This window comes from Aethalodelphis obliquidens, unplaced genomic scaffold (genome assembly GCF_003676395.1).
Source record: "Aethalodelphis obliquidens isolate GAN/ISIS:26980383/991018 unplaced genomic scaffold, ASM367639v1 scaffold73, whole genome shotgun sequence".
NCBI classification, from domain to species: Eukaryota; Metazoa; Chordata; class Mammalia; order Artiodactyla; family Delphinidae; genus Aethalodelphis; species Aethalodelphis obliquidens.
The window spans coordinates 7,454,919-7,527,007 of NW_020838017.1; the positions used below are offsets into that span (position 1 = coordinate 7,454,919).

Below are 72,089 nucleotides of genomic sequence, written 5' to 3' on the forward strand. Positions count from 1 at the left end.
ATTTATTATGCTTCTGTTATTCTTTCAGAAATTAGAATGGTAGGAATAGAAATAAGCTTTGAAACTATTCGAAACTGTATAGATCTATTCTGCTGCCATGGGCCTGTTTATTCCAAAGTTTGATAGCAAATTTATAAGAAAACAATAATGCCATACTTATTAACTGTGTGATACATTAATTTGAAAATATTCATTATGACAAATCATGAGAGGAATGGAATGCTCTATTTGTTTAAGTGATCAAAAAACTCATCTGGAGGAATAATGGACTTTCTCTGGGAATCTGACAGGAAACTACGAGAGGGCACACACAGCTTGTTTAAAGCACATCTTTGTGTTTACTTTTATTGGAAAGTTTCAGCCTTTTGTAGATGAACCCAAGGTAATTATTTTGGAAGACAGAGTGTTCTTCGGTTGTGCTAAGCTAATGGGATACTCAACTTGCTGCAGCTGGTGAAGTGGAACACCCAGGACAGGAAAAGGAGAAATTACTACCATTTAATATGTGTTGGGATCAAAGAACTCATTTTAATTAACCACTCTGCACAAAAGGGACCTCCCCCTCCTCTGAATTCCATTAAGGGAAGTCTGTTAAGATGTCACTCAGTAAACCCCAGACAGTATTGTTCTAATCTGTTCTTCTCTCACCACCTTGGCTGCTACTACTTGCTATTCACATGCTTGGCTGCACCTGGAGGGCAAGACCGTGATGGTGACCACTTAAGGTCACACAGGCCTTCCTTTTCTGACCCCTACAACCACCATCACAGACACCACGGGCACCACATCGCCCTGAGGCCATCAAGGAATTTTTACCACAACTATTGCTTCAGTCATCTTTGGCGCACCACCAGCATCAAAGTTCTCTCTCAAATTAAAAACTTTTGCTCTGTGAAGGATACAGTTAAGAGGATGAAAAGACAAGTTACAGATGAGCGTGACATACTTTCAAATCACATATCCTACAAAAAAGACTTGTATCCAATATATAGGGAGAATTTCTTAAACTCAACAATAAGAAAATAAACTCTGTGAATCAAAAAAATAAATAAATAAAGCAGAAGACTTGAATAGACACTTCACCAAAGAGAAGAAGGCAAATATATACATAAAAAGATGTTCAACATCATTAGTCACTTGGAAATGCCAATTAAAACCACAATGACACATCACTTCAAACTATTAGAGTGGCTTAAAAGAAAAGACAATGTCAAGTGTTCTGCCACTGGAACCATCAAGCATTGCTAATGGGAATACCAAATGGTAGAAGCATCCTGGCAAACAGTTTCACAGTTTCTTACAAAGGTTAACATACAGTTCTTATCCCTCAGTCGCACTCCTACATATTTACCCTAATGAAATGAACATCTATGTTCACACAAAAACCCATACACAAATGTTTATAGCAGCTTTCTTCATAATCAGTAAAAACTGGAAACAACCAAAATGTCTTCCAAAGGGCGAATATTTAAACAAACTTTGGCACATCCAAACAATGGAATACTGCTCAGCAATAAAAAGGAACATGCAACAACTTGGATAAATATCAAAGACATTGTCCTGAGTGAAAGAAGGCAGTTTCAAAAGGTTACATACTGTATGATTCCATTTAGACGAATTTCTCGAAAAAGAAAAACGCTACCAATAGAGAAGAGATCGGTGATTGCCAGGGGCTGGGGTGGGAAAGAAGGTGGCTGCCAAGGAACAGCATGAGAGAGTTCTGGGGTCATGAAGCCATCTATATCCGGACTTGGGTGGTAATAAAATGAATCTATAGTTGTGTTAACATTCATAAAATTGTATCCCTCAAAAAATTCAACGTTATTGTATGTTCATTTAAAAAATAAAATTAAAAACAAAACAGGAAATCCTTCAGCACCTCTCCTCTTCCTAAAAATAAAAGAATAGCCAAAAAAAAAAAAAAAAAGAATAGCCAAGACAATTTAGAAGAAGAGGTACAAGGACTTACTGTACTAGATATCAAGACTTATTATGAAGTCATGTTAATTCAAACAATATAGTATTATTGACACAAGAATAAATAAACCAATGGAACAGACTAAAGCCTAGAAATAAACCTACGTATATATGGACATATAACTTATGAAAACGGTGGCCCTGCAGATCCAAGGGAGAAAGGATGGTCACTCAAATCAATGGTGTTGGGACAGCTTGGGTGTCCTGAAAGAAAATTCCACTATAGTTATATTGTAGATCTAAATATGAGGCAAAACAATAAAGCTTTAGATGATAATATAGGAGAATATTTTAATAACCTCAGAGTAAGGAAAGAGCTTTTTATTTTTTTTTAAATTAATTAATTAATTTTTGGCTGTGTTGGGTCTTCGTTGCTGCATGCGGGCTTTCTCTAGTTGTGGTGAGCGGGGGCTACTCTTTGTTGCGGTGCACGGGCTTCTCATTGCGGTGGCTTCTCTTGTTGCGGAGCACAGGCTCTAGGCATGCGGGCTTTAGTAGTTGTGGCATGTGGGCTCAGTAGTTGTGGCTCGTGGGCTCTAGAGCGCAGGCTCAGTAGTTGTGGTGCACGGGCTTAGTTGCTCCGAGGCATGTGGGATCTTCCTGGACCCCTGTCCCCTGCATTGGCAGGTGGATTCTTAACCACGGCACCATCAGGGAAGCCCAGGAAAGAGCTTTTTAATCAGAAAGGTAGGAATACTGATATTTTTCATCACATCATGATAACAAGAAATTGGAAATAATTTAAGTGTTCAATAATTACTGAATGCTTAAATCACAAATGGAAAAATATTACCATGCAAGTAATATTTTCAAATAATAGTTAATAATATGGGAAAATATTAAGAGACAGGAGAATGATCCAAACTATGCGTTAGTTATTGGAAATATATTGGAATAAATACAGAAAATATTATCTCTGGTCTATCAGTCAGGTTCCTGACAGTTACGATTGGCACACTCAGAGCAGGTATTTTGAGGAGAATTTAATAAAGGGACTATTTACAAAGATGTAGAAAGGATTTAAAGAGAATAGTTGTTAGAACCCAGAAAGTGGCTATGTGGAGAGGGCCGTCTAACAGAAGCTGAGGCCTTTTATAGAAAGATACACCCAATCCATGGAGATCTAGCAGGAAGTGAACAAGGAGAATAAATGCCTCAATTTCTCTGTTTTCCATCCTTCCAGTCTCTGGCTGGTGCTTCCCATTAGCCAAGTCTAATAGGAGTCCAGAAGCCAAAGGGGGCTGGTTAATGCAGCCTATGCAGATCAGCCTTCCAGAGCTCAAAGTAGGGTGGAAAATGGATTTTCAGAGACAAAGGGAGTGTATCTAGGACATCAGGTGATAGGATACTAGAAATGATGATTTTCTTTTTTTGTTTCTTCCTCTACATTTCCTTTCATAGTTATGTTATTTCATATATTACTTTTAAAATGTAAAAACGTGCTATTAAGTCCTAGATATACTTTCTTATTATCTAAACAAAGTGTGTGTTAGGTGTTAGCGGGGTATGGGTTTCCAAAGGAGATAGGAAGGTGTAGATATACCCCTTCATTATAAAATCCTTTATCATAGCATCGGAAACACCTCAATGCCTCTCAACAATCAAATGGATAAATAAAATGAATCCTGTATGGCAAGGAGTAGAATAAAGCCTAGATACCTTACCTCAGCTTACAAGGTCCTGGCCCTGCCCACCTCACCAACTTCATCCCCCTCTTCCTTTCTGCTTTAGCCATTGACCTTCCTGTTCTTCAAGTGTGTCCCTTATTCTCCCTTAGAGCCTTTGGCCTAGGTGTTCTCTCTTCCTGGAATGAAGATCTCCTGACCCTTCTGTGGCTGGCTGCTTCTTAGATTTCATCGTAAATGACACCTCTTTAGAGATGGCTTCTTACCACCCAATCTAAAGTAGCTCTCAAATCTGCTTTAATTAGATATATAATATATATATTTTTAATATGTATATATTTTTCATTTCATCCATCATGTTTTCATATATAATACAGTACACAGCATTCATATATATGTATATACATATATATACATATATAGCTTATTCATTTATTGTATGATGGTTATTTATAGTCACATCCCACCAGAATGTAACCTCCCTGAAAGCAGGCATTTTGTTGGTCTTGAACACTATCATCTCTACCTACAGTGTCCAGCCTATAATAGATGGTCAATTTCTATCTGTTTAATGAATGTATGTACACCACACATGTCCCTACGTGCAGGGAGGTGGAGAGGAGAGGACCACCAATCTGTTTATCATTGTAAGACCAAATGAAATAAGACAGAACACTTTTAGGTTTGTTTTGAAATCCACTGTTGAAATGGTGATAAGAGATTATTTAATGTTATACAAAATTTCAATAGTAATTTCCCACTTGCCAAGAGAAAATTGTTTGTTTTTACAGAGCCTACTATTTCTTTTGAATGTTAACTACCCAATTATGCCTCAGAAGTTGGTTTATAGAGCTGTGGTGAGTCTGATTCTCCATTTAATATACAGGAACAGATGTTCCATGCACGCCAGGGACAGGGGAATCTGTCCTGCTTTCTCTCGTCTCCCTCCTACAGCCCCACTGACTGCTCTCCACACTGTGGCCACATCCACTCTCCAAACTGCGCAACACAGAATCAGGCAGCACGCTACCAATTTCCTGACATTTGATCGTCATTTTGCTAAAAAACAAGTTTAGGCTAATAATAGAGGTGAAATCCTGATACAAGTCTGGAACAATCCAGGGAGAAGTAGAGGCTGAGGGGTAAAGCTGAGGGGCAGAAAACAATTTGCGAGAGTTAAGAGACCAATTTAGAATGTGTTATTTTGAATCTAATTACATGTCCAGTGGTGACTGCTGACCAAGGACTGAAATCTTGATTAATGTCAGTAGAGTCAGAATTTATCTTTTAGGAATTCTACTTAAATAATTCTGAAATTATTTCACTATTAAATTGTGCCTTCTAATATACTTTGTTTCAATGGATCTAATATATTTTGTTTCAGTTTTGACTGATGTAGTCATTAGGACTTACTGATGATTTTTTTCTTAGGAATTCACATTTAAGACACATAGAAGAGTGTTTAATTTGTTTAGGTCCTATTTTCCACAGTAGGGGGGCCTGGAGTGTGAAAAAGGAGCTGCCCATAGGGCGGCCCTGGGAATTGGAAGCTGTCAGGGGTCAATGCAGAGAAGATGGACAGCTAAGAAGTGATGGTGCACCCAGAAGGGCTGTCCAACTCAGAAGGGGAGAGGACTGAAGGCATTAGCCCTGTGGAAGGGATGGGACAAAGATGAAAAGGTAGGAACGTAATAATACCGGTGGCCAGGAAGGGTTCTAGATACTTTTTTTTTTTTTTTTTTAACTGGGTGGAAGCAACAGAAGGCTTTCAATTTCCTATGTAAGAACATTGTGGCAGATGCTCCCTGTTACCTACTCAGCAGCCTTTTCCACCTTGCTAGGGGACAGACTTGCTCAGTTAAAGAGGGGAGATCCCTGGTCTTAGGAAGGATAGGTTTCTACTTCGGGCCTAAGGGTGAATCATGAGACTCTAGACCAGTGTGTCATTCAGGATTTGGTCAGAAAAATCCAGTTCTGGGCCCACTACATAATAATACTATAGCTGTAATAGTGACAAATATTCTAAGCCTCATTTTTGTAGTCAACCTTTTTCAGTCATAAGATTGTTGTAAAACAAAACAAAACAAAATTAATCGATGTAAGTGAAATGTGATAAAATATTATTTATTTTCTGTTCTCTTAACAAACATTCATTGAGTACCATCTTTGGGTTGTGCTTCTGTGCTAGGAGCTAGATATATAAAGCTTCAAGATACAGGCTGTAATCACAGGTTTCATCTCTAATGTGGGGAGATAAATATATGTAGCTATATGTGTGTATTTGTGTGTGTGTATGAAGTTCATTTTTTTTCTTTTTAAGAATGCTTTCTAGACAAATGGAAGTAAAAGCTCATATAAAAGTTTCATTTTAAAAGACTTCAAAGTTTTGTTCTCATATTAGTGGAGACCCAGCCCAATATTTGTCATCATTTATATCTATTATTGTAGTCAGTGGGACTAAATGTTTAAGATGTGATGCTGAGGCTCAGTCTTTGTTGTGCCATTTGAACCACCAAAAGTTAAATCATCAGTACACAGTTGGGTGTGATATTCTGGTTTGTTTTTATAGATGTGAAAATTAGTCATTCATACGTAGTAAACATGGTCACTCTCTGGAATTTTAGCTTGCCATAACACACTACTACTTCAGGATGACAGTGCCAGATAAATGAGCTCTGTCTATTAACAAAGAAAAAGGCTTTTGGCTTGAAATTACGGACTGTGCAAAGTAAAGGATTTGTGGATGAATTGAAAATGACTGTGCCAAAACTGAAGTCTTTTAAAGAAGAGAATGAGTTAGAAAGATTGTTCCTACAGCTAAACTTTCTCAACAGTTCAAGCAGAGCCTTATCTATTTAATTTTAAATTAAAATAGAAAGTGTAAACTATCCCTTTTGAATCTTCAAAAATAAAGAGGCCGGGGTGTTAACTCAGTCATTAAGAGTTATTTGGTTCGCAGGTTCTACAACTGGTTGACCTGAAGAGACTGAATTTTAAGACTGGACTGATGAGGTACTTTATTTGTTAGCTCTGTACCCACGTCCTTAGAAGGAGGCTCAGAAATCGCCCACGTCCACATTCTCTCTTAAGTAGCCTACTTCTTTTTGAAAACCATCTCACATTCCTACCTGTGTTTAGTTTAATCTTTATAAAATATGCTATATAAATGCTACCTGAAACATGGAGCACTTAAAACCTTCCTGGAATAACTGAGATGTTCTCAACAAAACTGAATAAACAACACAAGGAAGTGGATAAGACTTCTTGAAAATTCATTTTGGCAACATTATAGGAATTTAAAAACTCTAGATTGCCTTGTTTTTTATATAATGGCCCTACTCTGCTTAATTGGAACCTAATTATTCCTGTTTTTAGATCATTATAGTTCCCTGCTTCCTTCCTTTTCCCCTTTTGTCCTCAGCAAGAAACTAAATGATACGACTTTTAATGTTTTCTTTATAGATAGTTCTCGTTATGAATAAGATGGAGACAGAAGACAAAGCCATTTATGGAAACGAAGCTCATGGATGACTGGTTGATAATGGTTTCCTGTTGAGTGGTAACCCTGATAGGAGCGATGACCTTGCCCATCATGTTCAACACCACATCTCCAGGACCTGGTATGGGAGCTGGTACCTGATAGATATTCAGTAGATACTAATTGGATAAATAAACTATTGGATAAATAAACTCAGCTCTGTCTTGGGTGTTGCTAATATGCATGACACAGGCTAATTGCATAATCATGGTAAAATCACTGTAATAGGAATCATGGAACTTGATTGGCCAATAACTAGATATAACTCTGGGCAAGAAACAATGCTTTGTTTGTCAGGACATGGATTTTTAATTTTAAAATGAGGATTTTGGACAACATCACTACTCTGAAAACTTTTTTGTTAGTTTTGTTTTAGTAATGAAACATATTTTTAAAAACATATTGTAAGTGGAATATCAACACACTTTATACAGCTACTAAAGGCAGAACAAATTTGGTTTGAAACAGGGCCAGAACCTCCCCTGCTTGGCCATTCTCCCCCTATTGCTTCCTCTCCCAGGATGAGCCTTGGGTCATCTTTTTTGGAACCCTAAGGCTCCAGAGAATACAGTTTGATCAATGAATTTCAATAACCAATAGCCAATGACTTAGTTATTTTTAATATTCTAGTTTGAAAATGTTACGACCAGCATGAAAAGATGTCATAGTGAACAAAGAACACACAGTTCTCAATAACAGCTGAAATCAAGCTCTAGCCCTGCATTACTGTGTAACTTTGTGGTTCATTTTCGTATCTATCAGGCAGATGATGCTGCTCAAGAGCGGTGTGCTGATCAATGACCAGTTAACCTAGGAGGTAATTGTTCTGGTTACCTATTGCTACAAAACAAACTTCCCCAAATTTTGTTTGTTTGATGGTATTCAGCTGGAAAATTTGGGCTGGTCTGGAGGGTCCAAGTCAGTTTCATTCACATTTCTATTTCCTTGACAGGAATGGATTGCTGGGAGCCTGGACTCAGCTGGGACTGTCAAGTAGAGTGCCTACTCCAGGCCTTTCCAGCATGGCAGATTCAAGGCAGGCAGACTTTTACATGCTCAAGGCTCTAAGACGAATGTGCCAGCAAACAAGGCATAAGCTATGTGGCCTTCTATGACCCAGCTTTGGACATCACAGAGCACCCCTGTGCCAGTACTGTACGTCTGAAAGCTGTCACAAGCTTGTCAGATTCTAGGGGAGGGGCTAAGACCCCACCTCTCAGTGGGAGGAGTGTCAAAGAGTTTGCAGCCGTGTTTTAAAACTACCAGCGTTATTCTACTCTTCAGTCTCTGTCTTATTACTGCAGAAGTAAAGGAAAATTGGTAGGTGTGAGTCATATATTTCTCTCCACAGTCTTAGGAGAAGAATATTACAAGGGATTCCACACTTTCTCGAAAATTCCATGTTGGATTAAATGTACCAGGCCAAGCAAATGACTACTGGGTTTCTTGAGTTCCATGCTTCAGACAAGCCTCAGACCTGTGCAACAGAATGTTTTGGCAGAATTCTTTGCCATTGGTATCATTCACTATAAACAAGGCTTCTCTAGTTAGGACATACTAAACCACTCAACCATTGTTTGGATAATGGAAACAGCACATGCACATTTGGAGGGCTGCTTCTAGAATTGCGATTCTAAGAGTTCCTGGCATGTAGGTTTTGTTAGGCAACTAGAACCATTTGGATATTTTTTTCCTGCCTCCCAGTAATATTAGAAACTAATAAGTTGAAGCCATAGAATGTATGTTGTCTGGGGAAACATACTGAATGCACTTTTGGACACAATTCTTTTCTTAAAAATGTCTCATAGAGTGGAAAGGGAATGTGAAAGTGTTTAGGAGGCTAAATTTCTTCTTTTCCTTTGTACTGATAAAAGGACTTGGCTGGACTTTTTCTACACAAATGAAAGGTAACAGGGAGTACTGTTTCACTATCAAAAATGATCTTTTTTTTTTTAACCTCTGTTAACTCTACACGTTGCCTGGAGAATTCTTCTCCTAACGTGGAATATATAACTCAAAATTTTTAAAGACACATAATGGAAAATAATTTCAGGAATCAAATTACATTGGTGGAAAATTGCCACAGAATTGTTTCACAGAACTAATGTGAGAGTTAGTTTTAAGAACCAAGAAATATGAGAGATTTTCTTAGTGTCTTGCACAAGACCGCTTTATACCAAGTGGATCTGCAGTCGATAAGGACATAAATACTAAAATGTCTCTCCTAATCATCACAGTTGTCTCTAAAATTAACAGTACAGGTCAAGCCCTTTGTTTAAATGAAGGTAATGGGTCAACTAGAGTTCTTGCTATCCCTCAGAAAGGTAATAATAATCATTGACAGGTGCTGCAGTATTATTATTTAGATAACTTGCCATTACTGAAGGGAAGGGAGGGCAGTGTTCTGAAAGCTTGAGGCACAGAGAAAGTAACTGTGGCTAGAGCCAGGAGAACTGCTGGGATGGCTGACCAGAGAGAGGCATCAGGAAGGGAACCCCGCACTTCAGGAGGCAGCACTGGGATGCTGTGAGCCAGACGCACAGAAAGGAAAGCTGGGGTGAGAAGCAACGTGGAGGGGTACACCCATGAAAAATGCTGATCGTGCTGTTTTGTATAAGGGTGTGCCTATCTCTGTAAGTTTCCTGGTTAGGAATATAAAATAACCTAGTTAACAACTTGGTTATGGTTAACTTAATCTCTATTCTTCAGCCTTACTGGGTAAAGGGTTAACAAGATTATAAAGATTCAATGAAATGACACACCTGGCAACGTCTTAACACAAAAGGAGTTCTTGATAAAATGATAGTTGTGTCATTAGAAACAAATAGCCCATCCAGCTGACTAACTTGAGGAGCATTTTGTAAAGGAACTCTTTATAAAGGCCTGGGAAGGATGTGGTGAAACCCCAAGCTTAGTACAACTGTACTATTCACCTGAGGCCTTAATAAATAAGAAAAGGGGGTATTTACCAGAACCTGGAGACAGAGAATAGTTGGAAAGGGATGCCCAAGAGGAGCTGGGACTTTCAGTAGACGGATGAAGCCAGTGTGTAGCAATCCCACAGGAGGGAGCCGGGGGAATAAATCCAACTGGAGCCAAAGAGTAAGGGAGCTCACTGATGACATCCATATGGGTCAGCCTCCCAGGGGTACAAAGCAGGGTGCATGGAGAGTGGACTTGGAGGGGCAAATGGAAAAGGGACTCAGTATAACCATAATTATAACTATTTTTTTCCCATTATTCCAATAGCTAGTACCAGAATCCTCAACACTTAGCACAGTGCCTGGAACCTGGATTTTCAATAATAATCTGTTGAATGAATGAATAAATTCGCCACCCATGATTACATCAGTTAGGAATTAAGTCAGGTTGATATTAAAAGAAACCCAACTACAGTAGCTTAAAAACACAAGGGTTATTTTTTACATAAGAGATTTCCAAAGAGGTAGTATTTTTCCTAGTACATTTTTACCTTGAATAAAATCTGCTATAACTAAGGAAGAAGGTCAGCATTCTCTTGATCAAATAGGATGGACATCAAAGACCCAATTTTCTCACTTGAGAAAAGAGAGTTATGGGAGAACCACATAAGTTATCTCCCTTTATCTGTTTCTTAGTCTGAGTCTGAACTAGCCAAATAAACTAATCATTTGCAACAACCATCTGGATAGTGGAAGAGAAATAAACATTGACTGGGGTATTGTGTGTTTGTATATGTGTGGGGGGGTATCTTCCATTTTTAATTTTCTAAACCCCTCCCCACCTCACTCTTTGTGCAGCTCACAAACCAATCATGATACTGAATCAAATCCCAGCTTGTTCCCCCAAAATAGTTCTAAAAATGGCCCTATCAAAAATGGCTTGATTGAATTTTTGTCTTTAAATTAAAAAAAATAATAATTGAGAAAAAAATCAGAAAAGTACAAAGGAGAATACATCAAACTCTCATGTCCTCACCAGTTACAACAGAAAATTAACATTTAAAAAATATTTGCTCCTTTAAGAAGTAAAACTTATAAAACAAAATCCCCCTCTAGACCAAAGCCAAGCGTGTAAGAAAAGTGGACAGGATGCTAAGGGCAGGGGCCTTTGCCCAGGATCTCTTCCTAGGTCTCTTGGGAAGATAGCCTTGTAAGTTTCCCACATACCAACATGGAAGCTGGCCATATCAGTGTGAACTGGGAAGTTCTCTCTCTGGGAGATATATGCAGGAAGAAGGTTTAGCTTTCCAGTGCTCTTCTAATTTGTGTATGCCACTGATTGGGTCCAGGGTTTCCTGATAGAGGAGGTGGGGAATGGGGTGGGGGGCTGGGGGTCAAATCAGAAGATTACCCTGTGGAAGTCAGCAGGCCTGGGAAGGATGATCTTATAGTAGAGGCTGTGGGATCAGACTCAAAGCAGAGCCAGCTGGGGGCTACGGGAGAGACCCGGGAGGTCCTGAGCACCATCAAGCGCTAAGATAAGACCAAGTCAGCCTGGTAGCACCACTGGGCCAGACCACATTAAGATCAGACGGTAAAGGACACCAGTTGCCAACTTCAGCTGCAGTGCCAGAGGGAAGGCATGACCAGGCAAAAAAGAGAGATGGCCAGCAAGGGTCCCAGTCCCTCCTACCGCATTCTACCACCATTAGATGGCTTAATCTACCCTAATCAGATGCTATTCGTAGAGCATTAGGGTAAGTCTGAGGGATGGATCACTTTACTCAGTCACACAAAAGATACTATTTGAAACTATGGATTGAATGTTATTGCTTTAAAAATATGCTTCATTTTTATAGTAAAATATTGACATGGTCCATAGATTTATACAATGTACAGAAAAAACTCTTGCTTTCCCATCCACCCCATTCCTAATCCCCCAATAGCATTCCTCTCAAAGAACACAATTTTAATTGGCTTCTTGTGTATCTTTCCAGAGTTTCTTTATGCTATTACTAGAAATGTTAATACATATTTTTAATCTTCTTTTTTCATTTTCTTAAAGCAAAGGTAGCATAACTATTTTTGGCCCCTTTTCCCATTTAAAATGTATCACTGGGATTTCTGTATCAGGACAGTATATAGTGTACCCATTCTTTTGTTTGCTTTTTGGAGAGTAGTGTAAGGATACTTCATAATTTATTCAACTCTTTCCTTATTGATGAACATAGATAAAATTTTGCTATTATAAGCAATGCTGCAATGAATAGCCTTACAAATATGTTATTTCGTCTACATGCAGGTATATCTTTAACAAAAACCGAGCGAGTTGAAATTTAAATAAATGTGTTAAGTGGATGGAAACATTTATGCCACAGAAGATTGGAACATTGCCAAGTCTGATTGTCCCAGGCACCCAGTGAGAAGTATCTTTTAGGGGATCAGATCAGTTAATGGAGAAATAAAGAAGCAACGTAATCTCGGTACATTTAAGCATTTTGTTAGTAAGTTGGCGACTCTACCTCATATCCATAGATACATGTAAGCAAACATTAAAAATAAAATTGGGCTGTCTACACACCCTTGTAACAGTTGCAAGACAGAGATCCACTGAGACCAGTCCTGAAAGGATTTACAAAGAATGACAAGGAAATTGTCTTGGAAATCTAAGAACAGGGGCCAGGTTAGGGCAGGTTCCTGTGCAAAGGGCTGGAGTCTGGATCTGGAGCCCAGGCATCTGCCAAGAACCCCACAGCAGGAGCTGGAGTCCCTGCTGCAGAGCTGCGTTGACAGCATGGTTGGCTGCCCTCCATCTGCCTGTTTGCCCCGCCTTCAATTGCTCTGTCTACTATTCTTAATTTTTGTTCCCTCATAGTTTCAGTTTACTACTTCTTACAGCAGCTTCTCAATCTTTAATCTACCTTATTGCCTTTTAACTGAGCTCTCACTCTTATGGTCTCATGATTTCTGGGTTTTTAGTACAAATTTCAAACTTTGCCCTGCTGTGTTTCATCCAGCACATACAGACAACAGGTTGCTGGCAAGTCAACTAATTGGCTACCCTTGGATCTGTTACTCTCCTGAGCCAACCAACAATAGTGGAAGGAGGAAACATGGTAAAGCAAGGCCCCCGTTCCTGGCTGCAAGAGGAATGGGTGGGGCTGTTTCCCTCACAATGGGGTGTGGTCAGGGCAGGTGTGTTAACATTTCCAATATATAGAATCATGGTAACATTTTTCCATGTTGTTTAATATCCCCACATGATTATAAATAACTTCATAGTCGTCTATCATATGGAAATTCTGTAATTTATATTACAAATTCCTATTACTGGACATTTAGATTGTCTTAAGCTATTTTGATAATTCTTTTAAAATAAAATGAAGCCAGGTTTAAAAATCCCTCAAGCTGACAAAAACCATTTAAGCCACTTATGCAAAACTAAGTGGTTCATTTCATGAAGGTAAGTGAAATGTAATTTAGGTTATTTCTTGTCAATGTCTTTGATAATCATAAAACTTAAGTCATCTTCCCCAAATGGTATAAGATAATCACTTTTCACCAACCTCCTGCAGTCTGGAAACCCCCAATGTAATAACTAATCATTGTAAAGGCTAAACAACATCCTCCTTTTCACTTTAGAAGCTATCCTGTAATGCCATGCCTCTGAACTTTACACCAGTTTTGGGTTTGAAATCTCCCCGTTCTTGTTTCTCATTCAATAAATTATTCATATCAAGTAAAGTTCTCTGACTTTTCTTTTGACAATACAAACAACACTCCACTAAAAATCAAAGAAAGAGGTGCTTTGAGGGTTAGAAACAGGGCTGGCTTCATGGGTGTGACCCAGGCCATTGAGTTCAAAAGGGCCCTGTGCTTGGTTTAATGTTCTGCTATAGTTGTCTTGAAATTAGCAGTAATTTCTGAACAAGGGGCCTTGCATTTTTATTTTGTGCTGGGCTCCTCAATTTATGTAGATGGTCCTGGTTAGAGAATATATATAACAAGGAGAAAGGGATGAAACAGTGATGAGCATTGAAGAGATGTCAAGAAATTGATCAGAACCTGATCGGTATTTCCCCTTATGCTTGTGTAGAAAGATATGATGCTGATGTATTAACTGACGCATTTTTCCCCCTGTCCACCTTTGTCTCTTACCTCCACCGGGATGGCTTCTGGGAAAATAAATAGGCAATTCTCTGAGTATTAAAATAGGCCTTTGGAATGATAGCAGAAACAACTGTCTTGAGATAAAAGGTGTTCTGAGTTGCAAGAGCCTGGATTCTGAAGGCTTTAGAACAGAATAATGGTTTTTGAAGAAAATATTCTCAGTTCAAGACAGTTTCCCCATCCTCTCAACTATGATATCCATAAGAGAGAAGAATCAGAGCACACTCAGATACTGTTTTCTGGAGAGGGTCCTCTGCCTTGGTGCCCACTGCTGGGGCATGCCCTTGAAAAGTTTTGGGGCTCCAGTGACAAAGAAGAGCTGTGCCTCACTTCCTGAGTGGAACTGGGAGAGACAGCAAGCTTTATGGGCCTCCCCTCAGCAGCATGGTGGGGAAGCAATAGATATGGTGGAGGACTGTCTGCCCAGGGGAGCCTGAGACACCCTCACATGGTCCCCCAAACCCAGGTGGGCTGGAAGCAGCTGAATGCTTTCCTGAGAGACCAAGCGATGGGCACAAGCCTCCAATAGAGAGAACTTAAGAGACTTTGTGGTCAGGAGTAAACAGGATCCACATGTACCCATGACCTGAGACCAGGTGGGAAAGAGCGTATTTCAGAGGATGCCATTGAGGGCAGACAGGATCAGGGACCAGAGACCCACCCTGATGCCTTGCAATAACCTACATACCCTGAGTCAAAGTACATCAGATATCAGGGTAATAGAACATAAAAATAGAAATTAAGTCAGTTGAAGAAAAATGAAATACATTTTAAAAGCTTGCACTTGTGGCCTGAGATTCTTACTTGCTACACATACTTTTCATAGGTGCAAATATTTGAGCTTAGATAGTCCCTTGGAGCTCATCAAACACCTGGAAACAAAACATGTGATTTAAGAATAAACACTCCTCTGTTCTTTTAAATGTTTTTACATTTCATGAATAGTTGAACCAGTGTCCGGCTCCTGAGATACTTTGATAAACATCTCAGAAATCGACTCGTGATGTTCACCTTGTTATTCTTCAGACTTGGCATACTTTTAGCAGTGGAACCCTCTCTTCAAATGAAATATGAAGTACCTCGAAATACAAACAGCTAGGTGGGGTGTTCTGATGGGAGATTAGAGTCTCTCCCTTCCTCACTGTCCCCTTTCACCCTGAGGTGGTCCTAGAGACACCCCCCTCCACACACACACACACACACACACACACACACACACACACACTTGTAATCCTAGTGACTGTGTACGAGCTGGAAAACCACCACTTGTTCAGACTGTTCTAGTTTTGATGGCCTCATAAATAAACAAAATGGTGACGCACTTAGCCGGCTGATCCTCAGTCTACACGTCTGTAAAGTGAGCAGGATGGACTGGCTCAAAGGCGTAACTGGCATTAGAGTCTCCAAAGTGGCTTTAAGGATGTCTGTGCCTGCTTCCCGTTCCCCTGCTGAGATAGTCTGGAGTGGGGCCCAGGGACCTGCATTGTTAAAAGCACCCCCACCTCGTCCTAATATGCAGCCAACACGAGAAGGTGAAGGAAGATGACCTTTGAGGATTGCTATCAACCATAAAATTCCATGAAGAGGAATTTGGGGAGAAGAGATATTTTCTCACATTTTAACCAGATCTTTAAGTGACTGGAATAATTTGCTTGTTTACCTTAATTTGACAAACCGGTTCGAACAAACTCTGGAGGGTAGGAGAGTCTTTTGAGGACTCACAGGCAGTAGGAATAATATATTTTCAATTTCACTGGGGTTAAATCCAACGATGAAGCAGAACGAATTACATTCTCCTAAGAAAGTAAGAATGTCTTTCCAGCAAAAAAGAGTCCTTGGAATAATTATTTGTCCTTGGCTCTTTGGAAAATCATGGTTTACTGCCAGATGGGTATAGAAGAGGAATGATTTTATTCATGTGAATGTCAATATTGCCTTTAGGAGGTAGGAATGTTAAAAATAGTGTTTGAAAATTTTGAAGTCTAGTTACCATATAATGAAATCTCAGCTATAATCTTGCCCTCTCTGAGAAAAGTATTATTCTGTTTTTGTTAAATATTTAAAAATTAACCCATAAGGAAATGAAAATCATCATTTTAATCTTGCCTCATATTTGTTTAATAATCTCAAATGACTAATTTTCTAATTAAGGAAATGGAATTGATTTTGGAAAGTTACCATGTAGTATTCATGGTTGAAGTGTTCAATATTTCATTATGACATTTAACCCAGTTTAATAAAAATTCTGCAGTTTTGTAGGAGAGCATTCCCCAAATGTGTCCTATTGCTGCTGTAAGAGATTAATAGAGGTCACACACAAAATATTTCTATATTGAAGGAAGTTTGGGAAATACCACATACCTATATATGTTTGGGTTTGCATTCAATACCCTAATTAAAGCTCTTAACAATTTCCTTTATAACAAGTGCTTTTACTTCAAGACTATTTATAGACATAGAATAAAAGGCAAAGACAGATTTTTTTAAAAAAAGTTATTCTCAGCCCCTATTTATTCTCTATTTACTCAGAGACCATAACAAGGGGGAGCTCACTTCTAACTCTTGGTTCTCCAAATGCAGAAGTTGACAGATGATATGGTTATTCTCAGCTGAGACTCTAAAGCAGATGAAGTTCTGAGTATAATGAAGTTCCTCTCAGAATTCTAAGGAGTACAGGTGAAAAGACACAATTTGGGGTTGAGTTGTTGATTTTTATCCCTTCATCAGGATGAAGTGTGACATGTGATATAGTTGCTACACTGTCCAATATGGTGGTCACTAGCCACATGGAGCTATTTAAATTTAATTAATTAAAATTCAATAAAAATTAAAACTCAGCTCCACACATGCACTAGTCACATTTCAAGTTCTCAATAGTCACAGGTGAATATTTCCATCATCAAAAAAAGTTATACTGGAAACACAGGTCTAGAATACTTGTCCCAGCCATTGAACCCTAACTCAAGATAAGAATTTTGTACTCTCCTGTTTGTCTGGGGCCTTCTCTATCCATCTACACTGATCTCCTTTGTCTTGACAACTGGTTTTTATTTTATATTTCACAAGATTTTCTCCCTAGGTACTATTTTAGTACCTACCTTAGTGTTTCAGTTATTTATTTTCATGATTCTGAGAGTTAGCCAGGCTCAGTTGGTGGTTCTTCCTCTTCACATGGTTCTTCCTCTTCACTAGAATCTCTTGCGTGACTGCAGTCAGCTGGACACTTCGCATGAACCTGGAATGTCAAAGATGATTTCATCTACATGCTGGGCATCTCTGCAAGGGTGACTGGAATGGCTGGGAGCTGGCTGGTCTCTCATTCTCTCTCTTACAATTATGGTTCAACTCTTGTTTTACTCTATAAACAGGTGAAAGCAGAAGCTGCCAGACCTCTGAAGGGCAGGGCCTAAAACTTGCCCAACAATGCTTCTATCACATTCTATAGGTCATAGCAAGACACAAGACCAACTGGAGTCAAGGGGAGGGAAAACAGTTTTCACTGCTTGATGGGAGGCACAGTTATCTTTGCAGACGATCTATTATACTAACTAACCCCTTTTTTGATTGTTACATAAGACATTCTTGAAAATAAGTATATAACAGAACTGAATAATGAATAACAACAAATAAACTTTTACTTTACAGTTTTTACATGCAGAAATATATACTTGTACATAAAATTTCCACAGCATGTAGGAGCCAGAGGTGGCGTCATCAGAACTGCTGTGGTAAGAAAGGCTGGGGGTGGGGAGGAGGGTGCAATGATTCTCCTTCAAACCCCTCTTCCACCCTTTCTCTTAGAGAATCACAGTGGCCATGGCTGTACTAAAGAATCTCAGCAAGCCTGCAGAAGACAAGCAGTTTTCCCAAGGGAATTTGGACGTGTCTCCCTTCATATTTACCCATCATGAGATGATTTCCCCACTTTTCTTTGAGATGCTTAAAATAAATTCTAGCTGGGCAGTTCAGTCATAAGTAAAAGAAATATGTGATGCTAAAATGCATTCATAATTTAAAGATGCAATTGAAAAACAAGATAACATGTTTTACAAATAATATTTTCCATGATTAGAACATTAGCAATTTCCAAGATGAAAATGTGTGTGTGGAGATGGGTAGGGGTTCAGAGTACTGTAAGCTTGTGAGAATATACATTTAAACAATTTTGAATGGCATTTTAACAATATTTATCAAACTTTAAAAACCATGCCATTTAAGTCAGTATTTCTACTTATAGGAATTTATCCTCATTCCAATAAATCCTTAGTCAAATCCCTCTCTTAACACACTCCATATATTTAATGACCTTTTTGTCTTTTGAAGAAAAAGAAATATCAAATTGAGAGATAACAATTGTTCACAAGTAAGATGTATCAGGATGGGAATGCTCTTTTCTTAGTAAAACCAGCTTCACATTATTGCCACAAATTGGATGTGTAAAGATTGCAGAATTTATGGAAAATGTCTGTTCAATAAACTGATCCAGAATGCTGTGTAATATTACTTTAACAATTAGGAAGAGAGACTTGGCACGTCCCAGTGGATTTCTACCTCAAGGAAGGTAATTGAAAGAATCAAAACTTATTTGCCCTTTGAAGATGTCATTCACCTGTAGGCAGAACCTTCCATGATCATTCTGGTAAAACACAGAGAGTGCAGACAGCTCAGATATTTGAAAGAATTCTGCTCACCAGCAGCAGAAGGAAGCCAATGTGGTAATATCTGAATATTGAATAAAGTTGCTTTGAGTAGAGAATAAAGGTGCTATATAATAACTCTTTTTAGCTGGCTTCTGGGTCTCTTGGGTCCCTTGAAATTTATGCCCCATTACTTATTAGAACCAAAATGAGAACTTGCTTAGAAGGTAATCCTTGGTTTTCAAGCACCTAATTCAATCTGACAGATACTCACATAAGTATGCAAAGATATCCATATAGGACTGATCATTGCAGTACGGTTTGCAATTAAAAAAAGGGAAGCAATCCTAATAGGAACTGCTTACCTGGATGATGTACATCCACACAATGGAATGCCAATATACATAGCCATTAAGATGAAAATGTAGAGCTCTCTCTATATATTTCTGTGGAAAGATGTGCAAGATATGTTAAGTGAAAAAAGAAAGGTACAGAACAATATGCAAAATAAAATATACATTCATCTAAGTAAAAAAATGTGTGTGTGTGTGTTTGAATAGACAGAAAATTTCTGAAAAGGACTATGTAAGAAATTTAACAGTGGTCATCTATAGGAAGGGCATGGGATGTAAACAGGGGAATTAACTATACCTTCTCATTATTTGATCTTTAAAAAAAAACACAAGCGAGCATACTTTCATAACTTTTAAAAACGAATTAAATGGTGAAGAAATAAAATAACTGGCAAGGAAAAGGAAAAAGAAAAATTTTAAGTAATGTGTTCTAAAACAATCCCATATAATGTAGTTAAATGATCATTTTAATCTGAAGCACATGGCGGTCAATAATTTTATGATACACAAGAAAGAATACAGGGTTTGGAGCCAGACAAATCCAGGATTAAATTCCAGCTACCCAGTACTTAGAGTAGAGCTTTGGGAAGGTCACTTTCACTTTTAGAAACTCAGTTTTCACATTCATCAAATGAATATAATCATACCTTCCTGACAAGGAAAATTATGTTGGTAAAATACATGGCATACTGCCTGTGCCACAGTATTTGCTCGGTAAGCGTTGCTGCTGTTGTTACACTATATGCAAGCTGTCTGGATCTAAGTCTCAACTTCAGTTTCTACATCTGAAAACAAGAAAAATTAGTACCCATTATATGGGCTACAGAGAGATGAGCTCAGGCAATCAGCAAATTGTATTTTTAATATCTGCACAAATTTCCTAAGAGCTACTTACAGGTGATTTCCAACTCATAAAGGAAAAAAATACTAGTTTCCATTAAATCCACTTCATAATCAGCCTACAAAAGACCATTCTAGTTGAATACCTTCCCAATGGTATTCCCTTATTTTGTTGCTCACAGCCTTGTGAGTCGATTCCTGTGTTGAAGACTACTGGCTCACATATCTGGGTACTAATGACAGTGTACATCTTAGCGAACTTATCTTAGTTCAAAATCTCCCCTTAGACCATGTTTAAGAAATATTTTTTTAAATACAATTTTTTCTTATGGGTTTTATTAGTCAGGATCCTCTAGAGAAACAGCCAATAGGATACATATGCACATATATGAGGAAATTTGTAATAGGAATTGGCATATGCAGTTATGGAGGCCAAGACATCCCACAATCTGCCACCTGCAAGCTGGAGAACCAGAAAAGTTGCAGGTATAATTCAGTCCAGGTCAGAAAACCTGAGAACAAGGGCAGCCCATGGTGTAACTCCCAGTCCAAAGCTGAAGGCCTGAAAACCAGAGGGCCACTGGTGTAAGTCCCAGACTCCAAAGGCCAGAGAACCAGGAGCTCTGATGTCCAAGAGCAGGATATATGGATGTCCAAGCTCAAGAAGAGAAAGAGGGAATTCACTTATCCTCCTCCATTTTGTTCTAGTCATGCCCTCAATGGATTGGATGATGGTCATCCACAATTGGTGAGGGTAGATCTTCTGTACTCAGTCTACTGAATCGAATGCTAATCTCTTCCAGAAACACCTTCACAGACACACTCAGGGATAATGTTTTACCAGCTACGTGGGCATCTCAACCCAGTCAGGTTGACACATAAAATTAACAATCACATGAGTTTTCTGATTTCACTCTGAAAGTATTCCCAGCCATCCACAACTGCATATACTATATTATTTTTTTCCCAAAATATTTTTTGCTCACATTTAGAAAAAGAAAGGAGAATCATCTATTAGTGGTTTAAAAAAATGGAGTATTTGTCTATGTTTGACCAAGGCCTCTCACAAAATTCCAAGCCAGCTTTCCATGGGAAATGAGGCAGCTTTATTTATTTAGCATGTGATAAATCATATCTTTATCAATCATTTCTCTATAATATCTCTGTGTGTAGGAAGAGGCATTTGGTATAAAAATATTAAAGGAAATATATTTCTTAATCTTTTCAATTTACTCTGTGAGCAAATTCTATAAAATGTTGTGAAATTTAACCCATAAACCTTTTAGTCTCTATCTCTAGTAGGTATCACCACATCTAACAAATTTAGCAATGATTCCTAAATATCATCCAATGTACAGCCTATGTTCAAATGTCCCTGGTGTCTTAAAATACATTTTTCAATCACATTACAAACAAGTTCTGCATATTATATTTGGCTATAAGTCTCTTAAATATATAAAGCAAAACTTAAGACCTAAAAATAGGAATATCCAAGTCTACAAGAATAGTGGGAGAATTTACATACTTTTTCACTAGGTGATAAAACAAGCAGTCAAAAATTCATCCTTGATAATGTTGGTGGGAATATAAATTGCTACAGCCATGATGGAAAATAGTTCCTCAAAGAATTAATAATAGAACTACCAAATGATCCAGCAATTCCACTCTTGAGTATATATTCAAAAGAAATGAAATCACAAGAGATACCTGCACTTCCATGTTCATTGCAGCATTACTCACAATAGCCAAGATATGAAAACAACCTAAGTGTCCATCAATGAATGAATGGATAAAGAAGATGTATATATATACACAACAGAATATTATTCATCCATGAGAAAGGAGGAAATCCTACCATTTGTGATAACCTGGATGAGTCCGGACAGCATTTTGCTAAGTGAAATAAGCCAGACAGAGGAAGACAAATAATATATGGTATCACTTTATATGTGGAATCTAAAAAAATCAAACTTACAGTGACAGAGAGTAGAATGGTGGTCGCCAGGAGCTGGGGGTGGGGGAAATGAGGAGATGTTAATCAAAGGGTACAAATGTTCAGTTATAAGATAAATTCTGAGGATCTAATACACAGCATAGTGGCTATAGTTAACAACACTGTATTATATACTTGAAATTTGCTAAGAGTGTAGATCTTCAGCATTCTCACCAAAAAAAAAAATTTTTTTTTAAGGTGAAAATATCATTAAAGGTAAAGAAGATTTGAATAAGAGGATTAACAGACTTGACATAAATGACATATGCAGAACACTCTCCCCAACAGTGAAAGAAATCACATTCTTCCAGGTGTACATGGAACAAACCTTAATTAATCACATGCTGGGCAATAAAGCAAGCCTCTACAAATTTGACAAGACTCAAAACATACAGAATATGCTCTTTGATCATGTTGGGATTAAACTAGAAATCAATAATAAAAAGAAAAGTAGAAAATAACCCCAACTGCTGGAGATCAATCACATACAGTTACATAACTTCTGAGCCAAAGATGTCACAGTGGAAGCATCTGGAGTATAACAAGGGAGAATACTTTAATAAACTTAGGAAGGAGATTTCTTAAACTGGAAACAAAAAGCACTAATTATAAGGGAAACATTGTAAAACTGAACTACATTAAAATGACAAATTAAATGAGTAGTTTCTTTTGGGAAGAGGGTAGAGGTAGTGACGTAGAAGGAATACAAAGGAAACTTCTTAAGGGATGGGCCTGGTAATGTTCTATTCTTGATTTGGTTAGTATTTACATGAGTATATTCACTTTGTGTAAATTCATCAAGCCACAAATTTATGACATACCCTTTCTGTACATGTGTGAAAATTTACCAGAAAAGTTATTCTAAAATATAAGGTTCCTAGGCATAAAACTAACCCCCCCAAAAGCAACTCCTTTAAGGAGAAAAAACTAAAACTAAATAAAAGGTGTAAAGACAAATTAGAGATTTACACTATATTAAAAGATTGGAAGATCCAATAATGTGGAGATGTCAAAGATATTGATAGGATATTCTCCATTTAAAACTTTATATGAAGAAACCATGACCTAAAATGGACCCAGACACTATTTTTTGTTTTTGTTTTTGTTTTTTTTTGCGGTACACGGGCCTCTCACTGTTGTGGCCTCTCCCGTTTGCGGAGCACAGGCTCCGGACGCGCAGGCTCAGCAGCCGTGGCTCACGGGCCCAGCCGCTCCGCGGCATATGGGATCCTCCCGGACCGGAGCGCGAACCCGTGTCCCCTGCACCGGCAGGCGGACTCTCAACCACTGTGCCACCAGGGAAGCCCTAACAGGATTTCATTGCCATGAAGCATACAGAGGCAGGCGTGTGCCGTGCTGTTAGAGGTCGGGATGATGGTTGCCCTCGTGGAGGAGGGCACAGTTGCTTGCTAGGAACACCAAGGAGTATTCTGAGGCAGGGAACTGCTGTCTCTTGATCTGGATGCTGCTCACACGAATGCTTCCAGTTGTGAAAATTCACTAGGGCTTTCCCTTACGATATGAAAAACTAGTATAGGTATATTTGTCTCCAATAAAAAGTTTAAAGTACACTAACAACTCATTTTTAGCGAGACGTTAGACTAGAAGGTAGAGACTGAAGAACACTACCAATTTTCACCTTATAATACTACTGTTCCAAAGAAGTTATCTTTTCAACTCATCTTATGGTCTTAGCAGAACCTAGGACCTGCTGTGGGAGGCTGAGACAGGGGAGGTGGTGGGAATCCTTCTTCCCAATCAGATTTATTTCTATAGCCTATATGTTATTCGCAAGTTCAGTTCTCGCTTGCCCATAGTCCTAAGTGCCCTCTTTTTCCTCTCTGCTTCTAAAAACAAATATAACTTTTGCCTAAAATAGTAGGAGAAAATTGCCTATGTATTCTAGGTCCTAGAAAACAGGCCCTATTTTGACAGAGCATCAGTTCCACAATTCATTTTTCACATAATTACATAATTCAGACTCATTACCTACCAATACTCATATTTTAACTGTATCTTTTTCTGTATATTTTATTCCAGAGTAACGAGTTTTCTACCTCCCCTACAACCATTTAGCTTAGGGCGGATGTCTCAAAGGTTTCTCTTCACATTATAAACTACTAAGAAAGGAAAGGGCTTTGAAGCTTTGTGAATAATATGCACTGGGAACCTTCTAGCATAGTGGTCATTCACTGCACATTCAACAATTAGTTTTTGAGGGCCCTTAGGGGAGCAGGCAATGATCTGGGCACTGGAGATACAATAGAATAATGGTCAAGCATACAGGTTCTGAATTTAGGTAGCCTGGGTTCAAATTTCAGCTATATAATTTACTACCTATGTAAAAACGATCTATTAATTCTACTATTTTTATGACTCAGTTTACTCATTTATGAAATAGGGATACTAGTAATCTCTCTCTCGGCCTTGTTAGGAAAGTTAAATGGCATATTATGTGAAAATCACTTAGCACCGTCCTTGCCATGTGATAAGCACTCTGTACGTCAGCTATAATTACCAGAGATCACACCTAATGATTTTTGCCAAATCACTTGTTGACAAACGACAAACTTCACCAGCACCACGCCTGCCTGCCATGTCCTCTCTGCGAGCCACCCCATCCACACTAGCAGGGAAATGACAAACACATTAACTGAACTAGCAGCTAGGACTGTGGCACTGGAAAATCCTTAGTCCATTCCAGCTCCTGCCTTTTACAAATGATGGCACTGAAGCCCAGAGATGTTGCCCCTCTTGCATGGAATCTCACACAGCTAATTAGGGAGTGAAGCTGGTATTAGACCTTGGGTCTCCACATTCCTAGTCCAGGCACTGGGGTGGAGAAATCTGTAAACTGGAAGATTAACCCATTCTCTCAACTGGCTCATGTTTGACCTCACCAAAGGGAGCAAGTAAGTCACACTCCTCCTAGTGGGGGAGGGCAAACCGCGCTGTAAAATTGTCTATTTTTAGCCTCTGTATACGGCCTGCTCTCTGCAGACTCACTCTGGCTAACAGACTGCTGTGGGATTTAAGGCATGGTGTTGCGTGGTGGTTGCCATGCCAACGAAATTTAACAGAAATAGAGTTTTCTAGTAGATTATTCTGGTGGAGGCTTGAAAGCCAGATTACAGCTCTGACTCTGAAGCTTAAATGATGCAAGTGATTAGTACTGGTAGATGGTAGGTACACAATTACACTGGTTGAAAAACAGAAAACATGAATGCAATTAGTTGCATTAGGGAGATGAAGATGTAGCAGCAGATGCTACTTAATCCTTACAGTCAGTCTGGGGCAAGTTCATTCATAACCTCTTTGGATTTTCATAATTACCTGACACTCGGTGTGTGAAATGATTTGTCTGATTCCAAAGGACTGCCTCTGATCTTCAGGCCACTTATGGGCTCTGCAACGCAGGGGACTCTGCACACACATGAGTGTTGCAGACATGGAGAAGGTATAGGAACTGATCTGGGTTCCCTTCTCAGGAGCGTATTCACATCTGAGAAGGTTCCTGTTCAGTTCTTCTAAGGTCAATTTTTGGTTAATGTAATCACCATATTTAATATATTGTAAAATACATTTCAATTCTAGAACTAGGATTTGAATCAAGCCTAACTCCAGAGTTTGGACTCTTAATTACACTGATGTGATGATTCATTTGCAGAACAAAACAAACCAAAAAACAAACAAACAAAATAAGACAATTACTGAGATATTTACAGTTAAAATAAAATCAAGGTTGAAATGAGTAAGCTCTGAGAAGAGAGACACCCTATGGAGTCAAGAAGATTCATTAGAGCAAGTGTCCGCAGATGAACAAAACCTCTCCTTTTGACAAGAAAACCCAATGGTAACTTTTATTCTGGTTTCATATTTCAACAGTTAGACTAGGAATATTCCAAGAGGTTTAAAAAAAAAAAAAGCTGAGTCATCAGTGTCCTTTAGAAGGAAAGAAACCTCCCTTTAGGGTGATAAATCTTCACTTTTGCTGGGGGGGAGGGTGCCCCTCAGAGATGGGGGTGCGAATGGTGCGGGTCTCGTTTCTTTATTCACAACCCTGTACTTTTCTAGATTTAGTTCTGCCAGTTAACTTAGCAGGAGGACACTCGCCAGGAAGGTTAGGGTAGACTCTCTAGGTTAGTTATTTGGGGATGTTAGGATGAAGAGGTCCTAACATATACACCCGGATCTTCCTGCTGGCAGATTTTCAAAGAAGATGCCCAGCCGTGCTTCATCCTGATGCACACTCTTCCGCTCCCCAATAACTGTAAAGTGCGAAAAAACCCTGCCAGGGCCTGCGGAAAGCGCAGCGCTTCCGAGGCTGGCACGCTTTCCTCCTTCCTCTCCAGGGGAGCGATCCCAGCACCGCTCCCGGTGATGTCAGTGGAATCCTGAGCCGGATCCCGCTCCACGGCTGGGGGAGGGCGGACGGTGCTCTCGGCAGCTGAGCAGAGCAGGGGTGTCCCCTGCGAGACCACGGCAGTCCGGGACCCCCAGGGCATAAGCTCTCTCAGCGCGCGGGACCCCGGCGACCGCGCACGCCGCCCCCGCTGGCCCGCGCCACGCTCCGCCCTGGACGCCACTCGTCCCGGAGCGGGGGTGCGCGGGGGGTGGGAGCGGACCAGCTCAGCCTGATTTACGGCTCTGCTGAAAACCGCTTCGCACCCGCAGCAGTAGAAGCGTCGCGGCGGCAGCGGCAGCAGCAGCTGCAGGGGCAGCAACAAGTCGGGTAAGTGGGCATCTGCGCCCGCGGCCCGGCCCAGGGGGCGCGGCAGACGGGGCCGTCCGGGCTAGGCAGTAGGTCCCGTCCCCGTACCACGGCGGGGAGTTGGGCTTCTCGGCCCCCGCCTGCGGGAACTCGTGTGCGCATGTATCCACTCTGGCACCGACGGGCTGGCACGCTGCGGGGCAGGGGCGGGGAGAGCCGGGACCCCCGAGGCACAGTCATTTCCAGCTTGCCCTGCGTAGGCAGAGGAAATTAGGGCTTGTCCGCCCACGCTGTGAACTGGAGCTTCCTCTGGGCCATTGAAACCTTGCGTACTCCCGGAGTGCGTGATTACCCATTTCCCCATGCAGGGATTCCACTCCTTCCCCTTGCTCCCTAGAATCCCGAGTTCCCCTTCTTCACCTCTGGCCTGAGTTTCCGGCCAGGGCTGGCATCCTATCTCCAGAAAACCCGTGGTCCAACAGCCCGGTGTAGCACAGGAAGAGGGTCCCCTCTTTGGGGGCCAGAGGCTTATTAACCTGGAAGCTTTGCCTAGCTGTGTGGGGACCGTTGGCTCCTCTACTTCTGAAGAGGCTGAGGGGCCTAGGAACAACACTTCTCAGTCTAGACCTCTGTTTGGGGCCCAGCGCTTGTTACATTTAAGAAGAAACCCTTCCTGGAGGGAATAGATAGGCGCTGCTTGTGGAATCGGGTTGCTAGCAGTCATCTGTTGCTAGGGCTAAGATAATAAATGTCTGCAAGGAAATAAGAACTTCCCGTTATTAAAAGAGTTATGCTGATACCCACCTGGTTCAAACTTTTGCCATCCTAGAGGTTTTCGTGTTAAAACAGACAGGACAAATCCAACCAGGACACTCTGTTTTAATAAAATCTTGTCTGTGGCCCCACTTAACGTCCAATAGTATTTGACATATTGGGTTTCCAGATTTCAGTAAATCTGGAGTATTGGGGGGGGCATCATTATTATGATAACACTTTGATTTAAATCATCATGGCAATAATTTAAAAACAAAATTAAGGGCAAAAATCTCAGGTTGAAAAATTTTCAGCTGATTGTGTGCTTAATGCCACTGCACCTAGTTTGAGTGATAACCTTTCCTATACTTGAGGAAAGACTGCTGAGCTTGCTGTCTTAGGACCTGTTTTGGCAATTCATGTGAGTTTTTCTCATTTTTTTTTTGTATTCATGCTTATCAGTGTCATCAGTAAAATAGGACACTTTTTTGCAGTTACTGTACTAAATTCAGGAGGGCAGGAAACTTGAATTCCACGTCAGAATCTGACACTGTCCATTTGACCTTGGATTAATTACTTTACCTCCTTGCTCCAGTCTTCTCATCTGTGGAAAGGGAATGTTACCCACCTTTTTTATCCTAAGCAGGGTTTGGCAAACTTTGTCTATAAAGGCCAAGTAGTAAGTAGTTTTGACTTAGCCTGCTGTAGAGCCTCTGTCTCAACTATTCACCTCTATCGTTTAGTGCAAAAGCAGCAGTAGACAATATGCAAATGAGTGGAATGTGGCTGGATTTGGCCCATGGATTGTAGGTTTTTAATTTTAGTAATAAGATATTAAATGCAAAAGTCATTTGGAATTTAAAAGCCTCTGTCCTCATGGAGATGATCAGCAACAATCATTTCAGTAGCATTTTTTAAACAGACGTGCCAATTACCTGTTTTATTCTCCCCTGCCCAGGACTTTGAGAGTAATGCAACAGAAGGCTTTTGAGGAAAGCAGATACCCCTGGCAGGAGTCCTTTGAGAATGTCGCTGTGTGCCTGCCATTCCGCTGCCCGAGGTGTGGGGACCATACCAGATTTAGAAGCCTGTCCTCATTGAGGGCCCATCTGGAATTCAGTCACAGCTACCAGGAAAGAACCCTCTTGACAAAATGCAGCCTCTTTCCGTCCCTCAAAGACACAGACCTAGTCAGTTCCTCAGAACCCCTGAAACAGGGAAAATTGCAGAGCTGTGGCAACATAGTGAAGCAGAAACCGAGCTATGTTAACTTGTGTAGCATTTCGCATGAACACGGCAAGGACAGGAAGCCATTCGAGGTGGTGGCAGAGAGGCCTGTGTCCTATGTGCAGACCTACACTACGGTAGACCTACGTGCAGACTCGCTGGATGGCCCGAGGTCCAGTCCTGGCCTTCCCACCTCAGACACCAAAGCAGCTTTCGAGGCACATGTCAGAGAAAAATTCAATCGGATGGTCGAGGCTGTGGACAGGACCATTGAGAAGAGAATCGATAAACTCACCAAAGAGCTGGCGCAGAAAACGGCTGAACTGTTGGAAGTTCGGGCAGCTTTTGTGCAGCTGACTCAGAAAAAGCAGGAAGTGCAGAGACGAGAGCGGGCCCTGAATAGACAGGTGGATGTGGCCGTGGAGATGATCGCAGCGCTGAGGCAACGCCTGATGGAATCCGAAGAGGAGCTTCTCAGGAAAGAAGAGTAAGTGGCGTTGAAACAGGATGCTAACCCCGTTGCTTTAGGCCCTTCCCACCCCCTCACAAGTTACACTCGAATGTTAAGCAAGGTTTGGTTTTAATCACTTGCAGGTACCTTGGCTACATCTCCCATTGATATAGTTGAATGTAGGAGGCATAAGGCTTTTAATACTATTTACCCTCTCCACTGTGGTCTCCAGCTCAGCAACATGAAAGTCGAAATATCGAATTCCTTCTCACTTTGGAAACTGTAAACCACTACAAATAATTGTTTTAGAGAGAGGAGTAGTGCAGTCTGTTCATGGGACCCTTTCCTGGCCGTGGTTGTGGGTGGGGTGGGGAGGGGGGGTGGGAGGGAGCTGAGAGGGAAGGCAGAAAGGGAGTACTAGGGGACCCTTTCTGTCTCACTGACCGTCTCCGGGCAATAAAATCAAGAACATGAGAGGCTGTCTTGTTCAAGTATACTCTAAATATAAATAATTTTGGCTTCTTTGCCATGTTGGATTACCTGTCCATATTAATTACATGTCAATAGCAGAGAATCTGTTAATTATAATTTTTATTTTGAAGAAGCAGACATTAGGATACCCAGAGGAAGCTTCTGAGATTTCCATACTCTTCTAATTTAAGTTTGAGAATTTTCTTTTTGTAAAATACTAGACTAAGTCATGCCCGCTTGCAAAGAGTTCACACGGGTTTTTACAAGTTATAGGTGATCAGAGAAGCTATTACTTTAAAAATTATCACACTTGGAAAAGCATTTCCTTATCAATGAGTATGGATTCAACCCAAACTAGAAAAGTATATGTAACAATGCAGTGTTATTTCCCAAATGCTTAATGTTGGATTTAATTTTCTTTTTTTTTGGCGGTAAGCGGGCCTCTCACTGTTGTAGCCCCTCCCGTTGCGGAGCACAGGCTCCGGACGCGCAGGCTCAGCGGCCGTGGCTCACAGGCCCTCCGCGGCACGCGGGATCTTCCCGGGCCGGGGCACGAACCCGTGTCCCCTGCATCGGCAGGCGGACTCTCAACCACTGCGCCACCAGGGAAGCCCTGGATTTAATTTTAAATGGAGGCTCAGAATTCACAGAACCAAAGGATGTAAAAATTGATTGACTGAAACAGCCTAAAAGGCAGGTTTTCAAATAAGTTGAGTTCTATTATACAGATTGTCTTAATTTCATGCTTTCTTTGCCCTGTGGCACTCTTCTATTTTGTGTTCTCTCTTAAAATGTAGTAAATTAAAGCTTCTCTACTTGGTAAGAGGCTGAGAAACTCTATATATTAAAGAGATCATCACTTGCTATTACTAAATGCTTACTGCCTACCTAGAGGGAAAGCCTGCTCTGCTCAACTAGATGATTTTAAAATCATGTAGTGAGGACGGATTTGAATCAGCCATTGATTTATTGATACTCTGCTCCTAGGGAGATGATCTCCATCGAAAAATGTTTCTCTCTTGGTTCTTGATGTTCCCTGGTGGGAAGCTAGTGCCTTGACCTGCTGTAGCACCCAGGGTGACTAACACTGCACCACTGAAAAAATGGCACATGGGGTTGCTCTATGTGCAGAGAAAAGCCTAGAATTAAATTAGTGATATTTCTGTGTGATTGACGAGCACTGAATTTAAAAGGCAACCAAATTAATTGTGTGCATTTACTTGTTTGTCATGTTTTATTTATTAAGTACACAGGTAATAATGGACATGGGATTTGGGGTGGTGGCTGCCTGGAGTATGGGAGAACAATGTGACGGTAGGGAGGAGCATATGGTTAGATGTAGGTTATTGTCAAGGATCTACCTTTTATTTTGGGTGGTGTGTTCAAGGGTGCTTTATTATTATTATTTTTTTTTTTTTTTGCGGTACGCGGGCCTCTCACTGTTGTTGCCTCTCCCGTTGCGGAGCACAAGCTCCGGATGCGCAGGCCCAGCGGCCATGGCTCATGGGCCCAGCCGCTCCACGGCGTGTGGGATCTTCCCGGACCGGGGCACGAACCCGTGTCCCCTGCTTTGGCAGGCGGCCTCTCAACCACTGCACCACGAGGGAAGCCCAAAGGGTGCTTTATTATTAAAAATAACTGGTTAACTAACTTTAGTAAAAGTGGGCCATGCATGAATCCATAGTGATAATATGTTATATATGGTTAATCCAGTGCTGTTACCTGAGGACCAGTTAAAAAATTAAATATACTTGTAAAAAAAAAAATTTAATGGGGTAAAATTGTATGTGTTACAAGTCCTCCCTCCTCACCAAACATCCCGCACCCCATCCTCTGGAGACAGCCACTGTTTAGTTCAGTGACTGTCCTTCTAGACCTTTCCTGTGTCCATACAATCATACGTACTTTTTATGCACATACAGAGTTACTGTGTTTTCCCAAGTGGAATCATGACACATACTATTCTAATCAGTTTGTTACTGATGAATACATGGTTTTGTTCCATTTTTCCTGATGTTAAAAATAATGTCTCAGTTAACGTCCTTGTACATATATCTTCATTCATGTTTTTAGGTGTATACCTGAGGGTACATTATGAGTTGATTTTTAGTATGACATTTTTGAACTACCAGGGGAAAAAAAGCAATGACATTTAAAAAAACACCTTAAATGAAAATTCAGTGAAACTGCCTTAAACTTTTAAACATAAAATAAACAAAGTCTTCATTTTGTTAAGACTTCATTTGGCCTGTGCCATTAATTTCTGTATTCAAGCCTCAAATAATCACTCTTTCTGTACATAAAATAGAACTGAAAGAGTCTTCTTTCCAGGAAGGACAGTGGAGCTCTTGGTCTGAGAGAGCAACTGTGGCCAACAGCCTCAGTGGCTACAGTGTCTAAATCCCCCACCCCAAAATGGGGAGCAGAGCAAGCCAGCTGCCCATCTGTCACACTACTGAAACCAGGGTGATTTGACTACATCTGCCTGGCTGGGCCACGCTCCTTCCTTCCACCACTCCCTCACAGTGCTAAGCCTTCCACCAAAGAGATGGCCTTTCATATACAGAAGACCTGCTTGGCCAACGAACATACCAGGAGTTGTGCTCTCCTGTTAAACCCCTCCAAACGAGCTCTCAAGGCCCATTTGTGAGAAGAAGTAGGTTGTTACAGTCCCATTTGAAATTGACTTAAACTCTGGGGACCCTTTAAGACACAGATAGTAGCTTTGGTTTAAAAAAAAGCAAACACCTAGTATTTGACATTCACATGAGGCTCTCTTGCTTATGGATTTCCCCCATAACTTTAAAATTCTTTCTTTCATACTGAAAAAAAAAAAAAGACTTGAGGGCTGATTCTGCCTTGAGGCCATCTATAGGCTGAATCAACTCGGATTACAGAAGTCATATATATGCTCTGTAACAGAGGAGGCTGTTTGAACTGGCAGTGTTTTGTACTTTTGTCCTGAGTCTCATTGTACCTCCACAGAGAGGTATCTGTATGTTTTTGGAGTGCAAATCCAAGAAAGAAACTGCTCATTGTCTTCACAAAGTTTGTGCAACTTTAAAAGTCCTATGGAAACAGGTACTTGTATTTACTTGTTCAGGAGTATTCAGAGCTTGCAGGGTAGCACTGCCCATGATCAGGTAAATCAGTCCTAGCCAACCTTGCAGTAAGGTGTCCCTTAACAAGAAAGGACAGATTGTAGCTGATTCCTGGCTGAGTTGGTGACCTGGGCTTTGGAGAACATCAGTGTAATAGCAGTAATCCTAAATTTACTTGCACACTCATCTGTTGGTAAGGTTGGAAGGCCCTGACTGAGCACCTGTGATGTGCCCAGCACTGTGCTAGGTGTGTTTGGGGGACATGAAATTCTTGGTCTTTTTCCCTAAGGAACTTACATGCTACATAGGAAGAATAAAACATACCCATGTTCAAACTCAGGGTAGTTTGAAAAAGTGCTTACATACAAGCCACAGTTTCAAGTTGATGAACATTAGAGAACGCATTTTCCCCATGTGGTGAGGCCAAACTGAAGGAGTGAGGAGGAAAGGTGGGATTTGCATTGGTAGCTGGAGGACAGTGACATTGAAGGACGTCAGAGAGGTGACTGTTGTAAACGAACCCTGAGGGGACGTGTAATTTTAGTTCTGGAAGGTACCCACCTTCATTTTACAGATTTGGAAAATAAAGCCCAGAACAGTAGAATGACAAGGACAAAAATTTAGTAGCAAAGCTGAAACAGGAACCCAAGTTCCCTATCTCTCTGCTGAGTGCTTTTTCCATTAATTCACTGTGCTTCAGCCAGACTTTTGAAAATACGCCATCTGCCCAGAGCATCAAGACTTAGGTAATACCAAATCTGGCCCATTTTGGAATGGCTTGCTTCTCTGCTGTGTTGAGAGGGCTGCCATGGTGACATCATTTATTTTTCTGATGAGATTAAAGAAAATGTCAGGTGGCATCAAAGGTGCTGGGAAATGGGGAAATAGTGGCGTCATCAGTATAGTTGATATTAAGCTTCTGGAACACCAACCCAGGACTTGTAACTTCCAACAACGGCTTTTAACTTGATCCTCTGGATGTCTGTTCCCTGTCAGGGTAGAGTACATGCCACTACCAGCCTTTGATGGCAGTGAGGGACCTCTTTGTAATTCCATCTCTAATTTCCATCCTGCTCCCTTGCGAGCTATGACAGATAGAATCTCTCCCTTCTTCCTTCATCATTTGACTTGTTCCCAGCCTGGTGTCAGCCAGAAGACAAATCTTTACTGAGTGCTTGCTGAGTGCCAGGTACTATTCTAGGTTCTGGTCATACAGTGATAACCAAATGAGTCCAGTTCCTGCTTTTATGACAGGAGTAGACAAGCAGATAAATTAGACATTAAACATCATTAGGGGTATGTTAAAAGAGACATCGAGGGGTGGCTTGAACCAGGAATGTCCATTTAGGTTTCTATCCAAAGCTGGCCGTAGAATGCTGTCCTTTGAAGGACAAGTTTGACTTGGTAACTTGCTTTGCACAATTAAACCCTCTTGCCACTTAATTACGTCTTTCCCAGTTTTGATCAGCTAAAGCAGTGCGTGGACAGCGTGGTCTCCAGACTGATCCATAGCTAGGAAGCAGGCCGAGAAAAATCATGTCAGATGTAGAGTTCAGTGGGACAGGGAGGTATCTGTTTGCTCCACATTTTACTGCATTTATGTAAATGGGGCCTCTCTATCCAGGCTGTGTTCCATGCAGACTTACGAACCAATGTAGGAAAAACTGGATGTCAAATATTCCCTCTTAGAGATGGCATCTGGTAAAATTTGGAGACCCCCCCCAAAAAATTTCTATTTGTCTCTCTCATGTCTGTCCCTCCCTCCCCAAACTACCCTTTCTGTCTGGACTGAGGGGCTTAGAATGTGGTTTTGATCTATTTATAAGAATAATTTGACTTTCATCCTTAGAGTTATTTTTTAAGTTCTTAATTAGAACCATATATTACACTTTTTGGTGTGTTCCAGGAAGTTAAAAAGGAGAGATGAGGCAAAGGGCTAACAAGAGTAGAAATGTGACATGGCTCCCGATGTGGGGCAGGTGTGGGTTCCACCCTGTGGGCCCCGCCAGGGATACAGGAGCTGACCCCGAGCTCTGAGTGTGCAGCCTGGCTTCCAGTGCTCGGAGGTGATTGGCTCCAGCTTTATGATTTGCCTCGTGGCTGACATTACAGTCGGTCTGAGGTGTTCTGTGATCAGTAGCTAGGCTATTTTTAGCCAGGGGTATTTTTACTGTTTCATATACCTCTGAAGAGGTTCATAAATCAGTAATGCAAAATGAAATTTAAATAACTTGGTAGAACTTTGCCCTTGGGATAAGAAGCTGTTAAAGGTGTTGTTTAAGAACAGGAGAGAGAGGGCTTCCCTGGTGGCGCAGTGGTTGAGAATCTGCCTGCCAATGCAGGGGACATGGGTTCAAGCCCTGGTCTGGGAAGATCCCATATGCCGCGGAGCAACTAGGCCCGTGAGCCACAACTACTGAGCCTGCGCGCCTGGAGCTTGTGCTCTGCAACGAGAGGCTGCGATAGTGAGAGGCCCGTGCGCCGCGATGAAGAGTGGCCCCTGCTTGCCACAACTAGAGAAAGCCCTCGCACTGAAACGAAGACCCGACACAGCAAAAATAAATAAATAAATAAATTACTAAGACTCCTACTCCCAACATCTAAAAAAAAAAAAAAAAAAAAAGTGCTGGATGTTTAAAAACAAAAAAAAGAACAGGAGAGAGGCATCAATTTTAGATCCCACCTTCATTTCTGCAGCAGGTACCTGTGTTGTAGGTTACTTACTGGTTTTATGCCCCAATACTTGTCTGGAAAAAGAGACAAGGAAACCTAAGTATCTTTTAGTCAGCTAAAGATTTTTGTCTAGAGATGTGGTTAGACATCTCATGCATTCAGCAGAAATTTGTGGAGTCTCTGTTGTGTGCTGGGCTCAACATTAGGTGCTGTGGGAGTCACAGTGTAGGAGCAGGCCAGGGCCCTGAACTCGCTGATTTTGTGATTGACGGCGTCAGTGGCACGACGAGTCCCTGCAGTGTGTGCTGTGATAGGCTGCATGGTCTGCGGGAGAATACAGCAGGTCACCCAGCCCACATTTAGGCGAGTGGAGCCCTCAGGTTAGAGGGATCATTAGAGTGGGGGCTTGGGAAGGGACCCTGGGGGAGGGAACAGCATCTGCAGAAGAAAGCATCTGGCTTGTAGGCTGAGTGGAGTTCACTGATGCTGGAGCAGAAAGGAGGTGATGTGCAGTGATGAGACCCAAGGGGATTGTAAGGCTAAAGGATGTCCATGAAAGGTGGAAACGTAGGGAGATAGACATGATAAATGGTTTGTGGATAGTAGATTACAATGAGTGATATGATCAGTGTGTCGTCCCTCATTAACAATGCATAGTTTGGGACTTCCCTGGTGTAGTGGTCCAGTGGGTAGGACTCCGTGCTCCCAATGCAGGGGGCCCGGGTTCCATCCCTGGTCGGGGAACTAGATCCTACATGCCGCAACTGGGAGTCTGCATGCCACAACTAAGAAGTCCACATGACGCAACTAAAGATCCCACATGCTGCAACGAAGATCCAGCATGCCGCAAATAAAACCCTTCGCAGCCAAAATAAATAAATAAGTAAATATTTAAAACAAACAAACAAACAAAAGCAATGCATAGTTCAATGCCAATGTAAAATCGCAATGAACACCACGGTGCGTTAACGTGCATTTCCCTCTATCTCTACACCTGCTTCTAGAGTGTGTTGTTCACATGATAGTATATCTTCGATTTTTTTTTTGAAATTAACCCATCTTTAACCCACTTCAGAAGAAGGAATTGAAGGGGTTCAATCTGTAAAAAATAAAATATTATCTATGTTTTAGACCTTTATAACCATCCTGTAAATAAATGAGTGCATGAGTGAACAAATATTTTTTTCTCAATAAAACTTTGATCGTACTGAAGGGGCTTTTTCACTCAGTGCTTCCTTCTACTGTGTTTGTTTTTGAATGCCTGTGAATCTCAGGATACTGAAAGATTTCTAGGTCTGCACATCATTCAGCATGATAACGAACTTCAGGCCAGTTTCTTATACTATAGTGGTATTCTGGTATCTTCTCCTTTAGTATCAGATATTGCTTTAAATAAGCATATTTTCCATCGAAGCTTAAAACCTGAATTTCAGTCATTTTTAACCTTTTTAAAAAAAATAAATAAGAAGTCAAAGATAGGGCTGGAAGCAGCCTAGAATCAGTTAATTTCCCCAGAGCTGGTCTGCACCCACACCTGGACTGAATTTCACGTTTGCCCTTATCTTCTCATCTGGCCTTCCAGCTTTACACTGTATTCTGAGTTAGGGTTGAGAACTTAAAATAAAACCACACAGGTCTTTTACTCTGCTGTCTGATAGCATGTGTTATTCTTTTTCTTAGTCACATTCAGCCCAGCTTTGTAATTTTGTATTTATTTCAGTATTTGTTTCTTTTAATGTCCGCCTCCCCCACTATGTGAGGGGTCTGTGCAAGACAGCCGGGTCCAGCCTGCCACCTGTTTTTGTGGAGCCCCATGCTAAGAATAGTTTTTATATTTCTAAATGCTTGAAAAAAATTCAAAAGAGAAATAATAATTCATGATATATGAAAATTATATGAAATTCAAATTTCAGTGTCCACAAATTAAGTTTTATTGTTACACAGCCTCTGTGGCTCTTTTGTGCTAGGCAGACTTGAGTAGTTGCAACGGAGACCGTATGGACTGCAGAGCCTAAACTATTTACTCTCTGGCCCTTTACAGAAAAAGTTGGCTGACCCCTGGTTAGACAGTAAGCTTCATGAGGACAGCCACCGGTTCGTGAATGCCCTCGCACTAAGCCCAGTACCTTGTAGCATTCAGTAGATGTTTGTTGAGTTCCTGAATAATGGAGTAAATAAATGTATGGATTGTGGCTGCATCGTACTAGAGTTCTAGCCCACGTCGTCCACCCTTACCAGAGCTCTGAGGTTTAGCATCACCCTGTACATGGCATGGCAGCAGTTCTCAAACTTTTTGGCCTCGCTTCCCCTTACACTCTTAAAAAAATCTGAGGACCCCAAGAAGCTTTTCTCTGTGTGGGTTTTATCTATCAATATTTACTGTATTAAAAATTAAAATTTAGAAAGTAAAAACACTAATGCATATAAAAATAATGATATTCAATCCATTACTTGTTAACATATTTTTGTGAAAAAGAACAATTTTCCCAAAAACAATTTAGTGAAATGAGTGGTATTGTTTTCAAAGTTTTGCGAATACTTTTAATGCCTGGCTTATTTAATAGGAGGCAGCTGAAACTTAGTTCTGCCTTTAATGTGTTGCAAATTTGTTGTTTTGGTTGAAGTAGATGAAGGAAATCCAGTCTCACACAGATATGTAGTAGGAAAATGGAGAGAGGTATGTTAACAGCCTTTTGAGAGAATAGTGGATATTCTGCTTTGATATTATGCCAGAGCTTGACAGTTGGTAGCTTCTCAAAGGTTAACTGCAATGTGGAATCTGAAACCACATCAGTGAACGAACACTCCCTTCTCCCCTCCATTGAAATCCATTGGTCTGTCTTGCACTTTGAATGGATATTTTACTGTTTGGAGTATAATGATTAAAGAAAGTACAAATGCAACGTAGTTAAATCTCTGTCTTTTTCATTCAGGAAATTCACAAGATTCCTTGGGAAAATAAGACGTGTTTCTGGATATTGTTAATCCAGACTGAACAGGATGTGAGGGGGGGATTTGAAGTTGTGTACATGTGCTATTCCACAATTAATCACTAGTTTCTGTTCCTGTTTTTACCTAATACAGATACCCAAACACAATCTCAGTAAGAACTTCTCCAGGCCTTGTCTCATGTAACTTCTCTTTTAAAATTAAATCATCACTGTTTTAAATGTCTTTTTTTTTTTTTTTTTCTTAGTTGATGTGAAACATCCATAAGCTGAAATTAGGTTAGCATTGGTGCCAGGTTGTTTGGAAAAAAGGGTATTAACTTCTTAGCTTTAGGGGACAAGATAATTGAATGAGGGAGGTTAGAAAAAGATGCTTCATTTTTACAACATAACACTCCACAATCAACTAGTGGCATTAATGTTTTAAAAATTTTTATATGGAACCGGTAATAAAACATCACATGATTTAAAAATGTAGCCACAATCATAAGCTGTATTGCATTCAGATTTTGTTTTCTTGCTTTTGAGATGTTAATTCTGTGGGATTAAGCTGTCAAGTATTGCTGTCTTATATTCTAAACTGTAACAGCCTGAGAGCTCAAGAATAGTAAATATGCACAGAGAAAAAAAAAGACTGGAAAAAATACACCAGAATGTTCACAGTAGTTACCTCTGGGTGGTAGGATTATGGGTCATTTTTTGTTTCTTCCTTGTCCTTTTTAAACATTGACTACAACAAATATTTATTGAATATTATGTGTCATGTATTGTACTGAGTGATGGGCTTACAGCAAAGAACAAAAAGCTGATTCAGTCCCTGCTCAGTTAGATCTTCCATAGGTCACTTTTTGTATTTCCTATAATAAACATGAAATATTTCTGTAATGAGATAAATATAGTAAATATTATAAACCAAAATGAATTGAAAAAATATAGTGGCTCTTTTTGCTATGTTTTTGGTTTTGGTGGGCGAGAGGGTTGTGGGTTTTTGGTTGTTTCCCCTGTAAGTACCAATTTGGAGACTGGTTTATGAGTCAGTTATCCTAAACGTCACCAAACATCACCAGTAAACATCACTTGACTCCAAATGAATTGAAGCCTTGATATTGGAAAGAGGAAGGAGCAGCCATTTCCTGGGCTTTGTTTTCGGTGGTGCTTTTGACCTGTGTGAAGATATCCCATCCAGGCGTTCTCAGTTGTAACTAAGAACCATGACAGGGCTGGATGTGGCACCTGGATGGACCCTCCACTGTTTTGCTGCTGGTTGGGGTTTGTGACTTACCTAGGAGGCAGGTCAGAGCCAAATGACGGCAGAGCTTGAAAACTGGCTTGTGTCCGTGGCTTGAACAGCTTGGAAAGTGCACATCTTCTATGCAGGGCTCATACGGAAACATCTGGAAATAAACTTGAAACTTAATGATGAAAGAGAACTTTCCAAAAGGACTCTTATTTCCTATATGTGACTACTTCTTAGCTCCTGAAAGATAATGGAATTATTATGGGCTCTGGGTTTATGTTTGATCTGGATAGGAAACTAGAAAAAAGGGGACTGGTATGATGAGCAATTTTTGGAGTGAATCATTGTTAGAACCAGTCTCTTTTCTGTTTTTATAAACATAGAATTTTATAAATATATAATATAACATTTTACAGAGACGTTTGACTCTGTAGGAAGTGTCAGAAAAGTTTCAGTATGGCCAAGTGTGATGTAATATATTTATGAGAGAAAAGTCATGACTAATTGTAAAAGTGGCTCCCTGACCAGTTGTACAGAATAAAGGATCTGGAAGCCACCACCAACTGTTTTGCAAAGACCTTCTTTGAAACTATGACTTCCTGAGCTGAACATCCCTGAAGTTCTACTCTCAAGAAATTATGGAGCTTAGCAGAAAATAAAAATCAAGTGGAGGTTGAGAAGATTCAGAGAAGGCAGTGAATTTAATGAACTCTCTAGAACAACTGCATGAGGTTAGATTTAAGAAAACATTTAGATTTTTTAATCTAAAATGAATGAAGTTTAGGGGAACAATGATCAGAGTCCTTAGAATCTTGGTTCTGCGTGAGTAGAACATGGCCAGAAACATGAGGGACCGCTCTCTGAAGGTTGCGAGTTCAAAGACACATAAAGGAAATACTATATCCAACAGGTAGTGAAATTATGGAAATCAGTAGCTCCAGTGAGTGTGACAAAACAGACAAAGGGGATGGCCAAAAAGATCTTCATGATTTCTTATTAAGTGAGGCAAAGCAAATGAGAGAATTGTGATACTATATACCTGGTAGTACTGATATGTGTGTGTGTATGTGTGTGTGTGTGTGTGTGTGTGTGTGTGTGTGTATTTGTAGAGATGTTTGTGAGGATGGTTACCAAAATGTAAACAGTGGTGGTCTTAGGATAATGGGGTTTCAGGTGATATTTTCTTCATTATATTTTAATGTGTTTGAATTTTTTATAAAGAACTTATTTAGTTATAATTCAGTAAAGTATTATTTTCATCTTGCATTAGAAATAAAAAGATATAAAATAGTAATATAGTTATTAAAATTTTTCTGGATCTCTGAATCACAATGAATTATGTAGGTAAAGGTATTTTGCTCAACTTTTTAGGGAAGGGCAACCTGAACATTGCTTCTCCTATGTCAGCTAAAGTAGCTTCCCCAACAGACCTTGGATCTACCTCAAGATGGCAGTTCTTGGACTGTTTCATTCTTAGCTCAGAAATATACTATTGGGGCTTCCCTGGTGGCGCAGTGGTTGAGAGTCCGCCTGCCAATGCAGGGGACGCAGGTTTGTGCCCCGGTCCAGGAAGATCCCACATGCCGCGGAGCGGCTGGGCCCGTGAGCCATGGCTGCTGAGCCTGCGCGTCCGGAGCCTGTGCTCTGCAACGGGAGAGGCCACAACAGTGAGAGGCCCGCATAATGCAAAAAAAAAATATATATATATATATATATATATATATATATATATATATATATATACTATTGGACATGGTGACTCCTTTTATATGCTTTGGTGCTCAGTGTGGCCTCTTGCTTCCATACTTCCTTCCCTGTAGTCTTTTCTTCCCCAATAGCCAGACTTTTCAAATGTAAGTCAGAACTTTTCTCAAAAGTGGCCAGTGGTTTCCCATCTCATAATAACATCTGGCACACTGACCTGTGAGGCCCCGCCTGGCTCCCTGCTCTGGCTGTCCTCCCCTCCCCACTCTGCTTTGTCCTTGCAGGCCTCCTTGCTGTACCTCAGGCCATTCTGCACATTCCCACCAAGCACCTGGCTTGCTCTTCCCAGCTATCTGCATGGCTGTTCCTTGCTTCCTGGTGTCTGTTCAAATGCTGCCCCATCCAAAAGGTTGTCCTGACTTTGCTTTCTATAGTTTCACTTACTCCTTCCCTTCCTCCATCATTTGCTGTCCCCGTGCCCTGTTTCTCCTTAGCACTTATCACCATATGACATATATGTTTATTTGTATATTTTATAGTGACTGTCTTCTACTAAAATGTAGTGTCTAAATGTGTCACTTAAAATGTAATTTTATCTCTTTTATCATGCTGTGGCCATACTGCCTAGGGCAGTACCTGACACATAGTAGGCACTCAGTAAATATGTATTGAATGAATGAATTCCTGTCTCGCTTCTGCATTTTGTGTTCTGATGTTTTTGCCTTGCAGAGAAGTGGTTACATTCAACCATTTCCTGGAAGCAGCCGCTGAGAAGGAGGTTCAAGGGAAAGCTCGGCTCCAGGACTTTATTGAGAACCTGCTGCACCGGGTAGAACTGGCGGAAAAGCAGTTGGAGTACTATCACAGCCAGCAGGCCGCTGGCCTCTGCCGGGACACCAGTGAGCACGTGGTGAGTCACGCAGGCCCCACACCAGGTGTGAGGGCTGTGATATATCAGGTGGGGTCAAGGACGGAAGAAACGGGAACTGGAGAATGATTTGCAGGAATTTTCTAGACATCATTTGAAAGCACTGCCCTGGCCATGCCTGTGTCAGGGAAGTGATACAGGTGAGTTCAAGACACTTGGAAGTAAACAACATCCTGGATGCACGGTCTCCATTTCTTCACTCTCCAGCTCCACACCAAGCTGAGTTGGTAGAAATATTTTTATATTGTAGAATGACAGTTTGAAGTATACAAAGAAATCATCTGTGCCTACCTTGGTGTCAAGTATATTGGAAGTTATTATCCTGTTTTGGAGCTCTTCAAGGAATCTTCTGAAAACTTCCATGCTTCTTAGTTAGCAAAATTTAACCACATTTTTTCTTTAATAGGAAGGAAAACACTATTTGGTAGTCTCTATTGGTGAAACATTCTTTAAGTAGATTTTCAAAAAGGCTAAGAAAAATTCACAGGTGATATGCTATAATACATTTTTGCATACAATTTTACATATGGTTTCAGGGACTTAAAAAACGCCTAGAGCCCAAATGAGAACCCTGAATATGGATGAAGGTCCAGACTCTCATAAGTGGCTTTTTTTTTTGGCTGCATTGGGTCTTCGGTGCTGCGCGAGGGCTTTCTCTAGTTGTGGCGAGCGGGGGCTACTCTTTGTTGTGGTGCACGGGCTTATCGTTGCGGTGGCTTCTCTTGTTGCAGAGCATGGGCTCTAGGTGCGCGGGCTTCACTAGTTGTAGCACGTGGGCTCAGCAGTTGTGGCGCACACAGGCTTAGTTGCTCCACGGCACGTGGGATCTTCCTGGACGTGGATTGAACCCATGTCCCCTGCATTGGCAGGTGGATTCTTAACCATTGCGCCACCAGGGAAGGCCCTCATAAGTGGCTTTATCAAGATTACCTGGTCTCTTCAGAGGGTGGGGTGTTTACAAATAACCATGCTGTAGGTGTCAGAGGTGGATGGCCATATTTGCCCTCTATACAATCTCCTTGGTGGTATAAACAACAAAGCCAAAGAATGGATTTTTGAAAACCTAAAGTGGTTTATTTATAACATTTTCATTATCCATTGAATTTTATTTATGCTTACCACCTTCCCAGATTTAAAGATGATTCTTTTACTAACCCCCAAATGGACTATATATATGAGGAAAAGAAAAATAGGGAACATTTATGCTAACCAAAAGGTTAGGAAGATTGCTACTGGTTGATTGAAAAGTTTAGGTTGAGCAGTCTGGAAGCCAAGATTAACAGAATACATGATTAAATAATCGAAGAAGGAATGAAATGAAAGGCATGTGGATAAAGAAGGAAGACGGGAGGGAGAGAGACAGCAGGAAAGAACAGAGACATGGAGGAAGGAAAGAAATGAAGAATCTTACACAGTGCCTACTGTAGTAACGTTCCCTCAGCCTTCGAGCCGTACAGCTGGGCAAGCGCCAGAACTTCCCAGTCAGGAACAAAGTAGACTGGAAGGAAGTAAATGTGTCATGCTTGTGAGGTTTCAGTAACTGTCATCAAAGCAGTTTCAGCTACGTGACGTATTTATTATTTTCCAGGTGGGTGTCTGTGGTCTCCTGAGAAGGAACGTTTATTCCCCTCCTCGATTCCCCTGTCACCTCCTTGGGAAATGCAAGAGTGCAGTCTCGGCTGGAGGGACACTCTGAGCCCTTTCCTGCCTCCTTCTTCCACCTTGCCATCTCTCAGGGGAGGGTTGTGGCATGAGGTCACCGAGCCCAGATGTGAGGTGAGAGGGCCTGGCTTCTAGATCATTCCCACCCTGCTTCTGACTGGATGAGACAGTTTGTCTTCCTGGGCCTATCATTCTTCTATAAAATGAAGCAGTTGGACTAGATGCTGTATAAGGGCTTTTGGCCTCTTAAATTCTGTGATCATCACCTGACTTTGGTGATTAGGAATTCTAAAATTAAAATGTAGCCATGATATTTTCAGTATTTAGTCTTATTAGTAACCCAGAACTAAGAAATGTATAAATTATTAGTAACCCAGAGCTAAGAAGGTCTCAGAGAAAATAATGGAAGGCAATGAGAAAGAAAGGAAGCCCATTAGTTCTCGCCTTTATTTATATTTCTGTGCTCACTTCTTCTGCTGACTTTACTTTTCCAGCTTGGAAACTGAACACCTTTTAAAAGACATGGCCAGTCCTTACTTCTCATCCTGCTGTATCATGTAATCAAAAGTTGAACAGCATCTCAGCTCTTCTAGTCAGATGTATAGATATAAAATTATGTGTGTGTATGTGTACACATAACATATATATACACACACGCACACATAAGTATGTGTATATACATACACACACACACACACATATACATGTACATACAAATACGGTAGGACATTTAATTAATAAATATTTGTTTCTGTTCTCTATGTCCCAAAACCTGACATCATCTGCCTTCTTCAGATTTGATCTACATAAGGAAGAGTTGACTAATTCAGATCAAATAAAGTGCAGTTAAGATTGTAGCAGGGAATTTAGAAGTGAGAGCTGTCTGTGAGTAGGGCATGATCAGGCTGTAGTGAGGTCAGCTGACTTTTGGAGGGAGAACACATTGCCCTGAGAAGACCAAGAATGAGATGTTTGATTTCTGAAAGTATGGGCAGATGTGGTTTCCCCTGTTTCCATGTATAGTCCTCTAAACTCTACTTTGGACCATAGCGTACCACGTTATGAGACAGTCTACAAACCCTAAGACCATTTTACCTTTTTACTTAGTCTGTTTCATCATAATAAAATACATTCACCACGTCTTTGATGTAATTAAACTACTCAGTCTGGCCTCTCTGGTATCTGTGGCTATGGATACATGGAAGAACTTGGATTCTTTTAGCAGGAAAACCTTTGAATCGTATCTTTAGTAACCTATTTGGCCCAGCTGAATGAAGGTGCAGGGCACCGAGAAGCCTAGGCTTCTGGAGCCTCAGCCCCGCCCAGGAGAGCTCCTTGCCACAGTGCACCCCAGGATGGAGTAGAACTTTCTGACTGACTCCCCCCACCTCCGCTGCCTCCTCCAGAACAGTGGGGAATGCTGTCAGGAGCCTGGCTGGCTCTTGCCATCTCCAACAAGGCTGCTGTACAGAAACAGTGCGGCCTTGTCATCTCCCTTCTTTTCCAGCCCCCAGTTCCCTCCCTCTCTCCTCTTCCCTCTTTTTCTCATTACCACCTCCAGAGAGTAGTGACATTTCTAGATTGACGTGTTAAATTGCTTCTTTCTAAGACGTCTTCTAGCTTTAAGATTCTTTTGTGCTCTAGAAGAATTTCCTTCCCCCCTCATGTTTAGTGCCTTTTCTGAAATAATGTTTCGGCATATGTATCTTTCCCTTAATCCTCTTGAGCATTTATGTTCTTTTTCACCTGGCCGACTTCTAAAAATGTAATATGCTTACTCAGGTAATTTGTCTGTATGCTCAGAAACATGCTGTTGAATTAGACACAAAGTGACCTAATATCTCATCTGCCAAAATCACTCACAGAACTGCTCAAATGGAAGGTCATGAAATAGCTTGGATAATCTTATTTTAAGCATTGCATTTATTTCCTGCAGCTTGCTAAATTAGGACTAGCAGTAATTCATTTAACATATTTACTGGGGATGCAGTGCTTACTGGGTGCTGAGGAAACTGCTGTGAATGAGATCAATGAGGTCCCTGGTCTCAGGGAGGAGGGGCACACAATAAGCAAACAGATAATGAAGATAATTTCATATAGTGAAGATCCTACTATAAAGAAAAAAGTAAGATGATATGTTTGAGATGGCCACTTTAGCTTTAGCAAAAAGCTTTCAAAAAAAGCCTTGCTGAAGAGGCAACATTTGCACTGTGACCTGAATAACAAGGACGCAGCTCTGTGAGAATTTGGAAGTGGAATATTCTAGGCAAAGGAATAGGAAATGCAGCTGCCTCAGGAGGGAACAAGCTTGGCATGTTTGAGTGGTGGGTGATAAGTCAGAGAGGTAGGAAGGATCCAGATCAGGCAGGGGCTTCTTGGTCATATAAGGAGTTTGCATATGTTCCACTGCACACGGGGAAGCCATTGGAAGGTTTTAAGTAGGAGGTGATCTGTGTTTTAGCAAAATCACTCTGCTGCTCTGTGGGGAATTGACTGGAGGGGTGCAAAAATGAGCGACAAGTTAGAAAGCTCTTCTCTTGTGGCAGATGAGGGGGGATGGCAGCTTGGGTAGAACCGAGTTGAGAGAGGTGAAGGGTATCGGATATGTTCTTGGAGGAAAATTGACAAGACCAGCTGGCCTTGCTGAAGGATTAGATTTAGCTGGCGAGGGAAAGTGAGCAGTCAAAAATGAGTCCAAGGTTTTGGCCTCAAAAATTGAGTATATACAGAGGGGAAGTTGGAGGAGGGCTAGGTGTCCAGTTTCCCAAAACCTATCATAACCTGAGACACCATATTTGTCTTTTAAGTACTTAAATTGGCTCTCAGTGCAAGGTTATTTATATTTTTTCAACCTGAAACCTTGACCAAGGACTCTCTTGATCCCCATCTTCATACCCTCCTCTCCCTAAATAAAAAGAAGACAAAGTAGCTGGACCAGGAGAAAATGGAGGTAGGTAGTTGGGCTAAGTGGGAAGAGCATCTCCATCTGCCTGAGGCTGTGGAGGCCTCTTGTGTTCACAGGGAGGAGAGCACATGAAATTCTTTGGTGCCTGTGATATCGGCCCCACCTCCACCCCAAGACTCATAATCTAGCAGATCACTGTTGGCCTTTTCCCTGTGAGAGAAGCGCACACACACACACAACTTTTGCATAAAATTCCAAAGGGAATTATGTACCCATATGCAATACATCATCACACTATATGCTTGCATACATACATAAAGTTGAACATATTTTGTCATGCCTGAATAATAATAATTTTTTTTTAAGTGGGAAAGTATTTAAAAGGAAGGAAAACCCTGTAAGTTTTTAGAGTTTATATACACACTAAAACCCATTCAAGGAGCCCAGCTGATGGGGAGCGGGGGCAGGCGGACTGGGAGAAAGAGGGTAGAAATGCTGATGCCTTTGGGGTTCCCGGAAACTACCAGTCTGGTGTTTGCCGGAGCCATCTGTTCCCCCTTCTTTGTATATTGCAAGACCTCATGACCCTCACGCAGGGAATGTGCCTTTTTCTGTTCACGTTTACTACTCTCATGCCAAACCCAGCCAGCGTGGACAGGGTCAGCAATAATGCGGACTTTCAGTTGTGTCCCAAGGCAGAAGGCAGGAGTCCCATCTTACCTTCCTAGGCACGTGACCCTCAGAAGTCTGCTGAAGAAAGCTGCTTTCTGATTTGCTCCTGACTAAAGTTCAAGCTTCACACAGAAGACCTGGAGGAAGATCCTGTTATGCTGAGCTTGGTTTCTCCGGTGATTTGAGTATAGCAGGGATGCATGTCTTGGCCACGCTGCGCCAGGATGGCCCTTTCTCCACATTCTCTTTGTCGTCAGTCTGCTTGCGGATGTGACACCACTTCTTTCAGTAAAGGCTGCATGAGGGAGGTTGGGAATATGCTATAAATACACTTGCCTATAAAGTGTCTGGTGACATGTGGAACACAAAATGATAATTATCATTTATTCTGCAAATGATATTCTGAGCCCAGCCACAAAAGTGCATGCAGATATTTTATTGAGAGTGGAAAATAACCTCAAAGATGGATGGCCTCAGGACATTTGTGGAGTTGGTCTTCGTATGCTCTCATTTTAGAAATGATGTATTTTAGGCAATAAACATTTGATGCCAATTTTCCCCGTAGTTGATACACTGTGACCAGACATAGCTGTGGTAAATTAGCTGCAAATACAGGCTGAATCAATCAAGAAATAATGGCACATCATTCCAGTTTTTAAAAACATGTTTCTTCAAGTGTTGTTCTCTTGAGGGGCTGTTTAACTTTTTGAAATTTTTGAGATCTGCTGATACTGGCTTCTTGGAAATCTCAGAACAGGGAGCCACAGAGGCTTCCTGAGTAAGCAGAGCTGAGCATGAAACGTTCTTGTTCTCCGCGGTGATGGATGGTGCCATGGGCAGTGATCCCAATACCAGTTACCGGCTTCTTTAATGGGAATACAGTTTCTTAAAAATATAAGCAACGAGGATTTTAAAAGCCGAATCCAGCCTTTAAGTGAAGTAATGTTTTGTCTTATTTGTTTTCCTTCAGCTTACAGATATCTCCTCAAATAGGAAATCCAAATGCCTGTATGTATATCTTTTTATACTTAGGCTATTTGATATTGTTTGCATAATATGTGTTCCTGTTGCACTTTATATGATATCTATAATATAAGTGGATTGGAGAGTTTCAGGAGAAAATTTACCTCCTTGTGTACCTAACTTTCTAAAATGTGGATGTGACTTTTAACTCTGCTAATAGTCTGTGAGTATACGGCAGTATGATAGTAATGCAGGAGTCTTTTTAAAATATTGTATAATATAACTTTCTCTTATTGTGCTATAGTGTAGTCGTAATATCTCTGTAGCACTATTAATGTAGTGTGCACACTAATTTACATATATATATATACATTTGTACTGTGAATCATATACTTTATGATAGCTGTACTACAGATTTGTTTGAATCCCCTAGAAGTCACTTGAAGAGTCAAGAGATAAGGGTTCTGGTCCCATCTTCTCCATAGACCACTGTATGTATTACCCTGGATAGTCATTTAAGTTTTCTCTACCTCAGTTTTTATCACTGGTAAATAAGACTAGTAATATCTCCCTGGGAATTTAGTATCATGAGATCACTTCATGAAGGCCATAGAAATTTTTGGAAGAAAAATATCAATATATATTATTTGTTTTACTGGCAGCATTATTGCCACCTTAGCATGCAGGAGTGATTGTTCCATGAGTAGTTTTTATTCTTTTAAGGATTTAAAGAAATCTTTCTTTCTGCTCATCTCCCTCCCCGCCCCCAACCATTTGTAGAAGCCGAGGGCACCCACATTCTGTGTGTAACCACCCTGATCTCAAGACCCATTTCCATCCAAAGGGAAGGAGCTACCTGAAAAAAGCCAAGGATGACAGAGCCAGCATGCAGCCTGCTAATAAGTCCATGCACGAACAGGCCGAGTCCGCAAGAGAACTCTGCAGACCAGCAAAGAAAGGGGAGCCTCTAGGATTTACCCGGAAAGGCAACATAAGGCCCAAAATGGCCAAAAAAAAGCCAACAGCGATTGTGAACATCATCTGAAAGGGTGGATGGCTCTGGACAACCACCACTGGGCTTTGGGAATGTTGTTCTAGGGGTCAGTAATGTTCTTTTAGACACAAGCCATCATAAAACACATTTCATGTCCATACAGGCACCTGGATTAACCAGAATTTAACAAACGGAAATCTCGGTGAACCAGAATTTTTTACAAGTCCCTTTTGGAAGCAAGAGGCAAATTACAGAAAGAATTTTTTTAAAATGCAAGCAGTCTTATTCCAAACTTTTAGTAAAATGAAGCTCCAACTTCTAAGATGGTTAGCCCGTCTCCAGCCGTTTCCACATCTGGAGTTCTGTGCAGTGGTTAATTCTCAGGCCCAAGGCCAAAAAAGATGTCAGGCACTGGAAAAAAACTCAACCTGTGCCCCCTGCTCTGTGAGTTGTGAGGCAAGGAATGGGAATGTAAAGTCCTGTTAATAGTAGTGAAATAAACATATTTTTGTTTGTTTTTAACCTTACCCTCAATTACTTTGGGAGCTTCCAAAATAAGGCTGTTTCCCTGAGTATTCTGATTGATCAATATTTCAGTGTTTGGGCTGCTTCAAGGACTCGTTCTGTCAGACTTCAGTTGTCATTTCGACAGACTGTTTTCTAGTTTGCTTCATTCAGGTTTTTGTTTCCCTGGATGCATGTTTATTCTTACTTTGATGCACCTCTGTTCTCTTCTTTGGCTGAGTATTCTGCACCCTAAGACCAAGCTGCCAGCCTCTATCTTAATAGCTGCTTCTACTGCTATGGTTGGGGAGGATAGTAAAACACTTTTGATCGGCACCCATCACCAGTTCAGGGTCTGAATGGTTGGATGCCAGTGGATTGCACATTTAGTGCATTGTGAGCCATCCCGGAGACACCACAGATGTTACTCAGCCCTTTCCTAAGACCTGCTTCCCGGGGGGTGTCAGCATCCTCTCTGTTAGCTGTAGGCATGACTTTCTCCTTGCTGGCCTAACTTTTTCCACCTCCTGCTGCTTCTGTGCCCTTTTATGACTAAAATACATGTTCTTACCTTTCAACCAAGTATCTGATGTATTTGCTGTATACGGCCTTCTAAAGTAATTTCTGAAATAAACATTGCATGTGGGATCCAGGATCTGAGATTGTCCTCCCCGCCCTGCCTCCCTAAAATGGCCTTGGTTTCCATAAAGAACCATCTGTTACGAACCTCCTGCTTTACAATTTTCTTCAAGAATGAATTTCCGTGTTACTTTTTTTTTTTTTAATTAGCAATATCATCAGGTCTCCTGCAGAGTTTACAAGTGCTGACATTCTTCTGGAAATAAGAACAATTATGTCCACAAATATATACATTTATTTGTATAAATGTACAGCACATAACACATACAAAATATATATGTCAAGTATATTAATAATTTATTTTTAAATACTCATGAAAAAGGTGTGTGTTTGTGGTGGGTGGTTTTTAAACTATGTATTTTCATGTAAATTGAATTCTCTTATTTTAAAAATTAAAGCTGTAACCTAATTAACATTAGTAGAATTATGATTGTTATTGCAATAAGCATCAGATTAGCAATGCATTAAAAATAGGTAACAAAGCAATTACTTAAAATGCCAGTAAATTGAAAAGTGTAACTTATACAAATGCTTTGAACCTATCGTAGTGAAAATGTTAATTTTTGAATCTTCACCTTGACTTTTGGCTCACGGGGGTGGGCTTTTCACGTGGCGTATAGGCAACTATTAAGTGGGAAAATACATTGCTGTGAATATCACTGTTTAGGCTAACACTAAAAACTGTAACGTTATAATAATTATTTATTTGGAGAATTAATCTCCTTCAAGGTTATTTATTATTGATGTTTATACCATGATTGCACTTTAGCCTTTTACATACTAAAAACTTGACTTGTTTGTTGTATTGCATGCTCTTTGTCCCATAATGTGTATGTGCAATGACAACAGTTTGCTTTTAAAGGTGATAGAAGCCAGATTTTTTTCCCCATTTTATTTAATGTAACTTACATTTTCAATTTTCATTTAATATGCCTAGAGGGCATGACAGCTCTCTTTGACAGTGGTACCCAGTGACCTTAAGAAAGCACCATAATGTCATATCTACTCTATGTACATTACACAAGAGAAATGATTTTAAGGTTTATTATATTAAAAAATTTTTTTTAAGTTCTAACTAAATTCTGACTCTTACATAAGGAGATGCATTATGTATATTGTGCTTCCTTAGAGACATAAATTTGCTTTTGAGACATGGGAGCCACCTCATGCTAAGGGATATCCCATTTACATGCCTTGGCCTGAGTCTTGTGCCATGTCCAACTTGGGTCTTATTTTTAAATATTTTCTGTGTCTTAATAGGCAGTCAACCTTAGAATTGCTTTTTTGAAGAAATCACCAAAGTTTCTGGGAAAACATGTTCAAGTTTAAACTGAAGAATGGATCTAATTTTATCATTTGCTTTGTAAGGAAGAAATCTTTATTTCAAACCTTCTTTCATTCTCTTTTCCCAAACTAGGTTACAGATTCTTAAATGCAAAGTTCAGATAACTTAGACACTGTTTTCCGGTATTCTTCAGGGTCATTCTGTTGTATGGAAGTAGGAATATTCTGTTCCCAGATTTAAAAAGAAAGTTTTTAGATTATGAAATAATAATAAAGCTATATTTATGACTAACATGTTGGTATGTTTTGTCTAGTTGAAGTGTTTCCAGGGAACCAAGTGTGCTTGTCTGTTAACAGTGAACAAAATAGTTCTTCATGAATAAGTTGTTCATTGTACATATGAACACGATGATCTTGTACCTATAAATTTTCTTGAGAACTTAGCTTGATCTTTTTTGTTTATCATAATACTTCTATCTAAAGGTTCTTTTTACATATGTTCACACTCAGAAGTCCTCATTAAAAGCTCATTTGGCACTTTTCTCCCATCTTCCTCCACAACCATAAGTAATTTTCCTACACTGTATTTTTAAACTTATCAACTTTTAGCAGAAACCATGAACAGATTTCACAGTGTATATCCCAGACTACATGTGCTATACATTCTAGTCATTACAAGGCTCAGAAAGTGATCAGGATAGTTAACAGAATTATATCATTGGTACAATTACTCAGCCATTGGTCTTTTAAGAACCACGGAAGTAGGAAAATTTATGGGATTCCATTTGTTCAGAAGCTGTTAGAGTTGTTAGGGAGGTGACCTCAGTCTGTTCTCATGCCTACTCTTGTTAAAGTTAATGGGGTGCTCGCTTCGGCAGCACATATACTAAAATTGGAACGATACAGAGAAGATTAGCATGGCCCCTGCGCAAGGATGACACGCAAATTTGTGAAGCGTTCCATATTTAAAAAAAAAAAAAAAAAAGGTTAATGGGTTCACCAGGTCATATTGTTCTTGAGAAATAACTGTGGCATTCTTGATTATCTCTGGGCATTAGAAAACATAAATAAATCCCCATATCTCAATTCTGTTCAACCTGGATCCTTGAAAAACGAATTCCAGAGATGGCATGCATGCATGACCTAAACACAATCCCTGGAAACATTTCAAATATTTAAAAGATGGCGGACTTCAGAAATTGGATTCCTTTTGGTGAATTAAGGTGGTGAATTTTTTTCTTTTTTTCTTCTTTTTCTTTTTTTGTCCATGTTTGGTATCAGTAAAATGGACAAATCTGAAATTTTCATTTAAGAAAGGGATCTTCAACCTGCCCTATGATACATTTACTCTGAGTTTGTAGCCATTATTCCAAACCAGAAATGAGTTTTTTCCACTCAAGGAACCTCACACATAGGCAGGCCTGGCTCTCCTGTCTGCCCTGTAATAGGGACGTTGGTAAATAAATTTTGTAAATATCTGGGATGGTGAATGAAAGCTTTGGTACTCATGTCCTGTGAGAAGAGGAGACACAGCTGCTTTCCTTGAAAATCTGAAGTGCTGTCACAGGCAAGAATCCTTATTTTTTATGGCTGCAAAAGACATTACTAAGACAGTGAGTGAAATCTCTAAAGCAGCAGATGGTAAGTTATTAAAGGAAAAATGTCTAAGTGCAACACAGAGTAGGTCGCCTTGTTGAAAAGTGAGGATCCTTCGAAGAACACTTGTAGCCCTGGGATTCTGTCATGTGTGATACTGCATTATTGTAAACGTTGGCTGCATAAAACAGCGCTGACGTGACAAATTGATTTTGGAGATTTTTCCCGTTGACTTGGACTTTATACACGTATCCACAGTTATCCTCATAAAATGCATTTGAGGTAGGTAGGGACAAGGAGGTATCACTTTCTTCTCTTAACAGATGCAGAAACAGCAGCTGGGGAGATGAGAGAGATACATGTGGGCAGTGTTACCTCAGTCAGAACCAGGTGCTTCCCAGGAAGCATCACACCTCACTGAAATGTAGCTTTAGTGTTTAAAGAGAAGGTACATTTTTTGTTACAACATGGCTCCTCAATGCAAGCCAACCACTTCATCTGGTGTTCAGTTGAGTCAACAGCAATTGTTTCCAACACTGGGGGAGAAATAGGCAATGCTGGACTTACTAAGAGGTGGTGTGGTGTGTCAGGTTGCAGGATTGCGCCTTCCTCAGGCACTTTCTTCCTCACACATTTTTCAGATAATTTTGATGATACTTAACGTTTGCCATTCTTGTAACAATACTTATGACTTCACCGTATTTTACAATGAAGGTGGGGCTTATGGTGGTTTGAAAGAGTTGTCCAGGGGCCACGAGCTCCTTCATGACAGAGCCAGAGCAAGAATCAGAATATTGTCTTCATGAATCTTGGCCAGGGCTCTCTCAAAACATTGTGCCTCTTCCTTGACAAGAGTCCCAGATAACGGTCCTAAATGCATGCATTTGTTGATTATACAGTGGCTCTCAATGTCCTAAAATTCAGCTTAGTGTTTATTATCAATTATTGCACCTACTTAATGCAAGCCACTGTGGAGGATATAAATATCACCACTCCGTAATTTCTACACAGCCCCTGCTTTATAACAGAGCCACCCCAAATTGCCAAAGAATTCCAGAGTTTCAGATCTAAGTGTGTTAGAGTTTAGTGCACACATTTTTGGATACTTCAAATTGGTAGTCTGCTGACTGATGAGAGGGGCACTGCATTTACCTTGGTCAGATATATCATAGAGAAAGAGCTGATTATATGTCTCAATCCCTCCTCTTTGTTCAAGGGGGAGCATCCATTTCCCTTATTCTCAAGAATGTACCACTTTATTTTTATCCCTACTTAAGTCCGCCTGTAACTTGACACCACAGCTGAAATTTCTTATACTAATATAATCCTAAACACAGGGCTGGTAGAAGGAACTGGGTTTCTTATTAGGTGAGGGACACCCTAGCATAAACACAAAGGAGCTTACAGGGGGGTAAAGGCAAATGAGTGGACACACAGTTAGTTACTGGGACTCAGAACAAAGTCCTGAGCTTGCCTGCAGGCTCTGGCTCTGGCCTACCTCTCCCACCTCCTCTAGCCCCACACCTCTCCTCACCCCTCTCCAGACCAGCTTCCTTCCGGAGCCTCACCAGTATCCTGCTCTCCCGCTGCACCACAGTTATGCTGGGTTATGCCTTCTGCCTGAAATGCCTTTTTCTTTCTTCTCCTCCTGGTTAATTTCTACTCAGCCTTCAGATTTCAAGTCGTCACTTCCCCAAGGCAGCCTCATAACTCTTAGAACACCACATATGTTCAGGGTCAGGTATAGCATATCTCACCATTGCCTTATCATTTAGAAGGGAGCTGTTCAAAGTGAATGCCCAGTTTGGCCCAATAGCTTCAGCAAGTCCCGCTTTAAGTTCTCACCGAAGAGATCTTGTCAAAATCACTGGAACTAACTACACATCCAACAATCCACTTATCCAGCCAGCCAGCCAGCCAGCCAGCCATCCAACCATTCACCAGTATTCACTGGGGGCCCTTTATGAGTCAGTCACTGTAGTAGGTACAAGGGATATAGGCTGCCTCCTAACCAGATATATTTGGGGTAGCTGGTGAAGTTTTCTGAACCATTAAGGCCAATCCCTGTCACCGTTGGCCTTTCTGGAATGGGATCTACATTACCCGGACTGGCCCTAGGACTTTTGCAGTCTTACAGGACTACAGTATCTAAATGGAATCCCTGACTCAGTCATTCTCCGTCCCATGATATGTGGCTGAACCACACTGGCACCATCTTGTCAGCTCCATCTTAGGCCCACAGTCCTACCCCATCTCTTTTTCTGAGTGACTGAGCTTTAGCCTAACTCACAAGGAATGCACCAAACCAGAGGAGTTCCCTATCAACTTTTACCCTTACCTTCAACTGATATGAAAACTTGAAGAGTGCTTTTTGCTGACGCAGATGGTTAATGATCATGAGACACCTGCCCCCGGCCGGGGAGAATGAAAAGCCCCCAGTTCCAGTTGGTGTGGACGTGCTTCTTACTTGGTAGTCAGATTCTATTTTTATCCTTAGCCCCTTTATATCCCCCTGTACCCCTTGGCAGTGCGGAGTGCAGCTGCGAGTGCCTCTGAATCATCTCTCTGCCTGATCCTGCCTGTCTGAATGTAAGTTACCCACAATAAACTTCATAATTGCACTTCATGGAGTTGCCTGCTTCGTTTTTCAGTCACAGAGTTCCATCTTAGTTCAGATGATATTATTCAATATCTCCGCTTCCCAACATGTGACATTATTTTCTTCACAGCATTGATTACTATCTGAAATTATTCATTTACTTGTTTATTGTCTGTTCCCTACCGCTGCCTCGTGGGAGTGCCTGTCCATCTTATTCATTGAATACTGCCAAAATTCTGACTGATGAAAATTTGTTCAGTGAATCAGTGAATTGGTTCTAGAGAGAAAGTCCTTCTCCTGAGCTCTGATTTGGAGCAAGGCTAATGGATAGCCACTGATGACTGGGAGGTTACAGTGAAAAGACTTGGAGGAATCCCTGCAGTATGTACAACAGTACATAGAGAGGAATCTTTGGGGTGCCCCATCTGGTCTAAATGTTCTTCTTCCTTAAATGAAGGCAGTTTGCAGCCAATGCTGGTCCTCCCAGGGATAACATAGGCTCCTGCAAAAGGGAAGCTGGGCTAACAGGCAACCCTACCTCTCCAGCTGGTAACAGAAACTCCTCTGAGATGACTATAGCAGTCATTCTAAAACTTTGGTGGGACTAATAATCACTTGGGGAATTTGGTGAAAATACAAAGGTCTAGGATGTATCCAACTTCACCAAGCAATGAAATTGAGCAGGACCCTGTGGGGCCCGTGTCCCCCGTTTCTTGTTTGTAGAAAAAGGCTTTGTTTCCTAGGCCTTCCCTGAGTTCCAAAGAGCCAGACACAAGCAGTTACTAATTAGGGAAGTGAGGGAATGCAGAAACAAAGGAAAAGCAATTAAGCAAGATAAGTAATGATAATAGTTCAATGATAAGACAGAATCCTAGTTCCTCCTCAAGGAATATACATAACAATCTAATATATATCTTTGAGTTGTTCGGCAGAAACTAAGACCCCCGCCCTGGTAGAGGAGGGTGACTGCAAGCACACAGACCCCAGACTGGTTGGAACCAGAAGGTTGATGATTAAGACTCTTAAAACACCACCCTGTTACCTCACTACCAACCAATCAGAAGACAGTCATGTACCCTGCAGCCCTCACCCCAAATGTTGCCTTTAAAAACCCTTCCCTGAAGGCCATTAGGGAGTTTGGGTCTTTTGAACATGAGCTGCCTGTTCTCCTTGCTTCTTGCCCGCAATAAATACTGTACTTTACCACAACCCAGTGTCAGTAAATTGGCTTTGCTGCATGGTGGGTGAGTGGACCCAAGTTTGGTTCAGTAACAGCATCTGTGTTCTCTATTAGCTCTCTAGCTAATTCCAATACACACCAAAGTTTGATAGCTACTGCTCTGTATGGCTGCATATCCCAAAATTTATTCCATGGAACACTAGTTCTCAGAGTGTTAATGGTTAATTAAATAAATTATCAGATTAAATGTTTCCCTACTGCAGATGGTTCAGAATCATTAAAATGCAAATGTGCATCGTGAATCTCTCAGAGGGGGAAAAGTGTACTATGCTTCCTAAACTTATTTGGCCATGGAACTATTTCCTCTCAGGAACATGTATTAACATCTTCTGCAACTACTGTACTTAGTGTTCAGAATATACTTTGGTAAACATTTTAAAATTGCAATCACTGACTGCTGGCCTCCCCGCTGCCACCCCCAGCCACCTTCTTGGGAGAACTTCAGATCTATCTTAAGGCAGTACACATTTAACAGCCAGAGTGGCCAATTTTAGATGATTTGGGGGTCACCTAAAACCTTGCTTTTCAAAGTAGTCTGTGAAGCAATCTCCTGCATCACTCGGGAGTTTGTTAGAAATGCAGAATCCCAGATCCCCTCCCGCCACACCAGAGCTACTGAGTTGGAATCTGCATTTTAATAGGATCTCTGGGGGATTCATTCGAACCAATATAGAGAAGTGGTTCTTAATGAGGGCAAGGGTGGGGAGGAGGCAGACAGAAATACATGGGGAGCCATTCAATATGCAATTACTGGCCCTTTCCTCATCATCCCCTATTAGAATTTCTGATTCACTCTTGCAAAAGGAGAGAAGGGGGAAAAGTCCCCCTTGGTACTGATATACTCTCTTGGATCTTCCTTTCTTTGGCTCTGTTTTTCCAAGCCTGGGCTCCTGGCTGAGAGAGTCGGGGACAGCAGTCCTCACAGATTCAGGAAACCCAGCCAGAAGCAAACCCTTCCTGAAATTTAAAGTGTTTAGAAAACAATAAATTATATAAATGAACTTATTTGGATATAATAGAGAGAGAAAAAACTTGGTTGTGACTCAAATTAATTAGTGTAAAAACTGCGTGGGATTTCATTGTTCTTAGGCTTCTTAGCACAAGTGAACTAAAAGTAAAACTCAAAGTTAGTCTGTCTCTCTATTCTTGAGAGCTTTCACCTCTATCTCTGAAATACTTTGTCAACTGTACCACTCTGTGGATCATCCAAGTAATCCAGCTTCTTTTTTTCTGTTTCTCTGGCCTTTCTCCAATTTCTGGCCTTTTGCTGTAAACCTAGATTCTCTCCTTTGCCTTGCCTTTTGAGTTGCAGCCAGTATTATCATGACGTGCCTCAGTGTGGTTTTCTTTGTATCTATTTTGCTGATGGTTGCTTCTTGAATCTGTGGCAGAGTTTCATAAATTTGTGTGTTGCTATCATTCTTCATTTGGAAAATTCTTGGCCATTATATCTTCAAATATTCCTTTTGCATCATCCTCTCCTGTCCTTCTGGGGCTCATGTGTATTACACATTTTCAGTGTGTCCTACATATCTTTTGTGCTTTATCCTATGTTTTCCATTCCTATTTTCTTTGTGCTTCAATTTAGGCATTTTCTATTGATCATTTTTGCTGTTCATTAATCCTGTCTTCTGTTTCTTTTTTTTTTTTCCATATTTATTTATTTGACTGTGTCGGATCTTAGTTGAGGCATGTGGGATCTTTTAGTTGTGGCATGTGAACTCTTAGTTACGGCATGGGGGATCTAGTTCCCTGACCAGGGATCGAACCTGGGCCCCTGCATTGGGAGCGCAGAGTCTTCGCCACTGGACCACCAGGGAAGTCCCCTGTCTTCTGTTCCTAAGCTCTATTAAACCCATAATATCATATATTATATTTTTAAATTCTAAAATCTCCATTTGATTCTATTTAGAGATTATAATTCTCTGAAAAATTCTCCATTTTAAAACTGATTTTCTCAATTTTCTTGAACATATTAGACATAGACATTTTAAAGTTCTATTTTCTTGAACATATTAATCATAGTTAAAGTCCTTATCTGCTAACTCCAATGTGTATGTCACCTGTGGTTCTATTCCTATTGAATGTTTTTTCTTGTGGTTTTTAGTAATATGGTCCTGAATCACAGTATGTCTAGAATTTTTTTTATTGAATGCTGGTCATTGTGTGTAAAAATTATATAGTTCCAAATGACTTTTTATTTCTTCATGGTGGGTTTATCCTTTCCTCTGCTAGGCAGATGAAATTGAAATTGATCATCTTAAACCAATCAGGGAATGAACTGTGTTGAGGCTGACTTTTAGTTTTGGTAAGCTTCAGTCTGCCTCTGACTTGTGTTACTAAGATGTTGTCCTTCAGGATTTTCTCAACTATCAGTAAATGTCTGGTGTGTTCACTGGTCTCCCTTCTCCTGGCAGGTCTAGTTTGTGTCTCTTTAGCATTATGAAACAGCAGAAAATTTCTTTCTGATTTTCAGAAGTTTTTGACATAGCTTGCAAGTCCTGAAGTCTACTCTTTGTTTCCCCAGTACCATAAGTCTATGAAAAACATGTTAGTGTTTCAGAAGTTTGCTGCTTAGCTTTTTAATCACCTGCCCTCACAACTTCAGAAATTTGCAAATGTCAGGTGTATTGAGGGTTTTGTGTTTGAGGTCCCTTAAGCCTTTAATTATACCTCTGTAGCCCCACAAGACCATTCAAATCTCTGCTGGTTTTTCTTCCTCACAGCAGTCTGGAAAAATCTCGGATTGACAATCTCTTATAATTTGCATATGCCCCAAGGGAAAAAGTGACTGCAGATGCCAGAGAACTGAAGTTCTCTCCTCTTGAGAAATTTAGCCATTTTTAAAAAAACGAAATTTATTTATTTTATTTTTGGCTGTGTTGGGTCTTCACTGCTGCGCGCTGGCTTTCTCTAGTTGTGGCGAGCGGGAGCTATGCTTCGTTGCGGTGTGCGGGCTTCTCATTGCAGTGGCTTCTCTTGTTGTGGAGCACGGGCTCTAGGCACGCAGGCTTCAGTAGTTGTGGTGCGGGCTCAGTAGTTGTGGCTCGCAGGCTCTAGAGCACAGGCTCAGTAGTTGTGGCTTGCGGGCTCTAGAGCGCAGGCTCAGTAGTTGTGGTACATGGGCTTAGATGCTCCGTGGCATGTGGGATCTTCCTGGACCAGGGACTGAACCCATGTCCCCTACATTGTCAGGTGGATTCTTAACTGCTGTGCCACCAGGAAAGTCCCTCAGAACTGAATATTCTTATCTTGCCTTTTGGGTTGACACTTTGATCACATAATTTCTCTGGCTTTTCATTTTGGTTTCACTCTGGATGCTATTTCTTGGATCACCCTCAGCTCTGAGCCATGCTTATCTCTCAATCCCTCCCCCAGCAGAGGTTCCCAACACAGATCAAGTGTTTTAGGCTACCACCTGATCAGATGGAAGATTACCAGGAAAACACTATTATGAAATTAAAACAGTATAAGCTGAACACAGAGTGAGCCAAATGTAAGAAATCACTTTTGGTGGAAGAATGATTTTTGTATCCATAAGTAATGTTCACCTAACAAAAGAAAAGGAAGTATTTCCTCTAGATATTCATTATTTAAAGAATGCTTTTCATCTGAAATATTACCATGCTTTCCTAATACTGAATCCAAAAAGCAAACGTCTAATATCTTGAAAATAGAGCCAATTACTTCCAATCCCTTGATGACAGAAAATAGGAAAAATAATGGATTAAAGATTTTTGAGAGGCCTCGGATCCTGAAATATTAGATGGCAACTTACAGCTCAAAATAAACTTTTCCTATTCACATTGAAATCTTATAAGAGAGAGAAGGGGAGAGAGAGAAAAGGAAGTTGAACAGACATGTGCAGTAATCACACAGTATGAGGTTATTACTGGTCTGATGTGCTTCTTCAAACCAGTTATATGAACCCTTGAAGGCAAGGTCCCTCTGTAGCTCAGTAATCCAGAGAATTTCAGATGATCTGAGATCTAATAGACCTATTTTTTTAATAGACCTATTTTATTAGCAGAATAGTTATTAGAAATAATACTAAAATGTGTATTTCTTTTTTATTTTTTTTTCTGGCTGAGTTGGGTCTTCATTGCTGCACGCAGGCTTTCTCTAGTTGCGGCCAGAGGGGGCTACTCTTCGTTGCGGTGCGCAGGCTTCTCATTGTGGTAGCTTCTCTTGTTGCGGAGCACGGGCTCTAGGCGCGGGCTTCAGTAGTTGTGGCTCAGTGGGCTCTAGAGTGCAGGCTCAGTAGTTGTGGTGCACAGGCTTAGTTGCTCCATGGCATGAGGGATCTTCCTGGACCAGGGCTTGAACCCGTGTCCCCTGCATTGGCAGGCAGATGCTTAACAACTGCGCCACCAGGGAAGCCCTAAAATATGTATTTCTACTCAAGAGAATCAACCTCAATAAATGTACTTACTTTGTTTACCAAATGACCACTTAAATTGTTCCTCAAAATTTCCAACATTGGGGGGGCTTCCCTGGTGGCGCAGTGGTTGAGGGTCCGCCTGACGATGCAGGGGACGCGGATTCGTGCCCCGGTCCGGGAGGATTCCGCATGCCGTGGAGCGGCTGGGCCCATGAGCCATGGCCGCTGAGCCTATGCGTCCGGAGCCTGTGCTCCGCAGCGGGAGAGGCCCGCGTACCGCAAAAAAAAAAAAAATTTCCAACATTGGTCATCAACTCCTTGAATCTACTTGAGGTAAACATACTATTCTTTCTCCTCATTTTGCGTCATTATAATGTTTATTCATACATCAGCCTAATGCTGATTATTACTGTGCATCCTGTCTGAAGAGCTTGGAGTAAATTGTTTTAGTACTTTGTGCCATAGCAGTCATTTAAAAATTACTAGTAATGATTCCAGTGGATAAAACATTCATTAGTCTTTCATAAATAGAAACTGCTCTAAACATGAACAAAATGTCCATCTCATTTCTTTGCTAATGCCATGTTTCATTCAACTAAAGATATTTCCTGCAGCCTTTACCTTAAAGGGTTGGCATAGAAAGTGAGAGAAAATTAAAATCATCTCATGTCAATCAAAACCTTGGGACATTTGCTAATATTCTTCAGAGCTATTGCAGGGGAGGAAAATCATTTTCCCTCTACCCTTCTAGGTTCTTGGCTGAGACTCCCCTGTAATAAAAGACAGATTAACAAGAGAAAAACAATTTTAAATACATATACAGCTACGTATAGATATGAGAGCCCCACAAAGATATGCGACTCAAAGAAGTGACCAAAGCACACAAAGAAACAATAAATTTGTGGAGAACTGACAAGACAATGGGTTTTGGGCTAGGGGTAGTAAAATGATGAAGAAGTAACAAGGTTTGTTTAATACAGCCTTGTTGGCCGTAAATTCCCTGACTCTGGTGACAATGATGCCTCTTACCCTCCTGGTATAGGGAGTGTAACTTACTTACTTTTTTTTTTTTTTTGCGGTACGCGGGCCTCTCACAGTTGTGGCCTCTCCCGCTTTGGAGCACAGGCTCCGGACGCGCAGGCTCAGCGGCCATGGTTCACTGGCCCAGCCGCTCCGCGGCATGTGGGATCTTCCCGGACCAGGGCGTGAACCTGTGTCCCCTGCATCAGCAGGCGGACTCTCAACCACTGCGCCACCAGGGAAGCCCAGGGAGTGTAACTTTGATGTGGAAGATTTATCTTTAAGGGGGACAAAAGGGTAGGAGAATGCTTTTTGCACCAGCTGTTTCTCAAGTACTTTTACTCAAAATAATCAATATGTCAAAGTGGCATATAGATTGGGGTGACATATTCTGAACCCCTACACTATTTACCTAACTTAAGCTAGATGTGCTTCATCATCCACAACTCAGACATTGTTGTGGCATTTTTGCCTTAAAGATGGACAGGACTTTAGAGATCTTTAGTCTCCTTCCTATTTTATACTTGGGGAAACTGAGATATGGATTGATATCATGACTTTCTGAGAATCACCTAGAGAGTAGCAGAGAAAGAAGGACAATCTGAGTCTCTTAATTTTCTTAAACTTGAAGCTCCTTGAGAGCAAGTAAAAAATTTACTTTTCTTCAGAAACTTACTTTTCTCTTACACTGCATCTCTCTATAAAAAAATACCTAAATCAGATTCAGGATTTATATTGTGTGTTGTATGCTACCTTTGTGCAAATAGAAAAAGGAAATAATAGGAAATATATATTTGTAAAAGGAAACAATGGAAAGATAAACTAAAAACTAAAAAATTAGTTCCCTTTCTTAGGGGAGGGAGAGAACAGGAAGGAGGGGAGAGGGATACAATGAAGACTTCTCTGAATTACTTTGTTTTATGATTTTGATTTTGGAATCATGTAAATGTTTTGCATAATAAAAAACCAATTTAAACGTGTAAAACTGAAAGTAATGACAAAAATTCACAAATAACTAAAGGAATGAAAAGTAGAAACCAACATAATTACAGTTAGGAATGATTTTTAGTGGTCTACTTTCCAGTGGTGATATTCAAACATAACGATGAAAGACTCAATGCTGATGAATATTTCTAATGAAAGGAAAGCCAGCAGCAAATGTATGTATTCTGCTTTGATGCAGTCTATTTATCCTCAAAAATTGTGTAATATATGTTTCATGGCCAATCTCAGACTGTGTCATTCTTAAAGATGGTATGTACTAGTTCTGATTTGGGCTGTACAGGCAGATTAAATTCAGATCCACTATCTACTACTCATGTCACCTTGGGCAAATTAGTTAATTTCTCTATGCTTTCATTTGCATATATATAAAGTGCAAATAGTGATAGTTCCTACCTTAAGGACTTGCTGTGAAGATTAATGTAGATAATCCACGTAAAGAATTTAGCACAATCTCAGGTATATAGTGAGAGCTGAATAAATTTTAGCAATTATTTAAAGAAACACTGCTTCAACAAGTAAAAATAACTAAAAAATAAATAGATTTTATATTAAAAATGTTAACTACATTATACATACAAAAGAGTATATATAATATATGGGAATAATTTTTTTAAATAATAAAATGAACACTCAGGTACTCCTACCCAGCTCAAGATACAGAACATTTATAAGGAATTTTCAAGTCCTTGCAAATAATACTTTCTTTAGTTTTGTTTTAGAAATTTTTAAAAAATGAGGTTTTACTGTATCTTTTGTGATTAATCTTTTCTCAACATTTCTTTATTTAGGATTCATACTTGCTGCATTTCACTCAGTTTCATGGTTGTAAGATGCTCTATTACATGAATGCACCACAACTATTTTAAAAATTCACTCTACTATTGATGAGCATTTGGACTGATTTCAGTTTTTTGCTATTACTAGTGTCAAATGACAAAAATAATACAATTTAGTAATGAGTGTGATGACTTAACTTCCAGAGACAAAGTATATGTGGTTACTGTAATCAGAATGGTTTTACCCACAGACACCTTTGGTAGCACCTTATTGATGTCCCTTGGACTGAAATAGATGGGCAGCCATTTTGTTTGGTACCAGAGATCTAAGTCATTGACAACCATGTTCTCATCCCAATTTCCAACCTGAGCCAGCTCACAGGGCCCTGTGAATGGAGGGGAATCTAGTCAACTTGATCAAGGATCCTGCAACACTGGCACAATTATGTACTGTAAATCTGTTATTAGCCTTTCCCACAGGAATCTGTGGCTGTTTACCAAAGTTAATCCACAGTAGGCAAAGTAAAATACCCAGATTCTTCAGGACTGACTTCTCTGAATAAGTCTCTTTTACTTCTCAGAGCTCTGAGCTGATACACAACCCCAAGGACCCAAAAGGCCCTTGAGTTTTATCAGTAAAAGTAGGGGCTTTGGAGTTGAGGTGAAAAATGGAATTTTAACCTAAATCCACATGGCAGTTGGCCTAGGAGGTCTGCAAAGCCATACTGTGCTAATCTTTGAAAATATGATTGAAATAGATTTAATCAGCTACTGGAAACATCCCCACGTTGGCATCCTCACCTTCGCAGTAAAGCTTTTGTGATAGGAGAGGCCCAGTAGAAGTCCATAGATTTGCTTCCCCCAAATAGTATACAATAATTAATACTACATCCCTGAGGTAATTGCAAAGATCACTGCCACTATCAAATCTCGAAAGCTGCAGGGCCATTGATTCATTTCACATCAACATTAACTCATCTGTTTGGTCCATGCAGAATACAGATGAATCTGGAATAATGACAGTGGATTATTGCAATTACTACTGCAGATGTTACAGGTGTGGACTCCTTGCGGGAACAATAGCTGGTATTAACTATTGATCTGGATAATGATTTCCCCCCTCTATTCTGAATAGCAAAAAACACCAGAAGCAGTTTGCTTTCATCTGTCAGGGGTAGCACTATACTTCCATCATCTTCATTTGGAGCTATGTCAACATTCTGGGTTTTTGCAATAAACTAGTCCACAGAAACCAAAGGTGTCTCACCATTCTATAGTACAGTGTGTTAGTCCATTACATGGATGACTTATGCTGATTGGACCAGGTAAGTAGGAAGTAACAGGTACTTTAGGTGCCTTGGTAAAATACTTGCAAGCTGGAGGTGGGAGAAACACCCCATGAAAATTCAAGGTATGCCATCTTGGTGAAACTTCTAGTTGAGTGGCTTGGGAAATGTGGTTATCTCCTAAAAAAAGGAAGACAAATTGCTATACCTTATACTCTTATCACTAGGAAGGCTTGATGGGTTTCCTTGGATTTTAAAGGCAACATACACCACATTTGAATGTGCTGTTCTGACACAGTACAGGTGATGACCTGTAAGTTTGCCCGCTTTGAATGCGCTTAGAATAAAAGAAGCTCTGCAGCTGGTCTAGACTGCTGTGCGAGCTGTTGTGCGCTTCGAGTGTTATGACCCAGCAGAGCCAGCAGCTGGAGATGCTGTAGGGAGCTTTGAGATATGCTCTAGGAGAATCAGAGTGCATATCCTTAGGATTTGAGAGCCAAGCCATGCCCTCTTCTGAATATAATCATTCTGCATTTATGAAATAATTCTTAGCTTTCTACTGGGACTTAGAAGAGGCTGAATGCTGAAACAAATCACCATATGAACATGCAACTTAAGTAGTCCATCATGACTTAGGTACTACCTCATCCATCGAACCATAAAACCGGATGTTCGTAGAGCACTCCATGATCACAGGGAAGAGAAAGAGCTATCTCTGAGACTGATGGTCAGCAGATGTTGAAGACTAAACTAAGTTGTGTGAGCAGCAGGCTCAAGCTCCCAGGGCACCTGTTCCTGTCGTTGCCACCTCTGGCTCAACTCATACCTCTGGTCTTTTAAAGAGTTCCCTATGACTGACTGAAGAAGGAGTTCCCTATGACTAGTTATCTGGGCCTTGCTCATGGATGGTCTCACACAACATGTTAGCTAGGAAGAGACTTATTACAATGTTAAATGAACTTGTGAGAACTAACATATATAGTAGATGTTCCATAAATGTTAGTCTAGCTCAGCAATTTCCAAACTATATTCTGTAGGATGTCACTAAATAAGATACTCAAAAAGAATTTCTGGTCTAATAATTTTGAAGATTTTTGAATAGAAACTTAAAAAAAAAACTGCAGAAATTCTCAAGGAGATAAGATACCAAGATACATTTTGAATTTCAGCATTTCCTAAACTTATTTGACCTTAAGAACCCTTCTTTGCAGAGCATTTCACAGGAATAGTGCTTTACAAAATCTACCGTGGGGATTGTGATTTTTAATAATTTAGACTTTGACAGAATGTTAGTTTTGCTAGCCAGGAATGAAAGTGTTAAATTTTTATACTAATCACTAGAATGTAAGATATGCTCTTCCTGGTTATTCTAAAGGACTAGACTTCGTAGTTCAGAAAGAAATGTTAATAGAAAACCCTTGCCATGAGGGTAATGTAGGTGACATTACCTAAAAGGAGGTAAATCAAGTTTAGTGATGATTTTTCCATTTTGTAATAGGGATTAGGGTTATAAGGAGATCACAGCTCTGTGAATCCAATTAGGATATAATGAAATGCAGTCTTTGAGCTTCCAAACCATTGATTTAGAAAGAGAAAAAATAAGATAATAAGCATGATATTTGCACTATGATTACACATTAGCCTATTCAGATTATTAAAATCATTCTTACTGTCAAAACTGAATGTACCTAATTTTGCATTGAAGTTCAGGGAGTCGGCAGTATATTACACTTTCTTTTGAGACACTGGTGGAAGGCATTGTAAACAAGATAAGGACATGTTAGGATAAAGAAAAAAATGAGATCTATTTACAAATGACTTTTTGTTATTAATGAGCTTTCATAATAGACCATATCAACATTATTATGGGTAGAAAGAACAACAAAAAAAATGATCGATCAAGCCAAATTTCTGAGAACTCTATTACTTTGAGAAGCCCAGGAGTGAGTCTGCCTATATCCAAGTTTAATTTTGATCCCATCCTTACTATCAAATTCAACATTTAATGTTCTGTTTGTAAGGGAAACGAGATGAGGAGGTAGTAAAGTATAGGGGGTAGGGTTTGTTTGTTTGTTTTGCAAGCACCATATCTAGCTCTATTGCACCTATTACATAATATTGTAGACCAGCTCCTCCCAACCTGGATTTTGGGAGAGAATTAAACTGTAATGCCCTCAGAAATCCATTGTGCACAATGAATTAACTTCCCTCCTATGCATCAAGAGCATCAAGAACACAGCTAGCTATGTCCCATCCTTGGAATCACTGAGGAAATGGTCATTCAAATAATACTCTTTCGGGCTAATTCTCTAGTGGAACCTAGTTTGATAGGGGCTGCTCTGGACTACTGATTCTAAAATACCAGTCAATGAAAGCTTAAAAAATTCCTACATATTCTGATTCAGTTGATCAGGAATAGATTCAATAGCAGGTTATAAATATTCCTGTAGGTATTTCTGATGTAACGAAGTCTAGGAACCACTGCTGCAGATATAAACATTGGTTACCAAGATGCCTTATGAAACAAGGGTTCTGTGGCCCAAAGTGCTCCTCTTCATAGTTAAAAAATAATTATCCCAAGTTTATAAAACTTATTTTAACATGGAAAACTTTTTTGCTGGATACCTGTAGTCATCTTGTGGTACTAGAGTGCCACAGAAGCACTTTGGGAAGTGAGATGCTAGAGAATAGCTGGTGGCGTCTGTGAAGGTTGACTTTAGTAGAATCTTTTCCAACTAATTTCAACCCAACCTTCCTGCTATATTACATTTAGAAATCCATCCTTTTGGGTCTTGGAAGTTTCTCAATTTCAAGAGTCCTTTGTTTTTTAAACTTACCCTACCTCACTTATTACAAAATAAATTTCAGATGGATCAAAGTTCTAAATGTTTATTTTTTAATCCTTAAAATTAAATGAAGAAAAAAAAGAATAATTAAAAAAATTTTTGGAGTGGAGATGGCCTTCCTACATAAGACAAAAAACCTATAAGCAATAAAGAAAGGGTTGATAAATTTATTACATAAAATTTAATACTTCTGTGCAGCAATTGTGTCTAAATATGACACACGCTCATACAGGTACATATGGCTATATACTCACCATATAAAAGAGGAAAATATTTGTAATATATATGTTAGGCAAGGGATAATTTCTTTAACAGGCAAAAAACTCTTAGAATTCAGTAAGAAAATGACAGGCAACCTAAGAGAAACTATACATATGAACAGACAGTTCAGAGTACTAACTACAAATTCTCAATTTATATTTTAAAAGAGGGAGCTAAATATGGTCCCGCCAAAGGTCTTTATGCTTACTGTTTCATCTGCCTAAATCACTCTTTCCCCAGATATCTATCCTTTACATTCACACCTTCACCTATGAAGCTTCTGCTTATATGTCACTTTCTTATGAGGCATCCCCTATTCAAAATTGCACCCCTGACTGCCAGCATTTCCTATTCCCCTTCCCCACTTTACTTTTCTTCTGGTACTTACAACTATTGGCTATACTATTTTTTTTCTTATTTATTTGGTTATTGTTCATTTCTCCCCATTAGAAGGCAACGTTCATAAGCTCAGGGAACTTTGTCTCTTGTGCTTACTGCTATATCCCTCACACCAGACTGGCACCTGGAACAAAGTAGGAATTAATTATTTGTTGAATTAATGAATGAATAAAGATATGCTCAAGTCTGTTACAATAAAAGAAGTGCAGGTCAAAACAACCAGGTTTTCATTTTGACTCTGTAATGGTAACCTGTCAAAATCAAAATATATGAATCCCTCCCTTGATGCTAAAGCCTATACAGGGGTTTTATTCTTGTAATTCAAGAACCAGACTCTTCATCTTTGTCTCCAATCCTGATTATGTAGTTCACTTCCTTTATTAATGATGTCACTGATGTCTAGTTCTTGACCCCGCCTTCTCTCTCTCAGTGTCTCCATGCATGCTTATCTGGATGACTCCAGCTGTTTTTGGTTTCCCATCTCCAGCCTTGTCCAGTGCCCCACTAACCAGAAATATAGCTCTGCACCTGCCTCTTCCACGTTCAGATGCCTCTGTGGTCTGTTCCTCGCCATAGCAGTCCAGGTCCTCCATGATCTAGTCAACTGCCCTTCAGTCTCCCCTCCTAAACATGCACAGGCCAAGTTCCAGTCTCCTGAACATACCCAGAACTTTCTTCCTTTATAGTAGTTCGTTGTTCTTTTATGAGGTGGTCAGTCAGGTATGGCCACAAGAGGGGCACAGGAGAAGCTCAGGAAAAGCAAGTGTGTTATAATGACTGATCCTAGAGACAGAGGCACGCCACACCAGGCAGGGCCATGGGAGGAACACCAGGTTTTGATCAGCTGGCAGATGACAGGAGCCAGAGGAAAGCCAGAACTAGAGCCTTTAAGGGGTTTCCCTGGGAAAGGCCAGGCCGGCCAGGGGAGATAGTTTAGGATTGGCTAGTTTGAATAACTTTGGCAGGCTCTATGCCTTCGTGGTGGTCCCTGGTTGCCTGGCACTTGGCCCTGAGATGATTAAAGCAGAAGAATGTTGCCTCCACGGGTGTAGGGGCCAGAAGAGGAGGTAGGGCTCTGGAATGGTAAATTTGCATGTCAAAGGCCTGCTCGCAGCTGGGTCTTTTGCTATCTCTACTGGTTAGCCCCAGGAGAGGCAGTCTCTACTCAGCCAGAAAGGTTTGTAAGATGTCCAAACATCATAGTATATAGAAAATGAACAATATAAACAATATAGTAGTACTCTGTCTATGCTGTTTTCACAACCTACAATACATTTTGCCAAACATTCCCTTTTTTCCATATCTATTATTGAAATTGTATTTAGCCTTTAAGTCCCAGTTCAAATATTAGTTCCCCCTGGGAAGTTTTCTGATTTCTCCCGGCAGGAAACACTATTTCCCCACTGTGCTCCCATAACACTTTGTAATTTGCCTTTTACATCCTGCCTTGGTAATTTGTGTACTGCGCTATTTCACTTCACAGTGTTACCCCAGAGGAATGCTGACCCCCACTAATCACCCTGCATTTGCTCCTGTTCAGTCTATGAAACGAGGAGGGAAATGGCTCCCGTCCCTCTCTGCTAACACTCTACAGATGCTAGGAGGCAGCTCCTTGGCTCTGTTGCTGTGGTAGGTACCAGTGCTATAGATCAGAGCCTCCCTCTTGCGGAACAGTCTTCAGAGTTGCTGGAAAATCAGCCATGGAAGACCTAAACTTATGAAAAATTTCTGCATTCACTTTATTTGAACATCACAGAGGTCAGTGTGATGGAAAATCAAGGGTGGTACAGGAACTCTGTAGCTTCCACCACAGGTTAAGGCAGAGAACCAGTTTTTACACTGTCCCTCACCAGGCTTGCTCTGTGATTGATCCTATGTGATTAATTCCCTTGGTCTTTCCAGAGACAGGACCTAGCAGGAAACATGTTGAGACATGGATACTATGATATTCACCTTATGTGGCCTCTTCTACCCCAGCTCTTTAGTGAGAACACTGATAGTACTATTGACAGACTGGAAATATTAGATTTTTAAAAGACCCATGGGATGTAGACATGTACTCAAAGATGCTGGGTCTCATGCCCTTTCCTTCCAACCCAACATTAGAGGGGCCCATAGAGGGGCCCTCCCAGAGCACACAGTGGTCTCCAGGATTGGTGGGGCTGAAACTCATTCGAGTAATGCTGAATGTGGCTTGTCACTCCAGAATCTCATTCCCTAGACGTGTTCTCTTTCAGAGGCTCTCCCAGTGGTGTGCTAGTAAATGTTTTATAACTGGCTTGGGGGGTAGGGGTGAGGAAGGCCCCAATTTATAGCACTTGCCATTTTCCTTGGTGTAAATGCTCACACCATGGCCAATTTCATGACTACCAACGCACAGTCACTGAATGGGGAGCTGGGAAGAGAGGCCCACACTGGGCTCTCTTTAACTGATAGGAACTGGCTCTAGCACGTTTCTGCATTCTCTGTCTCTCTGTGCAATTGGTTCTGTCTCCAACCAGAAATGCCTCTGTGTGTCAGCTCTAGTTATGGACACTGAGTTCTCCCAGGAATCTCCCCAGCCTCCATGTAAACCTGTGGATGCACAGAGTGAGAAGTGGGAGTGCTTGTCATCATGTTGCCTATTGTGCATGTCCAATAGTGTATGCCCCAATCTCAGCCTTGGCCCACTTGAGAAATACTGTTTCACACATTGCTAGCGTTGACTAAATAAATACTGATTGCTATTAAATACTGATCCTCAAGCACCTAGCCTTGAGGATCTCAAAGTGGCTTGTGTTAAAAACCGAATTATTGGGT

The 72,089-nt window shown here is 40.6% G+C and overlaps 1 protein-coding gene and 1 non-coding gene across 2 annotated transcripts; both read left to right on the plus strand.

Moving 5' to 3' along the window:
- The first annotated feature begins 26,675 nt into the window (after nt 1-26,675).
- ZNF365 (zinc finger protein 365) lies at nt 26,676-52,125 on the plus strand. The gene is made up of 5 exons (XM_027091809.1): nt 26,676-26,786; nt 28,477-29,232; nt 42,060-42,240; nt 48,468-48,505; nt 49,241-52,125. The coding sequence occupies exons 2-5, from the start codon at nt 28,490-28,492 to the stop codon at nt 49,503-49,505; spliced, it is 1,227 nt and encodes a 408-aa protein (XP_026947610.1). The 5' UTR covers nt 26,676-26,786; nt 28,477-28,489; the 3' UTR covers nt 49,506-52,125.
- A 618-nt stretch (nt 52,126-52,743) lies between these two features.
- LOC113612222 (U6 spliceosomal RNA) lies at nt 52,744-52,850 on the plus strand. The gene has a single exon (XR_003429781.1). It is a non-coding gene; the product is annotated as a U6 spliceosomal RNA (small nuclear RNA).
- Nucleotides 52,851-72,089: the final 19,239 nt, after the last annotated feature.

Coding starts and splice junctions, on each gene's coding strand:
- ZNF365 (XM_027091809.1), top strand. CDS start 28,490: ATGCAACAGAAGGCTTTTGAGGAAAGCAGATACCCCTGGCAGGAGTCC. Junction 29,233..42,059: donor GAGCTTCTCAGGAAAGAAGA/GTAAGTGGCGTT, acceptor TTTGCCTTGCAG/AGAAGTGGTTACATTCAACC. Junction 48,506..49,240: donor AATAGGAAATCCAAATGCCT/GTATGTATATCT, acceptor AACCATTTGTAG/AAGCCGAGGGCACCCACATT.